Here is a 72,089-nt window from a genome sequence, read left to right as displayed (position 1 = left end):
AGGACGCACCGTAGGCCAGTATGTGGAGGAATTCAGTAAGTTAGCACGTTATGCACCAGATGACGTTGCTACAGATGCAGCCAAGCAGGAGAAGTTTTTGGAAGGACTGAATGATGAGCTGAGTATGCAGTTGATGGTAGCAACTTTCAACAACTACCAGGAGCTGGTAGATAGAGCTCTCATGATTGAAGGGAAGCAACAGCAGATTGAAAACCGCAAGAGGAAGTATGGACAAGGGAAGTATAACTCAGGAGCTCAGCAGAAGCCTCGATTTACCCCAAAGCCGGGAGGACAGTTTCAGCATACCCATGGAGGAGGTAGTTCGCACAACCATAATGGCTCCAAGAATGGTAATGGGAATGGAGGAAGCAACGGACAGAACCGCACCAACCCATCTACCCCAGCCAAGAGGGACCTGAGCCAAGTCACTTGCTTTAAGTGCCAGAAGAATGGACATTATGCCAATGAATGTCCTGAAGCCCAAAATGGAAATGGCAATGGAAGCTCTGGGAAGAAGCCGAACCCATTCAACAAAGGACACGTGAACCACGTGAGCGTGGAAGAGGTTGAAGCTCAGCCTGATGCAGTAATAGGTAAGTTTTTGGTTAAGTCATTTACTGCAACCGTTCTTTTCGATACTGGTGCATCGCATTCATACATATCAAGGGGATTCGTGAATAAGTTTAAGATGTCCACCAAAGTTCTCAGAAACCCTATGTTAGTAACCTCGCCAGGAGCAGAGTATATGGCCACCCAAGGATGTTTTCAGATACCATTGGCCATTGGTAGGCATGTTTTCCCCTCAGACCTCATTGTTTTGGAATCGCAAGGTTTGGATGTGATTTTGGGAATGGATTGGCTATCGTTGTATGGAGGAAACATCGATTGAGCCGGCAAGACGATTTTGCTTACCACCCCGGAAGGAAAAAGGATCAAGTATGTATCCCGGCATATGCCGAAGAGGACTCAAGTAAATTCCCTATCAGGAGTTGTACAGGAGGAAGTACCAGTGGTGAAGGATTATCCGGATGTATTTCCAGAAGAGTTGCCAGGCATGCCACCAGATAGAGACATTGAGTTCTTGATTGAACTTTTGCCAGGCACAGGGCCAATATCTAAGAGACCATACAGGATGCCCGCAAAGGATTTGGCGGAAATTAAGAAGCAGATCAAGGGGTTACTGGATAAAGGCTATATTCGCCCAAGTTCGTCACCTTGGGGATCACCAGTACTTCTAGTGGAGAAGAAAGATGGATCGTTGAGGATGGTTGTTGATTACCGAGGATTGAATGAAGTGACCATCAAAAACAAGTACCCACTGCCGATGATCAACGATTTGTTTGACCGCCTACAAGGAGCTAAAGTATTTTCCAAGATCGATCTACGATCAGGATACCATCAGTTAAAGATTCGAGAGCAGGATATACCCAAGACGGCTTTTACCACAAGATATGGATTGTATGAGTATACCGTTATGCCATTTGGGCTGACTAACGCACCTGCCTATTTCATGAATCTGATGAACAAAGTGTTTATGGAGTTTTTGGATAAGTTCGTCGTAGTGTTCATTGACGATATTTTAATCTTTTCCAAGGATGAGGAAGAGCATGAGGAGCATTTACGATTGGTACTTGAGAAGCTCAGAGAACATCAATTATACGCCAAGTTCAGCAAATGTGAGTTTTGGCTGAAGGAAGTTGGATTCCTTGGACATGTTATTTCTGGAGAAGGAATAGCAGTAGACACTGCCAAGGTTGACACAGTGACAAGTTGGGAATCACCCATGACAGTTGGAGAAATCCGGAGTTTTCTTGGACTGGCAGGATACTACCGGACATTCATCGAGAATTTCTCAAGGATTGCTAAGCCCATGACTGAGCTATTGAAGAAGGACACCAAATTCAATTGGACTGAGGAATGTGAAGCTAGTTTCCAAGAGTTGAAGAAAAGATTGGTTACATCACCAGTGTTGATTCTGCCAGATCAACGCAAGGATTATGAAGTTTATTGCGACGCTTCTCGTCGAGGACTTGGAGCAGTGCTTATGCAGGAAGGAAGAGTTGTGTCATATGCTTCATGACAACTTAAACCCCATGAGAAGAATTATGCTACGCATGATTTGGAATTAGCAGCCGTGGTGCATGCATTGAAGACATGGAGACATTTTCTCATCGGAAACCATTGTGAGGTGTACACGGATCACAAGAGTTTGAAGTACATTTTCACGCAGAAGGAGTTAAATCTCAGACAGCGGAGATGGTTGGAGCTCATTAAAGATTATGATATGAGATTGCATTATCACCCTGGAAAGGCTAACGTAGTAGCAGACGCATTGAGCCGCAAGAGTCATGTCAACACCCTCATGACAGGAGAGTTACCTCAGGAGTTAGCCGAGGACCTTCGCGAGCTATGTTTGGAGATAGTCCCAAGAGGCTATTTAGCGACATTGGAGATTCAGTCTACCTTGATGGAAAGGATCAGAGAAGCTCAGAAGACAGACAAGGAGATTGAAGAGATAAAGGAGAAGATGAGCAATGGAAAAGCCAAGGGATTTCGCGAGGATGAGCACGATACCTTATGGTTTGAGGACCGCGTATATGTGCCAAATGATCCGGAGATCAGGAAGTTGATTTTGCAAGAAGCCCATGATTCACCGTACTCGATTCACCCAGGGAATACCAAGATGTATTTGGATTTGAAGAATATTTTCTGGTGGACCGGAATGAAGAAGGATATTGCAGAGTATGTAGCAGTTTGCGATGTATGTCAGAGAGTGAAGGCAGAGCATCAGAAGCCAGCAGGATTGCTACAGCCATTGCCGATACCCGAATGGAAGTGGGATAAAATAGGAATGGATTTTATCACAGGATTACCAGGACTCGTTCAGGCTATGACTCAATATGGGTTGTAGTCGACCGTTTGACGAAAGTGGCTCATTTCATTCCAGTGAAGACCACTTACACCAGTGCTAAGTTGGCAAAGATATACATGACCAGGATTGCATGTTTGCATGGAGTTCCGAGGACCATTGTATCAGATAGAGGAACCCAATTTACCTCGAAGTTTTGGAAGCAGTTACAGAAACATTGGGAACCAGGCTAGAATTTAGTATAGCTTTCCACCCACAAACAGATGGACAGACCGAGAGAGTCAACCAGATTTTGGAGGACATGTTGAGAGCATGTGCACTCGATTATGGATCTAGATGGGACGACAATTTGCCATATGCGGAGTTTTCTTATAACAACAGTTATCAGACCAGTTTGAAGATGGCCCCTTTCGAAGCCTTGTACGGAAGGAGGTGTAGAACACCGTTGTTATGGGACGAAGTTGGAGACCGCCAGTTGTTTGGACCTGATTTGATTAAGGAGTCTGAACAGAAAGTGAGGTTGATTCGCGATAGGCTCAAGGTAGCCCAGTCCAGGAAGAAGAGTTATGCTGATTCTAAACGAAAAGAGACAGTTTACGAAGTCAGAGACCAAGTTTATCTTCGAGTATCACCACTTCGAGGAGTGAAGCGCTTTGGAGTTAAGGGAAAGTTAGCGCCCCGTTTTATCGGACCATACAGAGTTGTGGAACGTATGGGAGAAGTTGCTTACAAGCTGGAATTGCCCGAAGGATTGTCTGGAGTACATGATGTATTTCACGTTGCGCAGTTGAAGAAGTGCCACGCAGAGATGGCTGAAATACCACTGAGAGATACTGTGCCACTGGAAGCGATTCAGTTGGAAAGTGATTTGACCTATGAGGAGAAACCAGTTAAGATTCTCGAGTATGCCAGCCGAGTTACCCGCAGCAAAGTTATCAAGTTTTGCAAAGTCCAGTGGAGTCACCACACGGAGGATGAAGCCACCTGGGAGCGAGAGGAAGATCTACGGAAAGACCACTCCCACCTGTTTTCTAGCCAACCCGAATCTCGAGGGCGAGATTCATCTTAAGGGGGGGTAGGTTTGTAACATCCCAAATTTCCAATTTGGTATGTTATACATAGATCATCATTGCATATCATGTTTTATTGCATTTTGACAAATCCTCGATAAATCCTAAGCAACTCAAGGACCCTCGGAGAGAGTTGGGATTTTCTCGAGTTTTCATATTTGATTTTCATCAAATAATAAGACGAGGATTTTTGGTTTTAATTATTTTCTCTCCGGAAAAATATTTCATTTTAAAAATAAACGAGAGGAGAAAATATGACTTCTCCAAAACAATTGAAATACTGGAGGAAAAATGTTAAAATCTTTTATTGGAATTTATTCGGATTTTATTTGCAATTTTTATTGCATTAAAAATATCGCATGTTTTCAAATATTTATTTTGATTTAAAAAAATGTTCACCCTATTCTAGATTTTCTAACTAGACAGGGAAAATTTATTTATATTTTTCTGATTTTTATTTATTTTTATAGGAATTATTTTCCGCGGAACTTATTTATAAAAAAAACTGCGCGACGCCCGACCGGGCAGAAGCCCAGCCGAGCGCCGGCCCGCCCGCGCCCTCTCCTTCCTCCGCACGGAAGCCGCCGCGCCGCCGGAGTCCGCCATGGCCATGGAACCGAGCCGCCCCGGAGCTTGCCCCCTCCTCCAAGCTTGCTACCCCCCCCCTCATATATACCCCCCCTCTCTCTCTCTTCCCCTCAACCCGCCGCCGCACTCATCCCGCCGCCGCCGCCGCACTTGCCAGCCGCCGCCGCCGCCGGGAGCCGCCGCCCCTCGCCCTCGCCCGCACCCCCACACCCCGCGCCCCGCCGGAGCCCTCGCCGGAGCCGCCCGACGAGGTACTGTCGCTGCCCCGTTCGTCGTTGCCGGTTTTTGTTAAAAAAACCCTTCGTTTTAAAAAAAACCCTAGATCGGTTTTTTTTCGGTTTTGTTATTTTGCGAGCGTTCACCGAACCGTTCGTTTTAACGAACGCGTTCGTCGGTTTTTCTCTGTTAACGAACGACCGTTCGTCCGTTTTTCTTTTCGACGGATTTTTCTGCGATTATCTCAGATTCGATTTCTGATCGAATTTTCGATTCTGTTTAACTTCTCGCTCGTTTATCGGAATCATGCGATTCAAGCGCCTAGAGTTTCGTCTCGAAATTCTCTTTCCGTTTAACCTACTCAAACAAGTTTTTGCTACAGTAAAATTTGACCTAGATCCAGATTAGTAAACGAAGTTTCTTTCTTTCGCCGTTTGACTTTCGTTGCTTCTTTCGAGTTGATTCTTTTTGCAAACCGGAGTTCTTAAGTTGAACTTTCTGGTTGGATCTTTCATTTGAGTTTTACCTGTGCATTAGATGAGTACTGATTGTATGCTTGTTTGTTTGCGATAGAGTACCCGGAGTGTGCCTCTTGTTACTTCGAATCGCTAGGTTTCACGGATCATCAGCAAGGCAAGTAACACTTTGATCATATACCTTCCATACCCAGTTTTTATTGCATTAGATCTGTTTTCCTCAAACACGTGCATGATTAGGATCTAATTAAATTGTGGGTATTGGGAAGTAGATGTGGTAGTACCTATTACCTGTTTTATTATCAAACCCTTGGGAGTTACTTCTACGTTGCTATTATTATTGCCATGCTATGCTCGTAGACGTGGATTGGGTTTGAGTGAAATTCATGACAGATGTGAGATTGTTAATAATGGTTTACTTAAGGTGGAAACTAAAACTCACATCTGGGTGGATTGAGGTACCTGGGTATTCCAGGATTGCCTGTTTGTCTTTTGGACCGCCACCCAGGTTCAAAGGGATCATGAGATTATTCATGCTAGAAACTTCCGTGTGCAGCCGCAAGCTATTATGGGCTCTAGCATAGTTGACTAAGTTGTGTGAACTCTTACAGTGGTAGACTAGCACATGTAGGGGAAAGTAGGTGTAACTGTCTACCCATACGTAAGGTGCAAACACTTCTGAAAGACTGTGTCTCGGTCATCCGTTTCTCAAACATCATGTAGTGCGAGAATCAAGCGGAGGCGATCGTGTCTTGTGGGGAAAAGTGCACAAACCTCTGCAGAGTGTACAAACTAATCATGGTTAGCCGTGTCCCCGGTTATGGACAACTTGAGTATCTAGTACTTGGATTATCATGTGAATCTCATCACTATGTTACTACTAATTAATTTTGTTGGGTTATTGATGACATTTAATGGGGTTTGAGATGCTGTCAACCATCTCAATGTTTCACAACCACCATGATAGTTAAATAAAATTTATTCCTTTGAGGTAGGATAAAATTGGCTTTTCGCAAAAATTGTAACCATAGAGCTTTCCACCAGCCATATATGCATGTAAATATAGCATTGTTATTGTTCATTATTCTCTATGTGTTACATTGCCAGCATATTCTATGTGCTGACCAGTTTTCGGGCTGCAACGTTTCATGTTGCAGACTTTTCAGACAACGAGTAAGGTGCCTTAGGTCGTGGTCTTATACTCAGTGATGCCGCTGGAGTTGATGGACTCACTTATCTTCCAAGTCTTCCGCTGTTATCGTTATTAGATGGCCTTAAGCCATGTTTATCATACTTAATCTCTTCGGAGATATTCGATGTAATAAGTGTGTGATTGCTACTCTGTTATAAATCCTCCATTTGTACTGTGCGTGTCAGCATTACTGATCCAGGGATGACACTGGTGCACAGCAGCACAGACCATTTGAGGTCTGGTCGCTACATAGGCATAGACAATGCACATGACATATCGCAAGCACGAACACAAAGCAAGATCATAGTATCATCATAGGAATGGGTCACAAAGCAAACATGGCAATAACAAGCACTATCTCCACCAAGCTTGCAAATACACATACAAGCATGAGAATCAATCATCATGTGTAAAGCAAAGCATGGGTCACAAATGCATGGCAAAAGCATAGCAATAAGCATATCATGCAAAGTGAACATGGCAATATGGGCAAATGATACATAATGGACAATTACCCATAGCCAAGTGAGGACCATGTAAAAGAAATGCGTGAAGTGTTTGCGCGAAGTGAGCGGTGGGAAAGGCAATCCATAGGATCCCAAGTCATCATTGCTCTCTAGAGCTCGTTTTGTCAACTCATGGGATTGTGAGGTTGACAAGTGTTCATGGGTACCTACACAATAAAGACACAATCGAAAGAAATTGTGTGTGTGGTAAATGTACACATCATCCATCATGATGTGTATGTGCAAGTGAGTGTTAGCACAAGATAAGCATCGCTCAAAGAAATTTGATGCATGGTACAAGAACATGTCATCCATCATGAAAGAATAGTTGTTATGTATAACACGATGGGGATGCAAATTGAGCATACTAGTATATGGCACAAAAATATCATTATGATTCATGGGGAGAATATTGTGCACACAATTAGTGGGATCATGCAATTGATGGGACGGATCAAAATCTCCTAAAATGTATGAGGAAACTATGGGGGTCTCCTCATGAGCAATATTGGAAACATCATATGGAGAAAATGGACAATATCCAAAACAATGCATATCTGAAGCTAGGTAGTCATGGCATGGCATATGAGATAAATGATGCAAAGGGAGCATATCAATATCATCACAAGAGAAACAAATGCCAATAACCATGGGCTTGTCATCTATGCCATATGTGCAAATTGGGTTAATTTTAATGGCATATGCATAGTCACTAAGATGAGATTGCAAATATGACATATGATTGATCTCATGCATAGCATATGACAAGTCAAGCGTGTTGTCAAACATGATGTGACCTAAAGAATTGTCATAAGAAATCCTATGTAACATGGCGTCACAACCAAGAGACTCCACATGACAATCATCAAACTCATCATAAATGGGTAAATCATCTCATGGGGAAAAATACTAGAATGAAGCATGGTAATAGGTTGATCAACATCATGCAAACAATCAATGTCAAGAATGTCCACTAGTGGGACTAGAGCATCACCTTCACCTATGTTACCTTGTTCATTCCACTCAAGTGGTGTGGGTGGGGTGGAAAAAACCAAATGGTGGTCATCTTCATCTTGATGGAACCATGTGGGGGGTGCATCATATTCCACCATGGCCATCGTCTTGTCCAAAGGGAGGACGTAGTCGTCGTGAATCGGCGCGTCATCATATATGGGACCTAGCACCAAATGAGAAGACACAATAGAGGTAGAGGTTAAGTCGTTAGAAATCGAAGTGGCCTCACTCTCTCTATGTGGTGGTTCACTCACTCCCTCAAGGTAGGTGCACCCAAAGTCACATATGGTGGGGTCACTCATCTCACTCAAGTGGTGGGGGTTGTGGCTCTCCTCACATGGGAATTGGGGAACTCGTCATATATGGAGCTAGTGGTGAAGACACTCTCACTCTCAATATGGCGGCACAAGTCACTCAAGTCATCATACGTCGCCATGGTCGAAGTGAAATACTCAACCATCTCATCGCCGTCACCGTGGATGAAGGCCGAAGATGGCACATCATCACTCTCCTCTATGACCGAAAGGAGAATCCCATGCTCGATCATCTCGTCATCGTCGCCGTGGATGAAGGCCGAAGATGGCACATCATCGCTCTCGCCTCCTAAGATGGAAGCATCCTCCTTGCTCGTCACCGTGTCGTTCGCCTCCAAAGCTTGGTCCTTGAAGGTCTCCGTAGTCGTACTCGTTGCCGCACCATCTTGAAAAAGAGTTGTGGAGAACTCGGCATCATCAATGCCACAAAGAGGGATGGCGGTGAAGTCGAACTTGGGAGCATCGTCTTGGAGCTCGTCGGGCTTGGACATCTTGGTGGTACTAGCCTCATGCTCGTCGTCTTTGAGTTTGGTCTTCGAGAAGTGTGCTTGGGGTGGAGAAGACTTGGCCTTCATGAGTTCTTGTTCCGCCTTGAGAGCACCAATGTAGTTGTCGTCGAGGGACTTGTAGTTCTCGAGGAAGATAGTCTTGGAGATGTCATTGTTCAATCCCATCATGAAGGGGAACTTCATTGACATGGGGTCGTCCACGCCGGCTCGTCGCAAGGCTTTCTTCATCTCCTTGAAGTACTCGTCGATGGACTTGGATCCTTGGATGGCGTTCTCCAATTGGCGTAGAAGTTGTTCCGTGTAGGTTGGAGGCACGAACTCTCGCCGCAAAGCTTTCTTCGTCTTGGGCCAACTCATGTCGTAGCTCTCCAAAGGTGTGTGAAACCACCATGTCGAGGCATAGTCGTGGAAGTTTCTTGTGGCGCACTTCACTTGATCTTCGGGAGGAACTTGATGTAGCTTGAGGTAGTCGTCCATTAGGTTCTCCCACTCGAGATACTCCTCGGGTTCTTGAGTCCCATAGAAAGGAATCGCGTGGTCGGTGTCGAGGTCGTAGTAGCTCGTGGAAGTCGCGGACTTGAGCTTGGGGAGCTTCTCTTGAGCGTAGTCTTGGGGTGCTTGTTGGCGAAGATGCCGTATGTCCATAGGCGAAGATGCCTTGAAGTCGCTTGGCGAAGATGCCAAGGGAGATGGTGAAGTCGTTGAGCGGTTGTTGGTGTTGAGCTCTTGACCTTCATGTTCGTGGTGGTGATGGTGTCGATGCCGATGTGACCTTGCCGGAGATGGTAGCTCGGAGGCATGTGTTCTTGAGCATCTTCTCGAAGATGAGGAAGATCGCTTGTACCACTTAATGAGGGCTTTGATCTCCTCCATTTGAGCTTTCATCTTGGCGTCGTTGGAGTTGTTCATGGCATCGAACTCGTTGTTGTTGTTGTAGACCGAGGGAATACCTTGCCTATCCATCACAAGTCTCGAGTAGAGGTGAGTAGGAAATGAGATAAACAATACCAAGTTACCTTTTCCCAAAGTTGAGGATGTATCCCGTTTCACTCAATGTGAGATGAAAGAATAGTAGAATTGGTACCGGACTTGTTCACTCACACCTACAAACTAAAGCTTATGGAGTAGCTCGGTGAGGATAGTGGCACAAAAATTTGATGCAAAATGTTAGCAAGAGTAAATAATGTTGAAAGAGATTCACAAATTCGCAAGTGAAACAAGTAGACCAATAGCAATATGTGGCACACGGAAATGCACACACGGATAGATAAATGGGGTCGTGCAACCAAGGAATGAGCACAAAATGTGGAATCCACGGAAAACGCTCGTGTTGCACAACTCAAGAGAGACGCTAGCACGATTGCTCAATAGGAGGATACGACACTTGTGCACAAGCTATAAGATGCAAAATGGATAAACTTTCTATCCCAAGTATGCTATGTATGTATGGTTCCCGGTGTTTCTCACACGATGATCCAAGATGATCAAGTATGATACCATATGATATATTGTAATGCACTATGATACGATGCTATGGCTCTTGCTTATAAGCTCTTTGTTCACTCTTTTTCTTTGCTTAAAAGCTTATTCTCTTTTTTTTGTATGGCCACGATGCACAAACCAAGATAGCAATTGTGTATATGCGGGAACAATCTTGTGACACAAGTATGATGATACCAATATGATATGGTATCTATGCAATGGAAGGTGTAGATCACTAATGTGCACAAGTAACGTTGCCGGCAATACTCAGATGGCTAGTCTCGATAGGCAAGTGACGCAAAATGGGCTAGGGGTTAACAATTGCAATTGCAAGGGGAATATACAATGGTGTCGTCGAGGTTACCGTCCGTTGCGATGATGAGAGGCGGTGTTGTCGATGTCAACCCGTTCCTAATTAGCCGAAACACCTTAGGAAACGGAAAAACCACAACTCGAAATCTCAAGGACAAAAGTCAAATGGTGGTAGCGGGAATGCGATGGTGGTTTTGCGGAAGCTCAATGGGATTGCGGGAATGCAATGATGGGGTTGTGAGACGCAATGCAGAAGTCGAGGGTAATGTGGTGGACTATACACGGTGTCGGAGTTGGAAGCATGGTCCCTAAGTAGCCGAAACACCTTAGGAGACACAACTCACAACTCAAACAAAATTGGGTTAGGTTGGGTTGGCGGAAGTGTATGGTGGGCAAGCCTATGCGGAGGTTATGGTGGTGGTTGATGAAGAAGCAACCGTCTCTAAGTAGCCTAAACACCTTAGGAGACTCAAATCACAACTCAAACAACCACTAATGCTATAAGGAACGAAATGGGTTAGGTTGCGGAAGTCGGTGGTGGTTATGCGGATGTTGTGGTGGAAGCCCTAGGCAAAGATGCCAAAGTTGAAAAAAATTGATGGAGTCAAATGGTGATTGAACCTATCTATATGGATAGAGGATGTCAATAGCTACTCAACGAGCTCAAGAACGCGAAAATTGGACTTCGGATGGGAAAGTTATGGTCAAAACGGTGAAACACGGGAGGCTGATTCTCCAGGGTCGGACATCCGGGGTTGGGTCCGGATTTCCGGCGGTCAGTTTCCATAACCGTGCAGATTTGGTGCTCCAGGAGCCGGATGTCCGGCCCGACGATTCCAGATCTCGTTTGGGGCGGAAATTTTCAAATTGGGGGCGGAAATGGATGATTCCAAGGGCAAAATTGGAGAGATTTTGTGGATGGAAAGGGGGAAAAAGATGGGGGAAAGCTAGATCCACTTGAAACCAAGCAAATCCACGGATCAAAATCAACAAAACATCATCAAACTAACAAATCACAAAAAAAATTGGGGGCTATTTTTGGTGGGGATTTTTGAATTTAGGACGAAATCAAGCAAAAGAAGGCTAGAAAACGGTGGGAGGGACTCCAAATACATGATCAACGTGGCTCATGATACCATATGATACAGGGCTAACCCGGTGTAGGCCGATCTTTCACTTTTGGAGTGGGTTCCCTCAAAGAAGACGATGAACACGGGGAAGAATGGAGAGAAATCACAAGGGGGAAACACCCAAGAACAAGTCCAATCACACATCCACTAGACAATCAAACACACAAGATCCACAAGGTACATGAACAACAAAGGGAAAGATACAAGGTAAAGTTCATCTCCATGAGGAGGTCTTGAAGGGGGGGCGCCCAAGAGGGGGGTCTTGATGATATATCCCGCAGGATCTTCTCCTAGATGGAGGTCTTGGCCTCCATAAGGAGTAGTAGTCTCTCTCTCTCTCTCAAGAGTAGAGTTGTACAAGGAGCAAAGCTCTCTATCAAATGAGCTATCACTTTGCTAACCCTAACTAGGAGGAGGGGGAGTAGTATATATATAGTCTAAGCCATGAAGGGGTAAGTGGGAAAGAGAGATACATGGGCCTCTGGCCCGTGGCTGCGCGCAGGCAGGCGCCGGATGTCCGGGCTGGGGGCCGGATGTCCGGGGCTTCGCGAGGCGCCGGATGTCCGGGGCTCGGGCCGGATGTCTGGGCTCAAGTGGCCAAACTTCGGGTGCGTTCTGTCGTTGATGCCGGATTTCCGGGGGAAGGGCCGGATGTCCGGGCTTTGGCGGGGCGCCGGATGTCCGGGGCTGGCGCCGGAAGTCCGGCCGCTGATGCTGTTGGCCGTCTGTTGGTGCAGCTCCTTGGCGGCTGCACAGGCGCCGGATGTTCGGCCTCTGGCCCAGATGTCCGGCCGCTGTAGCTTCAGCAGCTCCGTCTTCTTCCGTCGTCGCTTCCAGGCTTCCCTCGCGGATGGTGTAGTTGTTCCTTGGCGCTTGCACTCCTCCTCAACATCCGTGAAGCTCCGACAATACCTATGCATGCACACGGGAGAAGTGTCAAGTAGTATACCATCCTCGAAGGGGTCAAGTGAACACGTGTAAAGGAGATGATTCACCTTTGCGTATGTGAAGTAGATGTCACACGTGTCACTTGCCAAACGAACTCTTGACATGGTGATGTCCATAGGATGCTCCGCATCACCCCGGGAAAAGCCAATGTCATGGCTGATGCACTAAGTCGTAAGTCTTATTGTAACAATTTGATGTTACAACAGGGTCAACCACTTCTCCATGAGGAATTTCCTAAGCTTAATCTTCACATTGTTCCTCAAGGATTCCTTTCTACCTTGGTGGGCAAACCTACCCTTATGGATCAAATTGTAACTGCCCAGAAGCAGGACACAGGAATTTACCGAATCAAGAGAAACATACATAAATGAGTTGGCGGTTGTTTCTCCATTGATAATTGAGGCGTTCTCTTCTTTGGGAATCGTATGGTGGTTCCCAAGAACCAGCAACTACGACTATTGATCCTTAAGGACGCTGATACGTCCATTTTGCGTCATGTTTTCTTACTATTATTTATGATGTTTTTATCCATAATAATGCTTTTTGGAGTAATTCTAATGCCTTTTCTATCATAATTTGCAAGGTGCACACCAAGAGGGAGAATTCCGGCAGCTGGAAATCTAGACCTGGAAAAGCTACGTCAGGCTACCTATTCTGCACAACTCCTAACAAGCTGAAATTCACGGAGATTTTTTATGGAATATTTAAGAATTATTGGAGCAAATAACTACCAGAGGGGGCCCACCAGGTGGGCACAACCCACCTGGGCGCGCCAGGGAGCCCAGGCGTGCCCTGGTGGGTTGTGCTCAACCAGGGCCACCTCCGGTGCCAATCTTCTAGTATATAAGTCATTTTGACCTAGAAAAAATAAGGAGAGGACTTTCAGGACGAACCGCTGCCACCTCAAGGCGGAACTTGAGCAGGAGCACTTTTGCCCTCCGGCGGAGCGATTTTGCCGGGGGAACTTCCCTCCCGGAGGGGAAATCATCGTCCTCATTATCACCAACAACTCTCCCATCTTGGGGAGGGCAATCTCCATCAACATCTTCAACAGCACCATCTCATCTCAAACCCTAGTAAATCTCTTGTGTTCAATCTTGTTACCGGAACTATAGATTGGTGCTTGTGGGTGACTAGTAGTGTCGATTACATCTTGTAGTTGATTACAATATGGTTTATTTGGTGGAAGATTATATATTCAGGTCCAATATGCTATTTAATACTCCTCTAATCACGAGCATGTTTATCATTTGTGAGTGGTTGCTTTTGTTCTTGAGGTCACGGGAGAAATCATGTTGCAAGTAATCATGTGAACTTGATATGTGTTCGATATTTTGATAGTATGTATGTTGTGATTCCCTTAGTGGTGTCATGTGAATGTCGACTACATGACACTTAACCATATTTGGGCCAAAGGGAATGCATTGTGGAGTAGCAATTATATGATGGGTTGCGAGAGTGAGAGAAGCTTAAACCCCAGTTTATGCGCTATTCTGTAAGGGACCGATTGGATCCAAAAGTTTAATGCTATGGTTAGAATTTATTCTTCATAATTTTCTCATAGTTGCAGATGCTTGTGGGAGGGTTAATCATAAGTAGGAGGTTTGTTCAAGTAAGAACATCACCTAGCACCAGTCCACCCACATACCAAATTATAAAAGTAGCGAACACAAATCGAACCAACATGATGAAAGTGACTAGATGAAAATCCCGTGTACTCTCAAGAACGCTTTGCTTATCATAAGAAACTGTCTTGGCCTGTCCTTTGCCTCAAAAGGATTGGGCTAACTTGCCGCACTTTTGTTACTACTATTGTTACTTGCTTGTTACAAATTATCTTGCTATCAAATTACTCCGCTACTTACAATTTCAGCACTTGCAGACATTACCTTGGTGAAAACCACTTGTCATTTCCACTTGTTCAACAAGTCTATTTTCTGGCGCCATTGCCGGGGAGTGAAGCGCCTTTGGTAAGTGGAATTTGGTAAGGAAAAATTTATATAGTGTGCTGAAACTTAATGTCACTTGTTACTATGGAAAACAATCCTTTGAGAGGTTTGTTCGGGGTATCTTCACCTCGTCCGAAACCACAATTAGCTACCCCTCAACCTACTGCACCTACTGAAAATATTGAATATGAAATTCCTTCAGGTATGATAGAACAATTGCTAGCTAATCCTTATTCAGGAGATGGAACCGAACATCCTGATATGCACTTGTTATATGTGGAACAAATTTGTGGATTGTTTAAGCTTGCAGGTTTACCCAGAGATGAAGTGATGAAAAAGGCTTTCTATTTATCTTTGAAGGGAAAAGCATTGGCATGGTATAGGCTATGCGATGATATTGGATCATGGAATTGGAATCGATTGAAATTGGAGTTCCACCAAAAATTTATCCTATGCATCTAGTTCATCGTGATCGGAATTATATATATAATTTTTGACCTCGTGAAGGGGAAATTATCGCTCTAGCTTGGGGGAGATTTAAGTCAATGTTATATTCATGCCCCAATCATGAGCTCTCAAAAGAAACTATTATCCAAAAACTTTATGCTCGGTTTTCTCGGAATGATCAAACCATGCTTGATACTTCTTGTGCTGGTTCTTTTATGAAGAAGACTATTGAATTCCGGAGGGATCTTTTGGAAATAATTAAACGCAACTCTGAAGATTGGGAACTCGACGAAGGTAAGGATTCAGGTATTAAACTTAAGTATGATTGTGTTAAATCTTTTATGGATACCGATGGTTTTCAAAAGTTTAGCGCTAAATATGGACTTGACTCAGAGATAGTAGCCTCCTTTTGTGAATCATTTGCTACTCATATTGAACTCCCTAAAGAGAAGTGGTTTAAATATCACCCACCTATTAAAGAATAAATTAAAGAACTGGTACCAGTTAAAGAAGAAACTATACTTTATAATGTTGATCCAGTTGTTCCTTCTGCTTATATTGAGAAACCACCTTTCCCTGTTAGGATAAAGGAACATGCTAAAGTTTCAACTGTGGTTAACAAAAGTTATATTAGAACACCTAAACTTGATGAACAAATTAAGGTAAAACCTAGCATTTCTATTGTTAAAGATCTCTTAGAAGAAGATATAGATGGGCATGTTTATGTACTTTTGTGAAGAAGCTGCTAGAATTGCCAAACCCGATAAAAAGGATAAACATATACCTGTTGTTGGCATGCCTGTCATCTCTGTTTAAATAGGAGATCAATGTTATCATGGTTTATGTGACATAGGTGCTAGTGTGAGTGCTATTCCTTACACATTATATCAAGAAATTATGAATGCCATAGCACCCGCTGAAATAGAAGACATAGATGTTACTATTAAACTTGCTAATAGAGACACCATATCATCAATTGGGATTCTTAGAGATGTTGAAGTCTTGTGTGGGAAAATAAAATACCCTACTGACATTCTTATTCTTGGTTCCCCACAAGATGACTTTTGTCCCATTATCTTTGGTAGACCTTTCTTGAATACCGTTAATGCTAAGATAGATTGTGAGAAACAAACTGTCGGTGTTAGTTTTGGTGATGAGTCTCATGAGTTTAATTTTTCCAAGTTTAGTAGAAAGCTTCATGAAAAAGAATTGCCTAGCAAGGATGAATTAATTGGTCTTGCTTCTATTGTTGTACCACCTACTGATCCTTTAGAACAATATTTGCTAGACCATGAAAATGATTTACATATGTAGGAAGGAAATGAAATTGATAAAATTTTCTTTGAACAACGTCCTGAGCTTAAACACAATTTGCCTATTGAAACTCTAGGATGTCCTCCTCCACCTAAAGATGATCCCGTGTTTGAATGAAAACAATTGCCAGACACTTTGAAATATGCTTATCTTGATGAAAAGAAGATATATCCTGTTATTATTAGTGCTAACCTTTCAGAACATGAAGAAGAAAGATTATTGAAAGTTCTAAGGGAGCAACGAGCTGCTATTGGATATACTCTTGATGATTTAAAGGGCATTAGTCCCACTCTATGTCAGCACAAAATTAATATGGAACCTGATGCTAAACCCGTTGTTGATCACCAACGTCGGTTAAATCCGAAGATGAAAGAAGTGGTAAGAACAGAAATATTAAAACTTCTGGAAGCAGGTATAATCTATCCTATAGCTGATAGTACAGGGGTGAGTCATATTCATTGTGTTCCTAAGAAAGGAGGTATAACTGTTGTTTCTAATGATAAGAATGAACTTATTCCACAAAGAATTGTTACAGGATATAGAATGGTAATTGATTTTAGAAAATTAAACAAAGCAACTAGAAAAGATCATTACCCATTGCCTTTTATTGATCAAATGCTTGAAATATTATCTAAGCATACACACTTTTGCTTCCTTGATGGATATTCTGGTTTTCACAAATACCTGTTTCTCAACCTGATCAAGAAAATACCACTTTTGCTTGTCCTTTTGTAACCTATGCTTATAGACGTGTGCCTTTTGGTTTATGTAATGCACCTGCTACCTTTCAAAGATGTATGACTGCTATATTCTCTGAATTTTGTGAAAAGATTATTGAGGTTTTCATGGATGACTTTTCTGTTTATGGGAAGTCTTTTGATGATTGTTTAAGCAATCTTGATCGAGTTTTGCAGAGATGTGAACAAACAAATCTTGTCTTGAATTGGGAGAAGTGCCACTTTATGGTTAGTGAAGGCATTGTCTTGGGTCATAAAATTTACGAAAGAGGTATTGAAGTGGACCAAGCTAAGGTTGATGCAATTGAGAAAATTCCATGTCCTAAAGATATAAAAGGTATTCGTAGTTTCCTAGGTCATGCTGGTTTCTATAGGAGATTTATCAAAGACTTCTCTGAAATTTCTAGGCCTCTCACTAGTCTCTTGCAAAAGGATATTCCCTTTGTTTTTTATGATGATTGTTTAGAAGCCTTTGAAACACTCAAGAAAGCCTTAATATCTGCACCTATTGTTCAACCACCTGATTGGAACTTTCCTTTTGAAATTATGTGTGATGCTAGTGATTATGTTGTCGGTGCTGTTATAGGACAAAGAGCTGATAAGAAACTGAATGTTATTCAGTATGCTAGTAAAACTGTAGACAGTGCTCAAAGAAATTATGCTACTACTGAAAAAGAATTCTTAGCAGTGGTGTTTGCTTGTGATAAATTTAGACCTTATATTGTTTATTCCAAAGTAACTATTCACACGGACCATGCTGCTATTAAATATCTTATGAAAAAGAAAGATGCTAAACCTAGACTTATTCGATGGGTTCTCTTGTTATAAGAATTTGATTTACATATCATTGATAGAAAAGGAGCTGAGAACCCAGTAGCTGATAATTTCTGTAGGCTTGAAAATGTGCTTGATGACCCACTACCTATTGATGATAGTTTTCCTGATGAGCAGTTAGTTGCAATAAATGTTGCTCACAGTACTCCTTGAAATGCTGATTATGCTAATTACATTGTTGCTAAATATTTACCACCTAGCTTTACATATCAACAAAAGAAAAAATTCTTCTATGATTTAAGACATTACTTTTGGGATGACCCACATCTCTATAAAGAAGTAGACGGCATTATTAGACGGTGTGTACCTGAGCATGAACAGGGACAAATCCTACAGAAATGTCACTCCAAAGCTTATGGAGGGCATCATGCTGGAGATAGAACTGCTCACAAGGTATTGTAGTCTAGATTTTATTGGCCTAGTCTCTTTAAGGATGCCCGTAAGTTCGTCTTATCTTGTGATGAATATCAAAGAATAGGTAATATCGGTAAGCGTCAAGAAATGCCTATGAATTATTCACTTGCTGTCGAACCATTTGATGTTTGGGGATTTGATTACATGGGACCTTTTCCTTCCTCTAATGGGTATACACATATTTTGGTTGCTGTTGGTTATGTTACTAAATGGGTAGAAGCTATTCCAACCAGTAGTGTTGATCACAACACCTCTATTAAAATGCTTAAGGAAGTTATTTTCCCAAGGTTTGGAGTCCCTAGGTATTTGATGACTGATGGTGGTTCACACTTTATTCATGGTGCTTTCCGTAAGATGCTTGCCAAGTATGATGTTAACCATAGAGTTGCATCACCCTATCATCCTCAGTCCAGTGGTCCAGTTGAACTTAGCAATAGAGAAATAAAATTAATTTTGCAAAAGACTGTTAATAGGTCCAGGAAGAATTGGTCTAAGAAATTAGATGATGCACTTTGGGCTTATAGAACAGCATATAAAAATCCTATGGGTATGTCTCCTTATAAAATGGTTTATGGAAAAGCTTATCATTTGCCTCTTGAGATAGAAAATAAAGCATTTTGGGCAGTTAAAGAGCTCAACTATGATTTCAAACTTGCTGGTGAAAAGAGGTTATTTGATATTAGCTCTCTAGATGAATGGAGAACCCAAGCTTATGAAAATGCAAACTTATTCAAAGAAAATGTTAAAAGATGGCATGACAAAAGAATCCAAAAGCGTGAGTTTAAAGTCGGAGAATATGTTCTTTTGTACAACTCCCATTTCAGATTCTTTGCAGGAAAACTCCTCTCAAAATGGGAAGGCTCATATGTCATCGAGGAGGTTTACCGGTCTGGAGCCATAAAAATAAATAATCCCGAGGGTACTAACCCGAAGGTTGTGAATGGGCAAAGAATAAAGCATTATATCTCAGGTATGCCCATTAAAGTTGAAAGTAATATTATCCAAACTTTGACACCGGACGAACACATAAAAGAGTCCTTCTGGAACACTCCAGAATCGTGAAAATAAGGAGATACGTGATATGGTAAGTAAACGGACTCCGAAAAATCCGAAAAAATATTTTTTATCAGTTTTGGAATTTTTTAGAATTTTGTAAATAAAGAAACTTCTAGGAAGAGTCCCCTGGTGGGCACAAGACACTAGTGCGCGCCAGGCTTGCCTAGCGCCTGGCACGCCCAGGTGGGTTGTGCCCACCTAGGACTCCTTCCGTACTCCATTTTTATTCCGTATGCTTGTCCTCTAAGACAAAATATCTATATATACTTCCCGAACCTCTTGATCACCGTATCGCGGAGAAATCCTCTGTTCTCTTTTCTTGCTATTTCCGGTCAGATTTATGAAGCCAGGCATCATGTCTTCTTGCTCCTCCAACAACATGGAAGAAGATGCCTGGTTGATGAAGATCGAGACGAAGCGGGAAGAGCCTACGGACGCCGTCAAGGGAGACAAGGGCAAGAAAGCTACCTTAGATCCATCGCCGGTGGCAGCACAAGCACTGCTGGCCGAGGAGGAGGAAGAGGATATCCTTAAGCCCTACCTTACTCACCTTACTCCTCCTGAGATTGAAGCTTTTCGCGTCATTGAAATAGTTCGCATACTGAATAAGTATCTCACTCGCGAAAATATTCTTCATCAAGAGCATATCATCCATCTCCGGATCGTCATCCATCGATTGGAGAATCTCTTGATCCTTAAGGATAGGATCGCTTCATCACCACCATCATATTCTTCACCACCAAAGGAGAACTGAGTATCGGGTATGGGCACTGCCCTTGGATTCCGCCAAGCTTGGGGGTGGTGCCCCAATATCGTATCATCCCACTATCTTTTTTCTTTAGTTATTTTAGTTCGATCTTTTGCATTAGATGAATAAAAGTTAGTTCGATCCTTTCTTACTTGAGAGTTTGCTTAGTGACCTATCCTTGTAATCATGTGCAAGTTATATAATAAAGTTTAGTTTGAGTTTTTGCTTTCTTTACTCTCATGTTGCAAATAAAGAAGGAAAAAAGAGAAAGGAAATAAATAAAAAGAAAGGAAATAAATCAATAAGATTATATACTAATCCTATGGTAGATGATGGCACCACATAAGGAAAAGTATAAGTAGAAAATTTTATTAGAGATTGACAAACATAGCATTAATCAATGATGCAACTCATGAAAGAATTAATAAGGGAAGAGAAGATTCACATATAAATATACTATCCTAGATATCTTTTGTGATTGTGAGCCCTCATCAAAATATTTTATGCCAAAATTGTTGACGTTGGACAAGGAAGACAACTTAATGATTTATGTTTGTTTATATTCACATAGAAGCCATATTGTCATAGATCCTTTAACATATGATGCTTGCCCCCTATCTTCGCTAGCCAAAAATTCTGCACTACGTAGAGATACTACTTGTGCATCCAAAAACCCTTAAACCCAAATTTTATTTTCAACAGTCCACTATACCTACCTAGGGATCGAGCAAGATCCCTGAAGTACGTTGTCATCTATGCAAAAAGGGCAATAAAAATTGCTTCTAAAAGTGTGAGATCATTTAGTGTAAGAGAAAATTGAGCGTTGTATGAACTTGGATGGCAAAGAATAAAAGCGACAGACTGCATAATAAAGGTTGTCTTCTTAAGGGGCAATACAATGTGACGTTCTTTTGCACTAAGGGATTGAGCATACAAACAAATAAGCGCATGCCAACCTCTACTTCCCTCTGCGAAGGGCCTATCTTCTACTTTTATGTATTTACCTTTATGCAAAGAGTCAAAGTTTTCCTTCTACTCCTTTTTATTTTTCTCCTTTGGCAAGCATCATGTGGTGAGGAAAGATCTAGGCACATATGTCCAGTTGAATATAGATAGCATGAGTTATTATTGTTGACATCACCCTTGAGGTGAATATGTTGGGAGGCGAAACTTTAAGCCCCTATCTTTCTATGTGTCCGCTTGAAACATTTTGCTCATGGGTACGAGGTGAGTGTTAGCAATCATAGAAGACTATATGATGGTTGAGTATGTGGACTTGCCTAAAGGCTCCGATACGTGACCCTTCCTGAAAAGATGATGAATTGTAGTTGCAAAGTTGACTGAGAACATAGTTTGTTGGTTTCTAATAGAGTTTTTGCTTTACACTTAAATTGTGTGATGAACTATTACTTATTCATGAGAAGTATATGATAAAAGTTCACTGATAAAAGTCCTATGTTTAATTTTTTGCTGTTATAATAATCAACATGATGCTTCTATGTCCGTATTTTGTTTTTATCGACACCTCTCTCTCAAAGCATGTGGACATGTTTTTCGATTTCAGTTTTCGCTTGAGGACAAGTGAGGTCTAAGCTTGGGGGAGTTGATACGTCCATTTTGCATCATGTTTTCTTACTCTTATTTATGATGTTTTTATCCATAATAATGCTTTTTGGAGTAATTCTAATGCCTTTTCACTCATAATTTGCAAGGTACACACCAAGAGGGAGAATTCCGGCAGCTGGAATCTGGACCTGGAAAAGCTACGATAGGCTACCTATTCTGCAGAACTCCAAACAAGCTGAAACTCAAGAAGATTTTTATGGAATATTTAAGAATTATTGGAGCAAATAACTACCAGAGGGGGCCCACCAGGTGGGCACAACCCACCTGGGCCCGCCAGGGAGTCTAGGTGCGCCCTGGTGGGTTGTGCTCACCCAGGCCCACCGCCGGTGCCCATCTTCTGGTATATAAGTCATTTTGACCTCGAAATAATAAGGAGAGGAATTTTGGGACGAAGCGCCGCCGCGTCGAGGCGGAACTTGGGCAAGAGCACTTTTGCCCTCTGGCGGAGCGATTTCGCCGGGGGAACTTCCCTCCCGGAGGGGCAAATCATCGTCCTCATCATCACCAACAACTCTCCCATCTTGGGGACGGCAATATCCATCAAAATCTTCAACAACACCATCTCATCTCAAGCCCTAGTTCATCTCTTGTGTTCAATCTTGTTACCAGAACTATAGATTGGGGCTTGTGGGTGACTAGTAGTGTTGATTACATCTTGTAGTTGATTACTATATGGTTTATTTGGTGGAAGATTATATGTTTAGATCCAATATTCTATTTAATACTCCTCTGATCATGAGCATGTTTATCGTTTGTGAGTAGTTACTTTTGTTCTCGAGGTCACGGGAGAAATCATGTTGCAAGTAATCATGCGAACTTGATATGTGTTTGATATTTTGATAGTCTGTATGTTGTGATTCCCTTAGTGGTGTCATGTGAACGTTGACTACATGACACTTCACCATATTTGGGCCTAAGGGAATGCATTGTGGAGTAGCTATTAGATGATGGGTTGCAAGAGTGACAGAAGCTTAAACCCCAGTTTATGCGCTATTTCGTAAGGGACCGATTGGATCCAAAAGTTTAATGATATGGTTAGAATTTATTCTTAATACTTTTCTCGTAGTTGCAGATGCTTGTGGGAGGGTTAATCATAAGTAGGAGGTTTGTTAAAGTAAGAACATCACCTAAGCACCGGTCCACCCACATATCAAATTATCAAAGTAGCAAACACAAATCGAACCAACATGATGAAAGTGACTAGATGAAAATCCTGTGTACCCTCAAGAACGCTTTGCTTATCATAATAGACCGTTTTGGCCTGTCCTTTGCCTCAAAAGGATTGGGTTACCTTGCTGCACTTTTGTTACTACTATTGTTACTTGCTCGTTACAAAATATCTTGCTATCAAATTACTCCGCTACTTACAATTTCAGCACTTGCAGACATTACCTTGGTGAAAACCACTTGTCATTTCCTTCTGCTCCTTGTTGGGTTCGACACTCTTACTTATCGAAAAGAGCTACAATTGACCCCTATACTTGTGGGTCATCAGAAGCTCATGAATCTCCTCTCACAGTTCATCCCGGTAGTACTAAAATGTATCAAGGCCTAGGCCATAGGTTTTGGTGGACTAGGATGAAAAGAGAAATCGCTCAGTTCATTGCTAGCTGCGACGTCTGTCGTTGCGTTAAAGCAAAGCATCAACGGCCTGTTGGCACCCTTCAACCTTTAGCTATTCCTGAATGGAAATGGGATAAAATTGATATGGACTTCATTACCGGGTTTCCCAGGACCAAGAGATGGAATAATGCTCTCTTTGTCGTCATCGATAGTCTCTCCAAAGTAGCCCATTTCCTGCCTGTTCGAGAGAGTATAACCGCTAGCCAGCTAGTAGATCTATATATCTCTCGGATAGTATCTCTTCATGGTGTTCCATTGGAGATTAATTCAGACCGTGGAAGTATCTTCACCTCTTGATTTTGGGAAACTTTTCAAAATGCTATGGGGACTCTTTTCTCCTTTAGCACCGCCTTCCACCCTCAATCAAGTGGTCAAGTAGAACGAATCAATCAAATTCTAGAAGATATGCTCCGAGCCTCTGTTATCTTATTCAGTATGGATTGGGAGAAATGTCTTCCATTCGCGGAATTCACATACAACAATAGTTATCAAGCTAGCTTGGGTAATGCTCCTTTTGAAGTTCTCTATGGACGAAGATGTCGAACACCCCTTAACTGGTCAGAAATAGGGATAAGACAATTCTTTGGCCCAGACATGATCCAGGAAGCAGAAGAGCAAGTTCACATCGTTCATGAGAAATTGAAAACAGCCCAATCTCGTCAAAAGAGCCAATATGATCGCCATCATAAGGCTGTAACTTACAAAGTCGGCGAGAAGGCTTACCTTCGGGTTACTCCTCTGAAGGGAACCCATCGATTCGGTATCAAAGGCAAATTGGCTCCTCACTACATTGGTCCCTTTCGCATTCTTTCCAAACAAGGAGAAGTTGCCTACCAATTGGAACTACCTCTGCACCTTTCTAGAGTCCATGATGTCTTCCATCTTTCTCAACTCAGGCGTTGCTTCTCGGATCCTATTCGTAGAGTGGACCATGAAATGCTTGATCTCCAAGATAATCTCACATATAGAGAATATCCCGTTCGTAACCTTGATCAAGCCGAGCGTACCACTCAACACCAAAACATTATGTTTCTCAAGGTTCAGTGGTCACACCATTCCGAGAAAGAAGCTACTTGGGAAAGGGAGGATCGTCTTTGACTTGAGTACCCCACACTCTTCCCGACGGACCCTGAATCTCGGGACGAGATTCTTTTGAGTGGGGGCGAGTTGTAACAACCCTAGTTAGCATTTGCACTTGGACTAGGTAGAGTGATGCATCATGTCTAAATTTTCTTTAAACTTGAAATGGGGATCAGCAAACCCCAGCACCCCCTGAATATACCAGGTTCAACTAAAAAAGATTTCAATGAACCCAAAATGCCCTTCATAAAAGTTCATCATTTTTGAATTGGGCTAGAACCTCTGCCAAAATGGTGCACATTTTTCTAGGACACTCTGGATTTTTTGAATTAATCCATAAAGTATTTGCATTTGGACATTTAAATCTTATAAATAATTTTAAATGTCCAAATAATCTTGAAAACATTTGAGGGCTGGTGGAAATAATTTCACAAGTGCCCACAAATATTTTCAGCATTTTACAAAGTGATTTGGCATTTTTGCTAAATAAAAAACAAAGGCAGAAAAGAGAAAAGAAAAACAGAACAAGCAGAGAGAGAGGGCCCCCAGGCCACTTACCAGCTCTGGGCCGGCCCACCTAGCCTGGTGCCAGTCACCCCCTACCTCTGCCAGTAGGCAGAGGAGGGAGACAGCGCACGCGCTGAGCGCGCCACGCACCTCCCTACCTGCCTGCATAGCCCGCGCCACTACGAGGCCTCGAAGGGCCTCCTCGGCGCCGCCCCGAGCCCCTAGACGCCCATTCTCCCGCTCCTGCTCTCTCCCTCGCCCTCCCCCGCCATGGCTGACGCACTCATGAACACGATGCCGCCGTAGACGACGCCACTGCCTCCCCCTCATCTCCTCCCGTGTCAACGCGCCTCGTCGCCGTCCGCTACGCCAGGCTAGCCGAGCCCCGAGCGCTCGCACGCCCCGCAGAAGCTTCCCCAACCTCGTCCTCACCATTTGGCCGCAGGAGATCACCCTCGCCACCCCGACCACTTTGGCCCCTCCCCGAGCTGCGCCACCGCCTAAGCTCGCTGCCGACGTGCCCCCGGCCATCTAATGGCCCAGCCGTCAAGCCCAGCATGCTCCCCGCGCCGCGTAGCTGCCGTAGGTGCCTCTCACGCGCCACCACGACCACCGCAGCTAAATCATCGTGCACACCCTATCGCCGGCAGGCGCCACGAGCTTGTTCCCGGTGAGATCCAGTCGTCCCAGCTGCTCTCGCATGCCGCACTAGATGCGGGTGAGCACCAGCTCCCCGTGGGTGGCCTTTGCCACTCATTTGCTCGCCGGAGGGTGATAACCCACAAGTATAGGGGATCGCAACAGTTTTCGAGGGTAGAGTATTCAACCCAAATTATTGATTTGACACAAGGGGAGCCAAAGAATATTCGCAAGTATTAGAAGTTGAGTTGTCAATTCAACCACACCTGGATAACTTGATATCTGCAGCAAAGTATTTATTAGCAAAGTAGTATGGAAGTACCGGTAACGGTGGCAAAGGTAACAGTAGCAGTTTTGTAGTAATTGTAACAGTGGCAACGGAAAAGTAACTAAGCAAAGATCAATATGTGAAAAGCTCGTAGGCATTGGATCGGTGATGGATAATTATGCCGGATGCGATTCCTCATGCAATAGTTATAACATATGGTGATACAGAACTAGCTCCAATTCATCAATGTAATGTAGGCATGTATTCCGAATATAGTCATACGTGCTTATGGAAAAGAACTTGCATGACATCTTTTGTCCTACCCTCCCGTGGCAGCGGGGTCCTATTGGAAACTAAGGGATATTAAGGCCTCCTTTTAATAGAGTACCGGACCAAAGCATTAACACTTTGTGAATACATGAACTCCTCAAACTATGGTCATCACCGGGAGTGGTCCCGATTATTGTCACTTCGGGGTTACCGGATCATAACACATAGTAGGTGACTAATGACTTGCAAGATAGGATCAAGAACTCACATATATTCATGAAAACATAATAGGTTCAGATCTAAAATCATGGCACTCGGGCCCTAGTGACAAGCATTAAGCATAGCAAAGTCATAGCAACATCAATCTCAGAACATAATTGATACTAGGGATCAAACACTAACAAAACTAACTCGATTACATGATAAATCTCATCCAACCCATCACCGTCTAGCAAGCCTACGATGGTATTACTCACGCATGGCGGTGAGCATCATGAAATTGGTGATGGAGGAAGGTTGATGATGACGACGGCGACGGATTCCCCTCTCTGGAGCCCCTAACGGACTCCAGATCAGCCCTCCCAAGAGAGTTTAGGGCTTGGCGGCGGCCCCGTATAGTAAAACGCGATGAATCCTTCTCTCTGATTTTTTTCTCCCCGGACGTGAATATATAGAGTTGGAGTTGAGGTCGGTGGAGCACCAGGGGGCCCACGAGGCAGGGGGCGCGCCCAGGGGGGTAGGCGCGCCCCCACCCTCATGGACAGGGTGTGGGCCCCCTGGCCTTGATTCTTTCGCCAGTATTTTTTATATATTCCAAAAATATTCTCCGTGAAGTTTCACGTCATTCCGAGAACTTTTATTTCTGCACAAATATAACACCATGGCAATTCTGCTGAAAACAGCGCCAGTCCAGGTTAGTTCCATTCAAATCATGCAAGTTAGAGTCCAAAACAAGGGCAAAAGTGTTTGGAAAACTAGATAGTTGGAGACGTTTCAGAGGGCCATTCCCGAACCCCTCTGCCACGTGTGTGGGCACCGGCGTCGAGCCGCCGGCGGTTTAGCCCTGGTTGACCAGGGGTTTGATCTCCCCTATGTCAATGAGGGGCGGGGCCCGCCCTGTTAATTAACCTAGGTTAGTGTTAATTAAACTAAGTTAGTAAGGTTAGTCACTGACACGCGGGACCCACTAGTCAGTTTGACCTGGGCCGCCTCGTTGACCCGATGATGTCATGCTGACGCAAGGCTGGCGCAGTAATTCCTTTTCTTGAATTACTTTAGTTTTTAAGTAACCATAAATTCCGAAAAAGGGTTAAACTTCAAAAAATCATAGAAAATAATCTATAGCTTAGATGGAAAATATTTATATATGAAAAATCCAATATCCATTGGTACTGGTTTCATGCATGACAAAGCAACTTAACCTTGTTGTATAGATCAAAACAACTTAATGCACTTTGGAAATTCATAGTTTGAATTTGAATCCTTGGTTCAAATAAGCTCAAACCCTTCTATTCTTAGTTGCATTAGCTCAACACATCCATTTTGCCATGACATGAGCATGTATCATATTGTTGCATATCGCCTTGTATTGATTGTGTTACCGGTATGATCTCCATGGCAGGTTCTGCTCCCGAGGATATCCACGAATATCCAATCAAAGGGCAGTACCCTTCCACCACCCTGCCAGGCAAGCAACCCCCATTGATTATTTTGATACAATCCCATCTTCTCGCTCCTGCTCTCATTTACTACATTAAGACAACAACGTTTCAAACTACTGTTTGCTGCGGTAGTTGAACCCCTTTCCTCTGCATGACCTGTATTTGCCATAGTAACTGCCAGGACCCTGATCCTAAGTCACAACGATCTAGCATGTAACACATCATATCACTTTGTGGCCTCACGCATGGTATCCCCATGGGTGCCACCTTACATGGCCCGGGACTATTTGCGCCTTTTGGCTCATGTATATGATAGTGTCCCTAGCATCCATATGACAGAGAACCCGGGCCGACATGACTAGTCGTAAACCCAAGGTGGCACTAACTTACACGGACATGCATACATGACCCAGCAATGCACATGTCGGTCATCAACGTATGAACCCAAGGCGTAGCAAGCTACAAGGACTTAAAGGAACAACGCGTGCCATTTCCCCAAAGGGACAGACACAAGAGCAAAGAAGGACACATGCTGATCATCCCATGTGTTCCGGAGTAGTAGCAAGCTACCATGGCTCAGTGGAAGCACTAGGAGACATTTCCCCATAAGAGAGGCTACCAAGAATAAACAACTAGATTGCCGGATCCCACATATACAGAGCATTTCAAAATCATACACACAATATGCTTGATATGTGCAAGTACAACATGGCATCACAACAAAACTCTATGACTCAAATTATTTATTCAGAAGGCTCCAAAGAGTCATACATATTAGGAATTACAATCATGGGTCACATGACCCAACATACAGAGCATACAGGCAACGGAAGCACAAACATGTCTGGGTACAGACATCTGAAAAGGAAGAAGGCTTTAGAGCCTGACTATCTACAAGAACCTCCCAAGGGTACAAGATCGTAGCTGAGGTAACAAGCTAAATGTCGAAGCCCACGCGAAACTACTAGTGAGACCGAAGTCTCTCTGCAAGAACATAGATTAAGCAAACGTGAGTACAAATGTACCCAGCAAGACTTACATCAGAATTATCTACATATGCATCCGTACCAACAAAGGGGTGGTGGAGTTTAACTGCAGCAAGCCAGCTTTGACTCAGTGGCTATCCTGTACTACGACTGCTGGTAACTCTTTTGAGGTGGCGCACATGAGTCCACATATTCACCATAACAATACACCACTATGGATTCGTTCCCATCTCCCTACAAGAATGCCATCCATAGCACTCACGCTTATCTTGTGCATTTTAGAGTATCCATTTTCACTTGTCTATGAACTACATAAGCAATCCAGTAGTCCGTAACCACGGACGCGGCTATTTGAATAGATCATGCTAACCCTGCAGGGGTGTACTTCTTCAAACACACTCTCACCACTTACCGCCATGTACACGTCATGTATCTCGGCAACCTTCAAGCGGAAGCCTGGCGAGGGTGTCGGCCATGACCTGACTAACCACACAAGTCTCTAGTCCAGGTTTATCGCCTATTCAAGTTCCATCCGCAGGGAGTCCAACCGAGGTTTCCACTACAGCCCCAAACGACGTGTACATGGTTCCCAAGCCCACCAAATGGGCAACGCATGGTACACCTGGCCACGGTGCCTAGTCTGTCCAAAGCCCACCTGTATCGGGTGCCACTTGGTAGACTACTAACACAACCTACAAACACCAGAAACTAGTTGTAACTCCTGGACAAAGATTGAGGCGGTTAATAAGTCGAGAGGTGTCGATTTACCGGAACCCAATGTGTGGTAGTAACTTTCTTGGATCACAGATATAGAAATCAGTTCCTGAGGACGGTTTCAATGAGACAACCCACCATGTACTCCTACATGGCCTCTCACCACTACCTTTACCAAATTGTATTCACACACTTAGCTCTCAACAGTAGGACATGATGAACACATTCCAATTCATCCCCGATGAATCAGACCTGACACAACTCTAAGCAATAGCAGGCATAACAAGCAAGCATAAATGAGTAGGCACATCATGGCTGAAACAACTCCTACTCATGCTAGTGGGTTTCAACTATTTGCTGTGGCAAAGACACGTCATGCAGAGGAAAGGGGTTCAAGTTACCGCAGCATGTAACAGTTGAATCGTTGATGTCCTAATGCAGTAAAAGAGAGCAGGAGCGAGAGAGTGGGATTTTATCGGAGTGATCAAGGGGGTTTTGCTTGCCTGGCACTTATGAAGATAGTAATAGCTCTTCATCGGTGTCATCGAAGTCATCGTCGGAACAACGTCTACTAAGAGGGGACAAACACCGGCATACAAGAGGGAACACAACCAATGCAATGCAACAATATGATGCATGAATGTGACATGGCAATATGATGTTGATTGAGCTAATGCAACTAGCAACCAGATTAAAATGAAGATGGTATGAACGAAAGTTTCAAATTCACACTCCATATGTGATTATTTAAATGCCAATTACGCAAATTGTCATATACAGCAACCTTAGATTGTTCAAACATGCATTTAAAAGGTACAGATGGAAAGATTGGATTTTTCTGATCATTTTTCATATATAAATTATTTCATTTCGAGTTACAGATTATTTTCTATGACTTTTAGAAGTTTAAGTCATTTTCTGGAATTTCCTGAATTAGTTTCAATCCAGAAAATCATTTACTGCATCAGCATGGTGTCACTGTGATGTATTCGGTCAATAGGGGCGGTCCAGGTCAAACCTGACCAGTGGGACCCGCCTGTCAGCGTCACAACTAATTAACTTTTAATTAGTGCTAAGTGGAAAACTAACCTAAGTTAATTAGGGCCTCGGCCGACATGTCAGTCACCCGGGGTGGTCAAACCCTTAGTCAAAAAGGGCCAATGCCACCGGCGGCTTGACGCCGGTGACCGCTAAACGCGCGGCGGAGGGCACCAGGAGGGAGCCCTTTCTTGCCCGCATCTAGGGGCGCACGCAGCTAGGCACGGGGCGGCCGGGGTCAATGGCGGCGACCACATGGGCGGCGACCGGAGCTACGACATCTAGTGGAACGGGGCTACGGAGCATGACATGAGGAGATGGGGGACGCGTTCGGCTCTAGGGAGCGTGCTGAGCTCAGGGGTGTTCTCGGACGCGTCGTGCGTGAGCTCTAGCCATGGCGACCTCGTGGCCGGCGGTGAGAAGCTTGCGGCCATGGTGGGAGAGCCAGCTAGGGCACGAAAACGGAGGGGGTGAGTAAGGGGGAAGGAGCATGAGCTCACCGGGATGCGGCAGGGGAGGTCAGCGGCCTCGCGGACGCGTCGAAGACGGCGAATCGACGGCGGTGAGCTTCGGCATCCTAGGTGGAAGACACCGATGGTGACGGCGTTGCAGGGTGTCCGGCGATGTGGTTCGACGGAGAGGAAGAATAGGTCATGGCGGAGCTTCTGGGCACATCGCAGGGCGTTGGGGAGGCAGTGGCCACCAGGTTCATGGTGGCGAGCTTGCGCTGCTCTCGGCCATGGCGATGAGATGGTGAGGAGAGGAAGAGAGAGAGCTGAGGGATAGGGGAATGGTAGAGGGGGTCGAGGCCATCCCGCTGGTGCTTCGGGCAAGCTCGATGAGGGGGAAGCAGGCAGGGAGGAGGTGGCACCAGCTGTATGTGCTGCGAGCACGCAGCTGCTTCTCCTCCTGGCAGGGAGAAGAAGACAATGTTGCCCCTCTAGGCTGGGCTGCTACAGTGCTGGCCTGCCAAGCCAGTCCTTGTCTCTCTCTTTCCTAATCAATGTTTCTATTTTCTATTTTCTGCAACTGTTTTGGTTGTGATTTTCAAATCAAACCATTTTTATTAATTCTGATATTTAATATGGGAACTAAATGGATATTTCCAGAGCCCCACAAAAAGTTTTAGAATAATTGGACATGTATTTCTTTTATAACAGAAATAAATCCAATTCAAATACATTATGATTTAATTTCAAATGCCCAAAATAATTACATTTAATGCTCTAAAATATTGGCTTGAATTTTACATCTTGCCAATATTTTCAGGATTAACATGAACATTTTCTTGGACCTATTTGAAGAAATTTGTAACTTGATCATTTCAGAGATTGATATGTGATGGTTTCCACTAACCTCAATTCAACTTTCATAAATTTAAACATGATGCATGGATTATCATGCAACTATTTACAATCAATTTCTAGGGCTGTGACAACTCACCCCCACTAAACAAGAATCTCGTCCCGATATTCAAGACGTGCGGTAAGAGGACAGATGAGACATGGAACTGACACGGTCTTCATGATCCATTGCATTTCTCGAGGTCGTTAATTCATTGTATCATGTTGATCTTGACATCCTTGCTTTCGAGATGTTCTTCCAACAATGACGACACAAAGAAACTCTACAAGAATTGATCTTCTGAAACATTGAGCAACTCACGATCAACTCATGGAATGAGACATGATAACATCTCTCGAGCTGAGAAACAAAACACATAGCAGAGGTGATGGAAGGCAGTTGATGAAGGTTCAAATTGGTTGGCAACAATTCCATGCTTAAAAAGATGGTGGAGGGGTTCCAAAGTAGCGAGGAGTTAATTGCCATGATCACATAACAGGCACCTTAGGAAGGTGACTCGTAGAATTATTCCCTAAAGTGGAAAAAAGAATACTTTTGATATAGAGATAATTGAAAATCTTCATACCAAGCTAAGGCAATTCACAAACGATGTTTGAAGGAGTTTGAAGAAATGGCATACTCTGTTTGGAAAGGAAACTAGAGTTATAGGTCAACTCGGCAAATGAAAGGCACATTCTAATACATACCGAGGATATAACCTAGTGTGTGAGCGTTATATCTGGCCATGGGCCGGGCCGGGCCGGGCTTGGGCCGGGCCTAAAAAAGCCCACGGCAGAAAACTGAGGCCCAGGCCCTCCCAGGCCCTTTCATCGGGCCTACTTTTCAAGCCCAAGCCCGGCCCATCTGGTAAAAAGCCCTGAAAAGCCCTTAGGGCTTAGGGCCGTGGGCCGGGCCTTTTCCTTAAAATGCCAATATTCCAAGCCCAAGCTCGTCCAGGCCCTGCTGATGGGCTCAAAACTCAGGCCCAAGCCCGGCCCATGGGCAAGCCCATCGGGCCTAGGCCCTGGATTTTAGGGCCGGGCCTGGGTGGGCCGACAGGGCCGGGCCTGAGATGGCCAGGACTAGTGAGCGTGCACTCAAGAACCTGAGTATTTCCACATTCATCAATGTTTTACCAACATCCGTGCCAAGGATCCTGACAACACATCATACTACCATGATGAACAATGACAGACACTACGATCAGAGACCCTTCAAGAAACTGTGTGCGATGCCATAATCGCAAATGGTGTTGTATGAAAACTGTCAGAAATGTGTAAAACGTTTGCGATGACGGATGCATCAAACACGGTTCAGGTTTTAGTTGCATGTGCGATGAAGGGCATACGGTTCAGTTCAATGAACTGTTTGCGATGAGGAGGAACAGAAGAAACGGGCAGACAGATGGAGGCATGTGCGATACACAGCATACGGTTCACTCGGATGAACTGTTTATGGTTAGGCAACAACAACAAAAACGGTCAGCCAGATCAAAGGTGTGTGTGATGTACACCATACGGTTCACTCAGATGAACTGTTTGTGATTAGGCAAGAGAACAAAAACGGTTCATTATAACAAGATGTGTGTGATATGCGACAAACAGGTCTATAATCAGAAATGTGTGCAAAGACCGATAATAACGCAGACGATTGCTTCTAATAAGACGTATGTGATATGCTCTGTCTACACATCATCTATTGGCCATTGTGGGATGGGCGGTCATCCGGATACGCCATAAGGATGCGAAGAGGCATTCCTATCAGCAAGGACTAGCTTATGTAAGAAAACTATCAAGTTAAGTGTGCTCAGGCTGGAGCAGCCATCGGATGGGTGACTGGATGGGAAGTTGTGTCGATGTTAAATTAGGTGATAGGATGGGTCCTTTCGGTCAAATGACTGAAATGCCCCATTCCCTTAGCTAATTTAACCTCGAGGTCCTTGTTTTTTATTTTTTATTTTTTAACACATGTTAAAGAAGTACCGCATTACTTTTTGACAATGTGCGATACATGGCATACTGTTGATCCATCCGACCTATTTGTGATGGAATAGGCCGTGTGTGTTGTGGGCAAACGCTTGCTAGTCTTCAACCGTTTGGGATTGATGAATTCATCACCGACGGGATCCCTAGTGTGGTCCATGTTCATCTGATCATCATGTACTTCTTGTGCTAGCTCGATGCTAAGTTTCCATTAATTGATGGCATTTTATGAACACACCACCATTTCCCGCCATTTCCTCACCTGTTTCCCGCCACCCTGCTATATTGCGCAAAGGGAGCGCGCGATGCACGGAGGCGACAAGCGCAGCCTATATCACATCCACCTTTTCCAAGCATGCCAACCCACCAAAGCGCCGCCTCTGCCATCAAGCTCGTCGACGAGGAAAACGAGCAGGCGCCACGGCCCGTCGAGGCCTAAGCGCTTCCCGGCAACGTGATGGACGACGCTGTGATGCGCGTCATCGCCAGGGTTGAGCAGACCTTTGGCGCATGGCACTTGAGCGCCGCGGATCAAGATAGGCATGTCAGCGCCGACAGGCTGCAGCTCGCCGCACAATATGATCGATGGCGCGCCGCAGAGCAAGCTAGGCACGTCTGCGCTGATAGGATGCGGCTCGCCGCACGGCGAGACCGTTGGAGCACCGTAGAGCGAGAGGCGCGACGCGCCGCACGGCATGAGGGGATCCATCAGCGCTTGCCTGTTGTCGACAGGGCGTCACAACTGGGTACACATCCCATCAGTACCCCTATTCCTCACGAGTAGTGGGCAGAGGCCCTCATCGCCGTACTTGCACCAGATGCCGGCCAGGCCGTACTTGCACCGGACGCCCGCCGCGCCATTCACATGGGTGCCGCCATTCGCCTTGTCCATGGATGGCTGCTCCAACACGCTGGTCCGTAGGATCGACCGCCTCCTTGGCCCAGGTGTCCACCTGGGCGCAGTAGAGGAACATGGCCGTCGCATCCTCGAGCTAGTGATCTCCGATGAAATAGCCAACTTGGAGCTCGAGATCGCGCTCTAGATGTACCGCGAGCGTGTCGTCTGCTTGGACGAACGGATGCACGAGCTCAGGCAGAGCCAAGAGCTACCCTTGGCAAGGGCTGCTGTTCATGGTCTCATGGACGCGTTTTATTTTGAAAAGTTTTTTCGACGTGGATAGCTTTGTATTCGCAGCAATCATAGTATTAATCTGTTTCAATGTGTGTACTTTGTTTTCCATTCTTATATGTTCTATTTCAATGTGTGTATGTACGCTTTTCATTCTGTATATGTGGATGATAACTGCTAGATTCAAATTAGTATACAAAAACAGATAGAAAAAATGGAATTCATAATATATATATATATTAATTGTTCATTAGATCATCGCAGAATATATATATATATATATATATAATATCATCACATATATGTGAGAATACTTAACTACTAGGTACAATGCATAAAATTGAAAACGAACAATACAAAAACTAATAATCCCTCCTGGGGCCAGTATTTCGGCAGCCCCTCGCCAGCAGCTCCCTGGTGCGCGGTGTCTTCCCAGTGCGGAGGTAGTACTCCGACTCCTCCGCCTCGCAGCGCTTGACGTACCGATTTGCCTCTTGCTGGCGGACGCGCACGGCCGATCTTGCCATTTTGTTGGGCGCCCACCGGAGCTCCTCGTCGCTGGCACGCTGGAGCTTATCAGCCCACCTCCACACAGCGACGAGGCGCCTAGCGCCTATGACCTTCCTCGCGAAGTACCCTTCTTCGTACACCTCCTCGGCACGACGACGCGCCCGCCCCCAAAGCTCCGCCGCCTCCTTTTTCCTGGCAGCATCACGGGCTTCATAGGCCGCCTGGTACCTGGCTTCCTCCTCCGCCATCTCCTTCTTGAACGCCACTTGCCTGGCTTTCTCAGCCGGTGACAGCGACTTCCACAAACAAAGATTGTACTGGCTCCAAAACCAATCCAAAGTTGGGGGGTCCGGCGCAACCTCGTCAGGCGGCGCGTAGGGGTCCTTGTCGCTACTAATCGAGTGAGCGTCCTCGGGGGGCGGCGACTCCTCGTCGGCGCGTGGGCAGACCGGCAGCACCATGGCAGAGATTTGAGAGAGAGAGGGCGAGCGAGGGGAGGATGTAGATGAGAATGCAGGCGGGACGATGTGAGCAAGGTAGTATTTATTGGCGGCCAGAATCTAGATCGACAGGGACAGTACACACGCCGGTCGCCGGAATTTACGAGTACTGTAGTTTGAATTACACACAATTCCTGCAGCAAATCCGTGCGTGAACATAATAGCTGACGGTTTCCAATACAGAACCATGTCTGATTAATGACCCCCGCTAATCACCTACCAAACCTCGAGCCGCGAGATAGAGTGCCAATCGTGTGGGCGCCGGTTGTCTTGCCAGATCTTTACATTTTCTTTTTTGAACACTGATATGTCTCCAACGTATCTATAATTTTTGATTGCTCGATGCTATATTATCTTCTGTTTTGGACATTATTGGGCTTTATTATTCACTTTTATATTATTTTTGGGACTAACCTATTAACCGGAGGCCCAGCCCAGAATTCCTATTTTTTGCCTATTTCAGAGTTTCGCAGAAAAAGAATATCAAACGGAGTCCAAACGGAATGAAACCTTCGGGAACATGATTTTTGGAACGAACATGATCCAGGAGACTTGGAACCTAAGTCAAGGAAGCTTCTAGGAAGCTACGAGGTAGGGGCGCGCCTACCCCCCAGGCGCGCCCTCCACCCTCGTGGGCCCCATGTTGCTCCACCGACGTACTCCTTCCTCCTATATATACCTACGTACCCCCAAACGATCAGATACGGAGCCAAAAACCTAATTCCACCGCCGCAACCTTCTGTACCCACGAGATCCCATCTTGGGGCCTATTCCAGAGCTCCGCCGGAGGGGGCATCGATCATGGAGGGCTTCTACATCAACACCATAGCCCCTCCGATGAAGTGTGAGTGGTTTACCTCAGACCTTCGGGTCCATAGTTAGTAGCTAGATGGCTTGTTCTCTCTTTTTGGATCTCAATACAATGTTCTCCCCCTCTCTCTTGGAGATCTATTCGATGTAATCTTCTTTTTGCGGTGTGTTTGTTGAGACCGATGAATTGTGGGTTTATGATCAAGTTTATCTGTGAACAATATTTGAATCTTCTGAATTCTTTTATGTATGATTGGTTATCTTTGCAAGTCTCTTCGAATTATCAGTTTGGTTTAGCCTACTAGATTGATCTTTCTTGCAATGGGAGAGGTGCTTAGCTTTGGGTTCAATCTTGCGGTGTCCTTTCCCAGTGACAGTAGGGGTAGCAAGGCACGTATTGTATTGTTGCCATCGAGGATAACAAGATGGGGTTTTTATCATATTGCATGAATTTATCCCTCTACATCATGTCATCTTGCTTAAGGCGTTACTATGTTCTTATGAACTTAATACTCTAGATGCATGCTGGATAGCGGTCGATGTGTGGAGTAATAGTAGTAGATGCAGGCAGGAGTCGGTCTACTTGTCTCGGACGTGATGCCTATATACATGATCATACCTAAATATTCTCATAACTATGCTCAATTCTGTCAATTGCTCAACAGTAATTTGTTCACCCACCGTAAAATACTTATGCTCTTGAGAGAAGCCACTAGTGAAACCTATGGCCCCCGGGTCTATCTTCATCATATTAATCTTCCAACACTTAGTTATTTCCGTTGCCTTTTTACTTTGCTTTTATTTTACTTTGCATCTTTATCATAAAAATACCAAAAATATTATCCTATCATATCTATCAGATCTCACTCTCGTAAGTGACCGTGTAGGGATTGACAACTCCTTATCGCTTTGGTTGCGAGGATTTATTTGTTTTGTGTAGGTGCGAGGGACTCGCGCGTAGCCTCCTACTCGATTGATACCTTGGTTCTCAAAAACTGAGGGAAATACTTACGCTACTTTGCTGCATCACCCTTTCCTCTTCAAGGAAAAACCAACGCAGTGCTCAAGAGGTAACAAACACCAGATATTTACATCGCCTGATGATTTTTTAACTCGCACACAAGTACACAAAAATATGATTTTTCAAACCGTTTTGGTTAGGCGTTGCATGTAGATGTAGTTCAAATTTGAATAACGGTCATTAAATGGTTAGAAAATCACTTAAATGTCTTTAAAAGGTCAAATGACCCCTGTAAATTTCCAAATTTTCACATGATAGTTGTATTAGTGCACGTTAAACGTAGGGAAAATTTTGAAGGCCGTAAGAGGAAGCTATCTCCTGTCCGTCAGCAAACATGCATTGTTCCCTCTCGGAAACATGAACCTTCTAGTGAGTTTCTCCGGTTTGTGAGGGGTGTGTGTCCAAACTTTCGTCAAACAGGCCAATTTTTTTACCACATCATCTTGGTGGCATGACATTAAATCAAGCAAGGTTTCATGTTTTTCTGGTAATTTTTTAATTTTTTGGAATTAAAATGCCATGGCATGCACTCCATGCATGTGCCCATGCCTTGACACCAATATGTTTGAAAATTCATTCAAATTTCTGCACATGGAATTAACTCGCACACAAGTACACAAAAATATGAATTTTCAAACCGTTTTGGTTAGGCATTGCATGTAGATGTAGTTCAAATTTGAATTACGGTCATTAAATGGTTAGAAAATCACTTAAATGTCTTTAGAAGGTCAAATGACCCCTGAAATTTACCAAATTTTCACATGACAGTTGTATTAGTGCACGTTAAACGTAAGAAAAAATTTGCAGGCCGTAAGAGGAAGCTATCTCCCGTTCATCATCAAACATGCATTGTTCCCTCTCGGAACCACGAACCTTCTAGCGAGTTGCTCCGGTTTGTGAGGGGCGTGTGTCCAAACGTTCGTCAAACATGCCAATTTCTATGCCACGTCATCTTGGTGCCATGACATTACATCAACCAAGGTTTCATGTGTTTCGGGTCATTTTTTTATTTTTTGAATTAAAATGCCATGTCACTCCATGCATACGTATGCATGTGTCCATGTCGTGAGACCTATATGTTTGAAACTTCCTTCTAATTTACTGCACATGAAATTAACTCGCACACAAGTACACAGATATGATTTTTCAAACCTTTTTGGTTAGGCATTGCATGTAGATGTAGTTCAAATTTTAATTACGGCCATTAAATGGTTAGAAAATCACTTAAATGTCAAATGACCCCTAGAATTTTTCCAAAATTTCACATTACAGTTGTAGTAGTGCACGTTAGACGTAGAAAAAATTTGAAGGCCGTAAGAGGAAGCTATCTCCCGTTCGTCATCAAACATGCATTGTTCCCTCTTAGAACCATGAACCGTCTAGCGAGTTGCTCTGGTTTGTGAGGGGTGTGTGTCCAAACTTTCGTCAAACATGCCAATTTCTTTACCACATCATCTTGGTGGCATGACATTAAATCAAGCAAGGTTTCATGTTTTTCTGATCATTTTTTAATTTTTTGGAATTAAAATGCCATGGCATCCACTCCATGCATGTGCCCATGCCTTGACACCAATATGTTTGAAAATTCCTTCGAATTTACTGCACATGGAATTTACTCGCACACAAGTACACAAAAGTATGATTTTTCAAACCGTTATGGTTAGGCGTTGCATGTAGATGTAGTTCAAATTTGAATTACGGTCATTAAATGGTTAGAAAATCAATTAAATGTCTTTAAAAGGTCAAATGACCTCTAAAATTTACCAAATTTTCACATGACAGTTGTATTAGTGCACGTTAAACGTATAGGAAAAAAATTGAAGGCCGTAAGAGGAAGCTATCTCCCGTTCGTCATCAAAGATGCATTGTTCCCTCTCGGAACCACGAACCTTCTAGCGAGTTGCTCCGGTTTGTGAGGGGTGCATGTCCAAACGTTCGTCAAACATGCCAATTTCTTTACCGCATCATCTTGGTGGCATGACATTACATCAACCAAGGTTTCATGTGTTTCTCATCATTTTTCTATTTTTTGAATTAAAATGCCATGTCACTCCATGCATACGTATACATGTGTCCATGTCGTGAGACCAATATGTTTGAAAATTCCTTCTAATTTACTGCACATGGAATTAACTCGCACACAAGTACACATATATGATTTTTTTTAAATGTTTTGGTTAGGCGTTGCATGTATATGTAGTTAAAATTTGAATTACGGTCATTAAATGGTTAGAAAATCACTTAAATGTCTTTAAAAGGTCAAATGACCCCTATAATTTTCCAAAATTTCACATTACAGTGGTAGTAGTGCACGTTAGACATAGAAAAATTTTGAAGGCCGTAAGAGGAAGCTATCTGCCGTTCATCATCAAACATGCATTGTTCCCTCGCAGAACCACGAACCTTCTAGAGAGTTGCTCCGGTTTGTGAGGGGTATGTGTCCAAACTTTCGTCAAACATGCCAATTTCTTTACCACATCATCTTGGTGGCATGACATTACATCAACCAAGGTTTCATGTGTTTCTGAATTTTTTGGAATTAAAATGCCATGCCACTCCATGCACACGTATTCATGCAAATGTGTCCATGTCGTGATACAAATTTGTTTGAAAATACCTTCTAGTTTATTGCACATGGAATTAACTCGCACACAAGTACACAAATATGATTTTTCAAACCGTTTCGGTTACGCGTTGCATGTAGATGTAGTTCAAATTTTAATTATGGTCATTAAATGGCTAGAAAATCACTTAAATGTCTTTAAAAGGTCAAATGACCCCTAGAATTCTCAAAAATTTCACATTACAGTTGTAGTAGTGCATGTTAGACGTAGAAAAAAATTTGAAGGCCGTAAGAGGAAGCTATCTCCCGTTCATCATCAAACATGCATTGTTCCCTCTCGGAACCACGAGCCTTCTAGTGAGTTGCTCCGGTTTGTGAGGGGTGTGTGTCCACACTTTGGTCAAACATGCCAATTTTTTTACCACATCATCTTGGTGGCATGACATTGCATCAACCAAGGTTTCATGTGTTTCTGATTTTTTTTGGAATTAAAATGCCATGTCACTGCACGCTTAATTGTGTCATAGTCGTTAGACCAATATGTTTGAAAATTCCTTCCAATTTACTACACATGGAATTAAATCGCACACAAGTACACGAAATATGAGTTTTCAAACCGTTATGGTTAGCTGTTGCATGTACATGTAGTTCAAATTTCAATTACGGTCATTAAATGGCTAGAAAATCACTTAAATGTCTTAGAAGGTCAAATGACCCCTGAAATTTTCCAAAATTTGATATAACAGTTGTATTAGTACTACAAAATTTCTCGTTCATTTAAAACACCATCCATTGGCACTTTATTCCAAATTTGTCTTTCACAGCTAACAAAAAATATCTACAACATCACACACAGCTGTTTTCTAGGAACCGTTGCGATGAAAATATCTGGGTCTATTTAAGTCTCCCTCCTTAAGCTTCGTCGGCTCGTTTGCTCCAGTGCTGGCAACCCCCGAATCCATGAATCCCAATCCCCATTCCCGCACCCCCTTGTTGCAAAGATGAGGCCAAGGAAACGCTTCGTCAAGGCCCATACGATGGCCGCGTCCCCCCCCCCCCGAGCGCGGCCGCCTGCGCCGAGAGCGCGGCCGCCTACGCCGAGAGTGCCGCCACATCCGCATTGAGCGCGGCCGCTTCCGCTGAGAGGGCGTCTGCGGCAGCCGACAGGGCAGCCTGCAGCAGCCGAGACAGCTGCAGCTGCTGCTGCGACGGCGGCTGCAAACACCGAGAGCGCTCGAGCTGCCGTCCGTGCCACTGATGTCGCCCTGGCCCGGGTTGAGGCCATCCACGCCAAGATCGAGGATGCACACACCAAGATATTCCAGGCCACCTCGGACTCCAACATGCAACCCACGTATGTAAAGGCGGCGGTGGCCATGGAGCACCTGCTTCCTCATGAGGTCGCCGAGCGGGAGCTGGAGATGCAGGAGGCGACGGAGATCGAGGAGCGCCGGGAGGAGGAGTTGCGCGTGGCCGAGGTCGAGGTAGAGAAGATTCTGTCCGTCAAGGAATCGGCGGTGGAGTACCAACAAGAGCTGTGGCGCAGCCACTACTATGAGTACTACAACCTTGAGGGCGACGCCGAGGACGAGGACGAGGATGAGGACGAGGACGCGGTCGACCTCAGCAGGGGGCAGGCGGAGTCCACCAACGGCGGCATGTCGCCAGGACAAGTCATCGACGTCTCATCTCACACCGGCGATGCATAGGCCGGCGCGGCGGCGGATTTTCAATTATGCGTACTTAGGCTTTGTTTTCAATGCTGGTCTTTTGTTAGAGCAATGTTTAGGTCAACTGACTCTGTGTAATTACTAAAATTGCTCGATTCAGTATGTGTGGTCTGTCTGCTGTATGCTCTTTTGTGTGCCCAAATTAGCAAGTGATGTTAAATTATGCAATGACGTACCCAAGGAAATTTCCACCAAAATTTGAATTATCAAACTCATCCCATGCGAGTAAAGCAGAAGAATCGTTTGCGATGCACACAATCTTTCAAAGTGAATGGTATGGCGGCACCGCATGCGTTCAAAGTGAATGTTCCCATGCCTTGAGACCAAAATTTGAATTATCAAACTCATCCCATGCGCGTAAAGCAGAAGAATCATTTGCGATGCACAAAATCATTCAAAGTGAATGGTCCAGCGGCACCACGCGCAAAGTTTCCCTACACATTTCAAAAAATTTGGCCTACCACCAAAATATCTACCCCCGCCCCCATTCCCCCCTTCCCCACCCCCATTTCTCCCCGACCACAAGTCACATTTCCCCTGTTTTATCCTTCCTTCCTTCCTTGCTAAGCTATAGCCGCTTCCTCGCTCTCGCCGTCTCGCATCCTACCGCCGGGGTCACCATGGTCTTCTTCAAAGACATCTCCAGCGGTTCCTCCTCCGGCGACTACTACACCACCCGGGTATGCCTCTCTTCTCTCTCGGGCTATGACTTGGAATGAAGGATTTTTACCTGGAGGTCGATTTGAGTTGTTTCTTCCTCTTGTAGCTCCCTAAGACCATCAGTGGCAACGAATGGAGCGGGTGGCTGAAGATCTATCTGCTTGTTGTCACCATCAATCTCCATGCGTGAAGCTACTTGCATTTGATTCTGTGGACACTGGGAGGAAGTTTCTGGCATGTGCAGAGAAGGTTAGACCCTCTTCCGTTGTTACAAATCATTTGTTAGATGTGATTCAGACACTGTCACGGTCCCAACCCATTCATACCACACCTTCAACCAAACGCATCCTAAGACAGTGTCACAGTTTGTACCTAGTATCTTAAATTGTTGCCATCTCATCAGCGGTGCAATTAGAAAATTATTTAGCACCGCTTCGGCAGTTTGTGCAGCCAACTTTGGTCCACACATCCGAGCAGCCAAGCAGTAAAATACTAAATCTTTATGGCACGAAGAACTGGGCATCAGAGCAACTACATGCTCCGGAGTCCGGGTCCCTGATTTTTTTTCGCTGCATCGGCTCGCCAGTTTAGGGCACCCGTGCGAGATGTAGCAACAGTTGTCTTTACACCAGTTTTGGCATACATAGTGGACGGCCTTAGTGCTATTAGTTCTATGTTACTAAATTTGTGCATGTACACACCTGTTAGTATCAATTTGCTGTCATCCAAACACTGTCGCTATGCTGTTGCAGTTATATTTACCTTCCTCATAAAATGTTCAATTTGTTATTTATTGTACATGAGTAAGAACTTGTAGTGTCGTTGTAGTTAATTATAGCTTCTGATGTTCCAGAATTAGGTTGTTGTCTCAGTACCAATTATTTCATTTGCACATTGATCTTTTTGAGAAGATATGTCATAATTAACATGTTTCTTCAGTTTTTCAAAATAAGCATTGGTGATTTTCTATGTTGCTATAAACCCATTTCCCCTACAATTGTTACTGATCTAGTTTTAAATATTATAGGATGAACGGAAGTGTTCTTACATGGAGTGGGGCGATCAAGAGTGGCCACGGTCTTTGAAGATGTGCCTAACGAAGCTCTAGAGCATGTATGAGGAAGTGAACACAGCTAGGCTTAGAGAAAGTCTTGTCAACACTGAAGCATATTTCGAGATGCGGGATAAAAAGTTGAAGGTGGAGAATGAGCTTAGATTTTTTTTAAAGACTTTGCTAAGATGGCGTTGGCGAAGGAGGAGGCACTTTCCCAGTTGGCCCGTGCTAAACGGGTTCTTACTGAACTGAAAGCAGATGTGGATAAGACGAGCCTGGATGATCTCGATTAGGGAAACGAATATATTGTTCTTATGAAGTTGAACTAGCTATGTGTTTGATAACCCACAAGTATAGGGGATCGCAACAGTTTTCGAGGGTAGAGTATTCAACCCAAATTTATAGATTCGACACAAGGGGAGCCTAAGAATATTCTCAAGTATTAGCAGTTGAGTTGTCAATTCAAGCACACCTGGATAACTTAATATCTGCAGCAAAGTATTTAGTAGCAAAGTAATATGGGAGTAACGGTAACGGTGGCAAAAGTAACAGTAGCATCTTGTAGTAATTGTAACAGTCGCAACGGAAAAGTAACTAAGCAAAGGACAATATGTGAAAAGCTCGTAGGCATTGGATCGGTGATGGAGAATTATGCCGGATGCGATTATTCATGCAACAGTTATAACATAGGGTGACACAGAACTAGCTCCAATTCATCAATGTAATGTAGGCATGTATTCCGAATATAGTCATACGTGCTTATGGAAAAGAACTTGGATGACATCTTTTGTCCTACCCTCCCGTGGCAGCTGGGTCCTATTGGAAACTAAGGGATATTAAGGCCTCCTTTTAATAGAGTACCGGACCAAAGCATTAACACATAGTGAATACATGAACTCCTCAAACTACGGTCATCACCGGGAGTGGTCCCGATTATTGTCACTTCGGGGTTGCCGGATCATAACACATAGTAGGTGACTATTGACTTCAAGATAGGATCAATAACTCACATATATTCATGAAAACATAATAGGTTCAGATCTGAAATCATGGCACTCAGGCCCTAGTGACAAGCATTAGGCATAGCAAGGTCATAGCAACATCAATCTCAGAACATAATGGATACTAGGGATCATACCCTAACAAAACTAACTCGATTACATGATAAATCTCATCCAACCCATCACCGTCCAGCAAGCCTACGATGGAATTACTCACGCACGGCAGTGAGCATCATGAAATTGGTGTTGGAGGATGGTTGATGATGACGATGGCGACGGATTCCCCTCTCCGGAGCCCCGAACAGACTCCAGATCAGCCCTCCCGAGAGAGTTTAGGGCTTGGCGGCGGCTCCGTATTGTAAAACGCGATGAATCCTTCTCTCTGATTTTTTTCTCCCCGAACATGAATATATAGAGTTGGAGTTGAGGTCGGTGGAGCTCCAGGGGGCCCATGAGGCAGGGGGCGCGCCGAGGGGGGCAGGCGCGCCCCCCACCCTCGTGGACAGGGTGTGGGCCCCCTGGTCTTGATTATTTCTCCAGTATTTTTTATTATTTCCAAAAATAATCTCCGTGAAGTTTCAGGTCATTCCGAGAACTTTTGTTTCTGCACAAAAATAACACCATGGCAATTCTGCTGAAAACAGTGTCAGTCCGGGTTAGTTACATTCAAATCATGCAAGTTAGAGTCCAAAACAAGGGCAAAAGTGTTTGGAAAAGTAGATACGACGGAGACGTATCAACTCCCCCAAGCTTAAACCTTTGCTTGTCCTCGAGCAATTCCGTTGATAAACTGAAAGTGATAAAGAAAAACTTTTACAAACTTTGTTTGCTCTTGTTGTTGTAAATATGTAAAGCCAGCATTCAAGTTTTCAGCAAATATTATGAACTAACCATATTCACAATAACACTTAGGTCTTATGTTTACTCATATCAATGGCATAATCAACTAACGAGCAATAATAGCAAATCTCGGATGACAACACTTTCTCAAAACAATCATAATATGATATAACAAGATGGTATCTCGCTAGCCGTTTCTGAGACCGCAGAACATAAATGCAGAGCACCCTTAAAGATCAAGGACTGACTAGACATTGTAATTCATGGTAAAAGAGATCCAGTCATACCCAATATAAACTAATAGTAATGGATGCAAATGACAGCAGTGCTCTCCAGCTGGTGCTTTTTAATAGGAGGATGATGACTCAACATAAAAGTAAATATATAAGCCCTTCACAGAGGGAAGCAGGGATTTGTAGAGGTGCCAGAGCTCGATTTTTGAAATATAGATAAATAATATTTTGAGTGGCATACTTTGATTGTCAACATAACAACCGAGAGATCTCGATATCTTCCATGCTACACACATAATAGGCGGTTCCCAAACAGAATGGTAAAGTTTATACTCCCCCTCCACCAACAAACATCAGTCCATGGCTTGTCCGAAACAACGGGTGTCTCCAACTAACAACAATCCTGGGGGATTTTTGTTTGCAATTATTTTGATTTGATTTGCTTAAAGCATGGGACTGGGCATCCCGGTGACCAGCCATTTTCTCATGAGTGAGGAGCAGAGTCCACTCCTCTTGAGAATAACCCGCCTAGCATGGAAGATACAGACAACCCTAGTTGATACATGAGCTATTCGAGCATACAAAACAGAATTTCATTTGAAGGTTTAGAGTTTGGCACATAAAAATTTACTTGGAACGGCAGGTAGATACCGCATATAGGAAGGTATGGTGGACTCATATGGAATAACTTTGGGGTTTATGGAAGTGGATGCACAAGCAGTATTCCCACTTAGTACAAGTGAAGGCTAGAAAAAGACTGGGAAGCGACCAACTAGAGAGCGACAACAGTCATGAACATGCATTAAAATTAATAAACATTGAGTGCAAGCATGAATAGGATATAATCCACCATGAACATAAATATGGTGAAGGCTATGTTGATTTGTTTCAACTACATGTGTGAACATGCGCCAAGTCGAGTCACTCGAATCATTCAAAGGAGGATACCACCCCACTATACCACATCACAATCATTTTAATAGCATGTTGGCACGCAAGATAAACCATTATAAAATCCTAGCTAATTAAGCATGGCATAAGCAACTATAATCTCTAATTGTCATTGCAAACATGTTTATTCACAATAGGCTGAATCAGGAATGATGAACTAATCATATTTACAAAAACAAGAGAGGTCGAGTTCATACCAGCTTCTCTCATCTCAGTCGGTCCATCATATATCGTCATAATTTCCTTTCACTTGCACGACCGAATGATGTGAATAATAATAATAGTGCACGTGCATCGGACTAAGCTGGAATCTGCGAGCATTCAATAAACAGGAGAGGACAAGGCAGTATGGGCTCTTGGTTAAATCAACAATAATGCATATAAGAGCCACTTCAACATTTTCATTATGTTCATGTCCTCTCGACCCCCAAAGAAAAAGAAAAGGAAATAGAACTATTTACACGGAAAAGCTCCCAACAAGAAAAAGAAGAATAAGAAATCTTTTTGGTTTTTTTAATTACTACTACTACTAGCATGGAAACTAAACTAGCTAAAAGCTACAACTATTTTTTTTGTTTTTCTTAAGGTTTATCAAACACACAAGAAAAAAGCATAAAAGGAAAATAAACTAGCATGGATATTAAAGTGAAAAAGTATGAACACCAACAGCTAGCAATGAGTGTGTGAACATGAATGTAATGTCGGTGAGAAAGACGTACTCCCCCAAGCTTAGGCTTTTGGCCTAAGTTGGTCTACTGCCACGGCTGGCCTGGCGGATATCCGAAGTTGTAACTAGGGTCGTACTGAGATGCAGCGGCTATTTCATCGTGGGCTGCAGCTTGGAGGCGAGCTGTCTAAGTCCTCCTCTCGTACTCGTTCGCCTCCTCCCTGGTTATAACATGTCTCCCTTTTGTCTGAAAGTCAAAGAAGGTAGGAGCAGGGAGAGCGACGTGATAGGTGCGTCGTCTGTCAAAGATTAGTTGGTACTAGAGGAACTGATCGTTCCTCTCAACAAACTGATGATGAACCATAGCCTCATAATCTAAATAAACAGGAGGCAACTCAATATCATACTCACCTATGGGTATACCAAGAAAATTAGCTAAACGGGTTGCATAAATTCCACCAAATAAATATCCATTAATTCTATTATTATGCAACCTACGTGCAACAATGGCTCCCAAATTATAATGTTTATCTCCTAATACAGCACTCCTGAGAACATTGAGATCAGGGACACACATGTGACATGCTTCATCCTTACCATTTATACATCAGCCTATAAAGAGAGCAAAATAATGTATAGCAGGAAAATGAATGCTTCCTATGGTAGCTTGTGTTATATCTCTAGACTCCCCCACAGTTATACTAGCAAGAAAATCTCTAAACTCAGACTTGCGAGGTTCACTAGGACTACCCCATTGCGGGAGTTTACAAGCAGTGCTAAAATCCTCTAAGTCCATAGTATAAGAATTTTCATAAAGATCAAACATGACAGTTTGAGAATTGCGTGATGATGAAAATTCAAACCTTCTCATAAAGGAATCAGTGAGATAGTGGTGCTGACGACACTTATCTGCCTCGAAGCTCTCAAGATCAGCGTTATGCACATAGGCGTAAAATTCTTCCTTGATTCCTGCTCGATCCATAAAGTCCTCTGACAGCCATTCACAAGCCCGCACTTGAGCTTCCCTCGGTGGTTCATCGTCCGCATCGCATATTGCGAGCCTGGGTCCTTGCTTCCTTGAAGGACCAACTTGGTACATTCTCCTAAACATATTTCTTCCTCTGAAAAATTTCTGAAAATTTTAGTAACTCAAAATAAAAGCGAACCAAACTCAACAAAATTGATAGCAACTACTCCCACAAGTGCCTAGAGACTATATCATGCATTAGAACTACTTGGGACAAAATAAATTTGACATGCAAGCTCAAGAATAGGGTCACCTAAGCAGCAAAAATTTGCAATGAATAAAGCACTAGAACAAAAACTAATTGGACCATTGTAGGAGTCACATACCAAGGAACAATCCCCCAAAGCAGTTTTGTGAGAGGTGCTTTGAGCAAGGAGATCGAAAATGGCAGCAAGATGAGCTAGAACTCGTGCTTGAGCTGGTTGGTGATTTTTTGGGAGGAAGAAGGAGTGTCTGTTTGCAGGAATAAGTGGAGGGGAGCCACCATGGGCCCACGAGGCAGGGGGCGCGCCCAGGGGGTGGGCGCGCCCTGGACCCTCGTGTCCAGGTGCTTGCTCCCCCTGCTGTCTTCTTAGTGCTAGATATTCTTAAATATTCCAGAAAAAATCATATTTCAATTTCGGGGCATTTGGAGAACTTTTATTTTCACGGTATTTTTTTATTGCACGGATAATTCAAAAAACAGACAGAAAATAATATTTTTGCTTTATTTAATCTAAATAACAGAAAGTAAAAGGAGGGTACAGAAGGTTATGCTTTCTAACTTCATCCATCTCATGCTCATCAAAAGGAATCCACTAACAAGGTTGATCAGGTCTTGTTAACAAACTCATTCCGAATAACATGGAACCGGAGAAATTTCGAATAACACTATGTTACCTCAACGGGCATATGTACATCCCCAACAATAAGAATATCATATCTCTTTTTGACAGTAGGAAGAGGAAATTCAAAACCTCCAAAAATAATCGATGGAATTTTTCCAATAGAGTTTATACTATGAACTTGAGGTTGTTTCCTCGGAAAGTGTACCGTTTGCTCATTACCATTAACATGAAAAGTGACATTGCCTTTGTTGCAATCAATAACAGCCCCTACAGTATTCAAAAAGGGTCTTCCAAGAATAATAGACATACTATCGTCCTCAGGAATATCAAGAATAACAAAGTCTGTTAAAATAGTAACGTTTGCAACCACAACAGGAAGATCCTCACAAATATCGACAGGTATAGCAGTTGATTTATCAACCATTTGCAAAGATATTTCAGTAGGTGTCAACTTATTCAAATCAAGTCTACGATATAAAGAGAGAGGCATAACACTAACACCGGCTCCAAGATCACATAAAGCAGTTCTAACATAGTTTCTTTTAATGGAGCATGGTATAGTTGGTACTCCTGGATCTCCAAGTTTCTTTGGTATTCCACCTTTAAAAGTATAATTAGCAAGCATGGTGGAAATTTCAGCTTCTGGTATCTTTCTTTTATTTGTAACAATATCCTTCATATACTTAGCATTAGGATTCATTTTAAGCATATCGGTAAAACGCATACGCAAAAAGACAGGTCTAATCATTTCAGCAAAGCGCTCAAAATCCTCATCATCCTTTTTCTTGGATGGTTTAGGAGGAAAAGGCATGGGTTTCTGAACCCATGGCTCTCTTTCTTTACCATGTTTCCTAGCAACAAAGTCTCTCTTATCATAACATTGATTCTTTGATTGTGGGTTATCAAGATCAACAGCAGGTTCAATTTCTACATCATTGCTATTGCTAGGTTGAGCATCAACATGAACATCATCATTAACATTATCACTAGGTTCATGTTCATTACCAGATTGTGTTTTAGCATCAGAAATAGAAATATCGTTGGGATTCTCATGTGTGCCAATAACAGGTTCACTAGAAGCATGCAAAGTCCTATCATTTTTCTTTTTCTTCCTTTTAGAAGGACTAGGTGCATCAACATTAATTCTCTGAGAATCTTGCTCAATTCTCTTAGGGTGGCCCTCAGGATACAAGGGTTCCTAAGTCACTTTACCTCCTCTAGTTGCAACTCTAACAGCAAAGTCATTATTCTTACTATTAAATTCATTGAGCAATTCTGAGCTTTAAGCACTTGTTCTCCTTGAGTGGTAAGCATAGAAGCATGTTTACTAATGAGTTTAAGTTCACCTTTAACTCTAGATATATAATCACTCAAGTGTTCAATCATATAAGCATTGTGTTTTAATTGTCTACCAAAATAAGCATTAAAATCTTCTTTCTTAACCATAAAATTATCAAACTCATCTAAGCATTGGCTAGCAAACTTAGTAGGAGGGATTTCAGCTTTATCATATCTATAGAGAGAATTTACCTTTACTACCTATGTCGGGTTATCAAGACCATGAATCTCTTCAACAGGTGGTAAATTTAGACCATGTATTTCTTCGCCAGGAGGTAAATTCTTAACATCTTCAGCTTTTATACCTTTTTCTTTCATAGATTTCTTTGCCTCTTGCATACCTTTAGGACTGAGTAATAGAACACCCCTTTTCTTCGGAGTTGGCTTAGGAGTTGGTTCAGGAAGTGTCCAATTATTTTCATTTGTGAACATATTATTCAATAGAATCTCAGCTTGATCAACTATTCTTTCCCTGAAAACAGAACCAGCACAACTATCCAGGTGGTCTCTGGAAGCATCGGTTAGTCCATTATAAAAGATATCAAGTATTTCATTTTTCTTGAGAGGATGATCAGGCAAATCATTAAGTAATAGGAGAAGCCTCCCCCAAGCTTGTGGGAGACTCTCTTCTTCAATTTGCACATAATTATATATTTCCCTTAAAGCAGCTTGTTTCTTATGAGCGGGGAAATATTTAGAAGAGAAGTAATAAATCATATCCTGGGGACTACGCACACAACGAGGATCAAGAGAATTAAACCATATCTTAGCATCACCCTTTAATGAGAACGGAAATAATTTAAGGATATAATAGTAGCGAGTTTTCTCATCATTAGTGAACAGGGTGGCTATAACATTCAATTTAGTAAGATGTGCCACAACAGTTTCAGATTCATAGCCATAGAAAGGATCAGATTCAACCAAAGTAATTCTATCAGGGTCGATAGAGAATTCATAATCCTTATCAGTAACAAAGATAGGTGAAGTAGCATAAGCAGGATTATATTTCATTCTAGCATTCAGAGATTTTTGTTTCAGCTTAGCTAATAATTTCTTAAGATCACTTCTATCATTGCAAGCAAGAAAATCTCTAGCAGTTTCTTCATCCATAACATAACCCTCAGGCACAACAGGCAATTCATATCTAGGGGGAGAATCTTCATCATCACTTTCATCAATATTATCAGTTTTAATAATTTCATTCTCTCTAGCCCTAGCAAGTTGTTCATCAAGAAATTCACCAAGTGGCACAGTAGTATCAAGCATAGAAGTAGTTTCATCATAAGTATCATGCATAGCAGAAGTGGCATCATCAATAACATGCGACATACCAGAATTATTAGCAGAGGCAGGTTTAGGTGTCGCAAGCTTACTCAAAATAGAAGGTGAATCAAGTGCAGAGCTAGATGGCAGTTCCTTACCTCCCCTCGTAGTTGAGGGATAAATTTTGGTTTTCTCGTCTTTCAAGTTCCTCATAGTGACCAGCAGATATAAATCCCAAGTGACTCAAAGAATAGAGCTATGATCCCTGGCAACGGCGCCAGAAAATAGTCTTTATAACCCACAAGTATAGGGGATCGCAACAGTTTTCGAGGGTAGAGTATTCAACCCAAATTTATTGATTCGACACAAGGGGAGCCAAAGAATATTCTCAAGTATTAGCATTTCAGTTGTCAATTCAACCACACCTGGATAACTTAATATCAGCAGCAAAGTATTTAGTAGCAAAGTAATATGGGAGTAACGGTAACGGTGGCAAAAGTAACAGTAGCAGCTTTGTAGTAATTGTACCAGTGGCAACGGAAAAGTAACTAGACAAAGGACAATATGTGAAAAGCTCGTAGGCATTGGATCGGTGATGGAGAATTATGCCGGATGCGATTATTCATGCAACAGTTATAACATAGGGTGACACAGAACTAGCTCCAATTAATCAATGTAATGTAGGCATGTATGCCAAATATAGTCATACGTGCTTATGGAAAAGAACTTGCATGACATCTTTTGTCCTACCCTCCCGTGGCAGCGGGGTCCTATTGGAAACTAAGGGATATTAAGGCCTCCTTTTAATAGAGTACCGGACCAAAGCATTAACACATAGTGAATACATGAACTCCTCAAACTACGGTCATCACCGGGAGTGGTCCCGATTATTGTCACTTCGGGGTTGCCGGATCATAACACATAGTAGGCGACTATTGACTTGCAAGATAGGATCAAGAACTCACATATATTCATGAAAACTTAATAGGTTCAGATCTGAAATCATGGCACTCGGGCCCTAGTGACAAGTATTAAGCATATCAAAGTCATAGCAACATCAATCTTAGAACATAATGGATACTAGGGACCAAACCCTAACAAAACTAACTCGATTACATGATAAATCTCATCCAACCCATCACCGTCCAGCAAGCCTACGATGGAATTACTCACGCACGGCGGTGAGCATCATGAAATTGGTGTTGGAGGATGGTTGATGATGATGATGGCGACGGATTCCCCTCTCCGGAGCCCCGAACGGACTCCAGATCAGCCCTCCCGAGAGAGTTTAGGGCTTGGCGGTGGCTCCGTATCGTAAAACGTCATGAATCCTTCTCTCTGATTTTTTTACTCCCCGAACATGAATATATAGAGTTGGAGTTGAGGTCGGTGGAGCTCAGGGGAGGCCCACGAGGCAGGGGGCGCGCCCAGGGGGCAGGCGCACCCCCCACCCTCATGGACAGGGTGTGGGCCCCTGGCCTTGATTCTTTTGCCAGTATTTTTTTATTATTTCCAAAAATAATCTCCGTGAAGTTTCAGGTCATTCCGAGAACTTTTGTTTCTGCACAAAAATAACACCATGGCAATTCTGCTGAAAACAGTGTCAGTCCGGGTTAGTTCCTTTCAAATCATGCAAGTTAGAGTCCAAAACAAGGGCAAAAGTGTTTGGAAAGATACGATGGAGATGTATCACTGTTGTACTGTGTTGTTTTCATGTAGCTACCATACTGTGATGTTATAACATATTTATGTGCCTGATATGAAATTGGCAAACAGCTGTACAATATGAAATGTGAATTTGCGTAATACTAGAATTATTAATTGTAAACTAATAAACCCGCTAAATGTGTCATGGACCTTTGCAAACGGTTCTAGCAGTAAAAGCGGTTGCGATGGATAGCCCAATGCCACACATTTTTCTTCATCAAATCGTGTGTGATATAGTTGATAAAAGCAAACTGTTAACCAAGGAAGACCATGTGTGATAGTTACACCTTTCACACATGAGCCTACACATAAAACTGTGTGGGATGTACATCCGAACGGAAATGTTTTACCTGGATTGACTGTGTGGGATGTACATAAGAACGGAAACGTATTCCTTGGATGACTGTGTGTGATATACATACGAACGGAAATGTTTTTCTTGGATTCACTGTGTGGGATGTACATACCTACGGAAATGATTTTCTCGGATTACCGTGTGGGATGTACATACCTATGGAAATGATTTCTAGGATTCACCGTGTGGGATGTACATACCTACGAAAATGATTTCTGCGATTCACCTTGTGGGATGTACATACCTACGGAAATGATTGGGTTTCGATGCCTCGCCCGATCGCACACGGCCCCCGCCTGGGTCCCAGGAGGGCCTATCCCCGACGATTTCTGGGTCGTGTGGGAAGGACACCCTATCGCACACACTCACTTGGCGATAGTTCCAAATGTCGTCGCGGAAAGGGATAAAAACCGTTTGCTTAGGACCGACGCGCACCAGTGGGAGAATGCAGATGCAACGGAAGACAACACTTTCTCAGATTTGTCCTTAGCAATGCCAAGGGACCAAACCTGGATGATCGACCAAGAGACATTTAGCACTCCGCTTCTAATGTTCTTCTTAATGTTATAGGTACCACGATCATGCTTAAAGCACCAACATGGCCATCAAGTAAAGGTCGGACTTTGGGAACACAAGGATACATAAGGATCAACTTCCAGAATAAGTCAAATCCTCATGGGGAGTGGATGATATCTTGACTCAGCAAAATGACCACTACATTGGCTTACCGGGATAACATAAAAACCAAGATCAAAATCTTTGAAATGTCCCAACCATCATATCTGCCTGAGATTCAGATTTGGTTGGTGGCAAGATGCTTCAGACTCAGCATGTCTTTAGAGAAAGGTTGCAACACAATTCGACGAGATGACGTTGCGAGATTCTCGGGAAATGAACTACGATAGCAAGCTCCAAAACATGAGCTGGTTCTACTACACACTTGTGAACACGTTGTCCCAAACAAACATGGCCACATTGTAGTCTTACAACAAAAACACTACCGAGTTCTGGTTGGGACCATAATTAATGATATCGAAGTGTCCGCGCGGAAGTCTAAAGGATTAACACTTTAGAGACTCCTTTATCTTGAACAAATCAATCAGTGGCTTGGTGTGCTAGGGATACATATAGAATGAAGGTTGCAAGTCTCCAAACCATTAAATAGTTCGCACATATGCATGACTGACTTGGGATGGTTCCGGAGGAAGCAAAAACAAGCTTTCCCGAATTCACGACGGCAATTTGCATCATATGCACATGAATTAGAGGAAGTCACTTCTTCCATCAAACATAAACTTCATGAACTAGCATGAAGAAAATGCTTTCAAAAGTTTCCAGCACTAACATAGATGTTCAACATGAATCATGGACAAGATGAAGACGTCGTCAATGGACTCAGCAAGAATCCATCCAGGCTTCCACATAGATGGAATTCCACAATTAAGTGAACACGGTGATAGCATTGGTCAGACCAAAAGATGTAATGGTGTATGCTCGATGGATCAACCAGGAGTAAGACAACATTACAAACATCGTTGGTTCTGATTTTATTTGACGATAGCCCATACTGAAATGAAAGTTTTGACAATACAATAGATCCGACAACTAATCACGAGGACCAATCGATGAAGATATCATCTTTCTTCAATACACAGACAAAAAGATATACCTTAGTGATGAACTAGGTCGGACAAGCTTTCATCTTCCAACTCTCCAAGTTGTTGTTTAGCTTAACCAACTAGCTCAGGGGTATCCAACACGGATTCCTGGAGAAGGGGTGTGATGACCCACAAGTATAGGGGATCTATCGTAGTCCTTTTGATAAGTAAGAGTGTCGAACCGAACGAGGAGCAGAAGGAAATGATAAGCGGTTTTCAGTAAGGTATTCTCTGCAAGCACTGAAATTATCAGTAACAGATAGTTTTGTGATAAGGTAATTTGTAAGGAGTAACAAGTAATGAAAGTAAATAAGGTGCAGGAAGATGGGCCAATCCTTTTTGTAGCAAAGGACAAGCCTGGACAAACTCTTACATGATGGAAAACGCTCCCGAGGACACATGGGAATTATCGTCAAGCTAGTTTTCATCACGCTCATATGATTCGCGTTCGTTACTTCGATAATTTGATATGTGGGTGGACCGGTGCTTGGGTACTGCCCTTTCTTGGACAAGCATCCCACTTATGATTAACCCCTATTGAAAGCATCTGCAACTACAAAAGAAGTATTAAGGTAAACCTAACCATAGCAGGAAACATATGGATCCAAATCAGCCCCTTACGAAGCAACTCATAAACTAGGGTTTAAGCTTCTGTCACTCTAGCAACCCATCATCTACTTATTACTTCCCAATGCCTTCCTCTAGGCCCAAACAATAAGTGTCATGTAGTCGACATTCACATAACACCACTAGAGGAGAGACAACATACATCTCATCAAAATATCGAACGAATACCAAATTCACATGACTACTTATAGCAAGACTTCTCCCATGTCCTCGGGAACAAATGTAACTACTCACAAATCATATTCATGTTCATAATCAGAGGGGTATTAATATGCATAAAGGATCTGAACATATGATCTTCCACCAAATAAACCAACTAGCATCAACTACAAGGAGTAATCAACACTACTAGCAACCCACAGGTACCAATCTGATGTTTTGGGACAAAGATTGGATACAAGAGATGAACTAGGGTTTTAGAGGAGATGGCGCTGGTGAAGACGTTGATGGAGATTGACCCCCTCCCGATGAGAGGATCGTTGGTCATGACGATTGTCGGGGAAAACGACACCTATGGGATCACAAGAATCCCTACTACGGTTGTCGGGGCACAGGGTTGCGAGAAGAGCAGGATTATTAACCAGCACAAGGATCGTTTACCCAGGTTTGGGCATTGAGGATGCGTAAAACCCTAGTCCTGCCTTGGTGGGTGTATTTCAGAGAGTTCTTGAGCTCTCGAACTAGCTGTGGTGAGTGCGTGTTTCCAAAGAGCCGAATCCTTCTCCAGTATGCCATGGGCCTCCTTTTATAGTCGAAAGGGGTTGCCACAGTGGCACACAGGAGGTGGAAAGGCGCACAGTGCTATGAGCTTATCACTCATATTACAGGACAAGACACATTTAATGCGTAGCTTAGGTGTCCCCTTGCTTTACTGGGGACGGGAGCGAGGCCCGTCCCGTCCGTCGCCGCTCCTCCTTGCTTCGACACGCGCCCTGGCCAGCGACGCATGCGGCGCCACGTAGGCAGGAAGGCAGCTGAGGTGGCGCGGTGGTGGAGCCTCCATGAAGATCTGCATGCCGCCACGCAGGCGCTTGATGAGTTGGCCTGGGAGCTGGATGTTGCCACGCAGATGCCCGCCCAGCTGGTTGGGCTGGCAGCTACATGTGAACGGCGGTGGAAACTTGGTTGGCGCGGGCCTGGCAGTGGCCTTACTGTCGTCTTTGGCGAAGGACTTGCAGGGTGGCCCAGCAAGGGTCTTGTCGTGGCGCGCTGTCGTCCCCGGCAAGGATCTTGCCGGGGGTCTCGTGGCTTTCCTCGGCAAGGATCTTGCCGTGGATCGTCATCTTCTAATCCTCATCTGATCTTGGGTATTCCTTGTCTTCACAAAGATCTGCATGCCACCATGGAGGTGCCTCCCGAGCCCTGGCCCAACGTGATTTTGGAGACCGTGGGCTCAAGGGTGGCTCACTCTGTTGGTGTGGGGCGAGCTGCCTCGCCAAGGGTCTTGCCGGGGCTGCTGAGGTTGCCCCGGCAAGGGTCTTGCTGGGGGAACCTGCTTCGTCCCTCTGCTCTTTCTGGTCTTGGCCTTGGCGTTGCTCTGGTTATCTTGGGCTTCGGTCTTACCTTGGCTCACCTCCCCTGTTCTGCTTGGTGTGACCGTGGGCGCGGCTCCGACTGCCCGTGCACAGGTAAAGGGGTACAAAAGTGCGCCCCTCCTTTTGTACACCGACAGGAGCCCCAGGCCTTGGCCACACATAAGCGCGACACGTTGTTGGGCCAGGCCCAAAACGGTACGCGGGCAGGCGGGGCGGTTTTTACCGCGGTAAAACTTTTCGCGCGCTGAGCTTCCCACGACCCGCGCGCGGAGCGGCGTGGCGTGGAGGGGTGCGCGTGACGTGGGTGGCATGCGTGGGGCGGTTCCCGCACGCATGCGTCATGTCGCAGTAAATGGGCAGCATGACATGCACCTTCCCCATAAAAAGGGATAACCGCGGGCGCACTGTTCGTTTTACCCTTCGCGCAACCCCAATCTCGAAAGCCTCCGCTCGTCTTCCTCCTCTTCCCTAAGCCTCGCCCTTGCTCGCCGCCGCTGCGTTCCCGTCGTCCTCTGTCTTTACCCCCTCCCCCAGCCGCCATGGCGCCAAAATCCACCAAGGGCAAGGGAGTGGCCAAGGACGCCGGAGCGGCGGAGCCACCAGAGATTGCGCTGGCAGTGCAGCGGACGCAGTCCGCCTTCTTCCCCTCGATGGTCAACGTGCTCGAGCTTCGGGAATCCTTCAGGCCTATGTGGGGGTGAAGACGGGGGGAGAGAAGTTGGGGCATCCGGCCACGCGCGTCATCCCCGCCGACTGCGCCGAGGCTGCCCCAAATCGGTACCCCTTCTTTGTCGATTATTTTCCTGCGGGCTCTGTCCTCCCTTCTCCGATTTCTTCAGCGACATCATGCACACCTTCGGCTTCTGCCTCTTGGATTTTACCCCGAATGCGGTGGCGTGCATGGCCCTTTTCGCGCACCTCTGCGAAGGCTTTGCCGGGGTGCACCCCAACACGGCGCTCTTCCGCCATTACTTCTTCCCTCGGATCCAAACGGGAGGTGCCATTTCGGGTTGCATCGCCTGGATCCCAAGATCCAAGGGAGCATACCCGGATGGCGCCATGAAGGAGAGGTGGGAAGAATGGCGGGGCCGGTGTGCTGGATCGAAGAGAAGGACCCACCGGCGTTCTGCGAAGTTCGCCGGGCGCCGCTGGTCCGCAGAAGCGATTGGAGCGACGTCGACGCCAACGACGAGAAGCTCGCGGTCGCCACCACCAGGATCCTCCGGCTTACCCAGGCCGAGGCTCACCCTTGAGATGATCGGGGCGGACTTCATCCGCCGCCGGATCGCTCCACTGCACAACAAGGGGAGGCCAGCCTGGCTCTTTACGAACCCCGCCGACATCATGCGGCTTCGCCCGGCCTCGACCACAACTTCACAATGATGGGACACGCCCATTTCTGCCAGCGGCTCTTCCAGCTCGATGTGGGCCGCGACGGCGAGGTCGAGCGGACCAGCAAGGTCGCGAGGGCCGCCGCGAAGGCCGGCAAGGTCCTCAAGGGGCCTCTGTTCAAGCTGCTGACGGGGGTGGTCCCGTTGTGTAATAACTCGTGTCGGTCCGATATCATAGCCATGATGCCGGACTGCAACGCGCATGGCCCTGACCCGAGCTGGAAGGAGCCGGAGGACGCCGAGGTGCAGCTGTTCTTCAATACTCTGCACGAGGGGTACGTCAACGCCGACGCCGAGCGGCTGCTTGTCCAGGACACCTCCCAGGTGGAACTGGACTACATCACCACCAAAGCGAGGGAGGCGCAGCTTGCCGAGGAGGCCGGCAGTGCTGGCGGTGTGGAGGACAAGGCCGCGATGGCCACGAAGGAGGAGGAGCTCACCCGGTGGGCGGCGGCCGCCGGGGAAGCCAGCAGCGCCGACACCGAGGCTCCTCTGGTCGAAGATGTGGTTGGCGAGTCATCGGCAGAGGAGGCCGAGGCTGCAGGCCCGACGCCGGCTACGGGGAGAGGGCAAGTCCTGCGGCGGGCTAGTTCCGGCGAGCCGGTCCGGCCCGGCAGGGCTGCGCGGCCGCATCTGACCTTGGAGGGGTCCGGGCGCCACACAAGGGCCGCGGCGGCGAAGAAGCTGGCGAAGGCCGCGGTGAAGAAGAAGACATCCGCCCCTTCTCCGTCCAAGCGTGTCCAGACACCACCTCCTTCCCCTCCTCCGGCGGATGTTGACGTGGAGGTCACTTTCGATTATTGATCCCTCAGCCCGAGGAGGAAGAGGAAGACAGCAGAGGAGGAGGCGGACGACGAGTAAGTATCTGGTTCCTTTTTGTTATCTCTGCCTCCACAATCTGTGTCGCTCGTCTTGACTTGTCTTTGTCTTTGCAGGGACATGGAGACGCTGGCCCAGAGAGTGAAGAGGGCCAAGGTCTCGGCAGGTGGCCAGCCCCCGGCTGGTACTTTGAGGGCGCCACTGGTGGTGTTGAGCAGCCCGGACAGCAGCCCCCGGCATAGCCCCCAGCGTAAATTCATCACTCTTCCCCCGTCGACATGTGTCAGGGGCACGACACTTTGGTGCTGACCTTGCCATGTACGCAGGAGGAGAGCAGCAGCCGGAGGAGCCGCAGAGGGCTACTTCCAACACGCCACCCCCATCGACCACGCTGCCCCCAGGGGCGTCCCCGGCAGGGGCGCCAAGCACCGAGCCCACGCACATGGAGGAGGAGGAGGAGGAGAACCTAGGCGCCGGCGGCTTTGCCTCGACGCCAAATGTTGGCGGGGAGGGGACTCCCGTTTCCCAGCCTGGTGCTGGCGCTGGTAAGTCATTCGCCGTTCGTCCCTGTTCCTTTCTCTTTCTGGCTCTTGGTCTTGGCCTTGCCTCACTCCCTTCTTTGGTGTCCAGATCCCTCCTCGGTGAACCCAGATGACGTGGACGCCGTCATCGAGGACGTCGCCAAGGCCGCCAAGGCAGACGCCGAGAAGATCGCCGCGGAGGAGGCCGCCAAGGGCGCTGCTGAGGACGCCGCCAAGGGGCCCGCCGGGGAGGCCGGCAAGGCCGCCGCTGAGGAGACCGGCAAGGGGCCTGCCGGGGAGGCCGGCAGGACCGCTGCCGAGGAGGAGGAGGAGGTGGCTGATGACCAGCCTTCCTCCTCCACTGCTTCCGGCTCCGGCAAGTACCTGAGGGTGAGCGACGACTTGTTCGTCCATCTTCCAGGTGCGTCGAGCACCAGAACACATGTTGAGGGAGAGGTGTTTGACGACGAAGTGCTCACCGCTGCCGGGCTTGAAGTCGTCGACGAGCCGATGGTTGGTGGCGACGGCTTGCAGGAAGAGCGGCTCCTCCACGCCATGGGCGCCAGCTTTCGGAAGCTCCAGGCGCTGTACCGCGCCCGCCTGGACAAGGTTAAGTCCAGGATGGCGGTGGTGTAGAAGGCGAACGTGGACCTCCAGAAGCGCGTTGCCGAGATGCAGGACCGGTTCTGTGAGGCTCACAAGGAGCTGAAGGCCGCCCAGGGCGAGCTGGCCAAGCGCGATGTGGAGCTCACCATGAAGCTGGCCGACATCGAGAAAGCCCAAGAGACGGCGAAGAACTTGGCCGCTGCCACCGAGGCTGCCCGGACCCAGCATGAGGCCGCACTGAACTCCCAGGAGGAGGACCTAGCTGCGCGCGAGGAGAAGCTTGCCGCCACGCTTCGCGGCAAGGATGAAGAGGTGGAGAAGCTTGTCTTACAGCGGACCAGTGAGCTGGAGCAGAGGCACAAGGAGGCACTCGATGCCCAGGCCCAGGTTCACGCCGACAAGGTGAAGGAGCTGGAGGCGGAGCGGGACGAGCTGAAGGAGCAGGCCTGAAGCTGTCCCAGGAGAAGGACACGCTCAACAGCGCCCTGACGGAGGCGCAGGGCGCGGCCGTCAGCAGGGCCGGGGAGCTCTCCGAGGCCAACAACTCCATCAAATACCTGAAGCTGAAGCTGGAGGGTCTCGAGAAGATGCTGTCAGAGGCCAAAACCTGAGAGGGGACCCTGGCCAAGGAGCTGGAGGCCGAGAAGCAGTTGCGGAAGAATGAGGGACTCAACTTCACAGATCACGTGGAGGGCGAGAACCGCTGGCTCGACCGCCTCGCCACCGTTGCCAACCAGGCCGCCGTGCAGCTGGCCACCATGGGGATGCTGGACGTGAGGTACGTCTCGGAGCAGAGCGTGAGCGCCAACTACAGCCTGACCCTGTTCTTTGAGAAGGTTGTCGGCGATTTGGAGCGGCTTCACGCCAACCGGGCGGCCTTGTTGGCCGACGAGGCCCGGAGGCTTTGCCAGGGCGCCATGACCAAGGTTCTCACCAAGGTGGCCTACTGGTACCCCGGCCTCGACTTCGACGCCGCGCTAGAGAGCTTGCCGGAGGGTACTGCCCTCGCGCCGCTCAGGGAGCGCATCAAGCCCATCATCAGCCGCATTGGCGGAATTCAGACGGTAGAGGGCCAGCGCCGGGACTAGGCACCCCGTTTCTTATCGCCGTTGCAGGTTCACAACCAAGACAATCGCTATCTCTAGTTAGAACCACGGCAACAATTTGATGTGATATAACTCTGCAGCACTTTTAGTATCATGAATGTTATTTTCCTGTTTGATTTTTCCTTGTATGTCCACCCTACGTAACTGGGTAGGCTTGCCGGCGCGTAAACCCAAGGCGGCGACTTGGGGATGGATCCCCATTGGCCTGCCGGGTGTGCTTGTTGCCGGGCGAACCACCTTACCGCCCTTAGCGCGGCCGCCCGAACTGTCGAGCTTGACTCGAGTCAGAGTCGGGAGCGTTGCCAAGTGCGGAAGGCTACCCCGCCACTCTCGACGCGGTCGCTTTGAGCTGTTGAGCGGACTCGAAACAGAACAAGGGCGTTGCCAATTGCGGGACGGCCCCTTTGCGTGCAGGTTTCTCATACATAGGCGAGATCTCCGAGGACGATAACCTTATATATAGAAGGAAATAACTCAAAGCTCTGAATGACTTAGCTTCTCTGTTGCCACACTGGCGCCCTTCACGTTCGCAAGCGGCGCCCCTTTCTCCTGGCAGTCTCCTTCTTGGGAGCTATGGCGACGAAGAACCGCTAGGCTAGCTACTAGACCAGATTCTCACAATTGCGCCCCCAACCTGGCGCGCCAAAGATGTCGGGGAAAACGACACCTATGGGATCACAAGAATCCCTACTACGGTTGCCGGGGCGCAGGGTTGCGAGAAGAGCAGGATTAGTAACCAGCACAAGGATCGTTTACCCAGGTTCGGGCCGCGAGGATGCGTAAAACCCTAGTCCTGCCTTGGTGGGTGTATTTCAGAGAGTTCTTGAGCTCTCGAACTAGCTGTGGTGAGTGCGTGGTTCCAAAGAGCCGAATCCTTCTCCAGTATGCCATGGGCCTCCTTTTATAGTCGAAAGGGGTTGCCACAGTGGCACACAGGAGGTGGAAAGGCGCATAGTGCTATGAGCTTATCGCTCGTATTACAGGACAAGACGCATTTAATGCGTAGCTTAGGTGTCCCATTGCTTTATTGGGGACGGGGGCGAGGCCCGTCCCGTCCGTCGCCGCTCCTCCTTGCTTCGACACGCGCCCTGGCCAACAATGCATGCGGCACCATGTAGGCACGCAGGCAGCTGAGGTGGCGCGGTGGTGGAGCCTCCACGAAGATCTGCATGCCGCCACGCAGGCGCTTGATGAGTTGGCCTGGGAGCTGCATGTTGCCACGCAGGTGCCTGCCCAGCTGGTTGGGCTGGCAGCTGCATGTGAACAGTGGTGGCAACTTGGTTGGCGCGGGCCTGGCAGTGGCCCTGCTGTCGTCTTTGGCGAGGGCCTTGCCGGGTGGCCCGGCAAGGGTCTTGTCGTGGCGCGCTGTCGTCCCCGGCAAGGATCTTGCCGGGGGTCTCGTGGCTTTCTTCGGCAAGGATCTTGTCGTGGATCGTCGTCTTCTAATCCTCATCTGATCTTGGGTGTTCCTTGTCTTCACAAAGATCTGCATGCCACCATGGAGGTGCCTCCCGAGCCCTGGCCCAACGTGATTTTGGAGACCGTGGGCTCAAGGGTGGCTCGCTCTGTTGGTGTGGGGCGAGCTGCCCCGGCAAGGGTCTTGCCGGGGGAACCTGCTTCATCCCTCTGCTCTTTGTGGTCTTGGCCTTGGCGTTGCTCTGGTTATCTTGGGCTTCGGTCATACCTTGGCTCACCTCCCCTGTTCTGCTTGGTGTGACCGTGGGCGCGGCTCCGACTGCCCGTGCACAGGTAAAGGGGTACAAAAGTGCGCCCCTCCTTTTGTACACCGACAACGATGGTGATGATTTCCCCTCCCGGAGGGATGTTTCCCCGGCAGAACAGCTCCGCCGGAGCCCTACATTGGTTCCGCCAAGGTTTGGCCTCGTGGCGACGGTGTTTCTTCCCGAAAGCTTGCTTATGATTTTTTCTAGGGTAAAAGAATTCATATAGCAGAAGATGGGCGCCGGAGGCCTGCCAGGGGGCCCACGAGGTAGGGGCGCGCCCAGGGGGGTAGGGCGCGCCCCCACCCTCGTGGCCAGGGTGTGGGCCCCCTTTGGTTGATTCTTTCTCCGGTATTTTTTATATATTCCAAAACGTGGCTCCGTGATGTTTCAGGACTTTTGGAGTTGTGCAGAATAGGTCTCTAATATTTGCTCCTTTTCTAGCCCAGAATTCCAGCTGCCGGCATTCTCCCTCTTCATGTAAACCTTGTAAAATAAGAGAGAAAAGGCATAAGTATTGTGGCATAATGTGTAATAACAGCCCATAATGCAATCAATATCGATATAAAGGCATGATGCAAAATGGACATATCAAGGTGGTTACAAGAGAACCAACTTGATCATGAGCTCAACATAGCGGTCAAGGGACAACCTGGAAATACTTCTGAGAAGATATTTGGAAAATCACGAAGCACCAATATGTTACTAACCTCGAGATCAAACTTGCTCTTCAGGGCAAGACGATACAATCCAAGAGTGAGGGATTGACATAGTCCTAACTCATTGATCGAAGAGTGCACCAGGGAAAATGGACTAGGTAGCACGTTCAATCTTAGAATGTTAATTCAATAACCAACACACTAAGAATGAGATTATTGTCCGTTAACTACCAAGCAACGGGGCTGCTAGGAGTATTGAGTTCACACATCATAGTTCATTGTCAGCATTCTGGTTACAACAACTTAGGGACCAAGAAATGAATAATGATGGCGAGAAGTATCACTGCGTCACGAATGCATAAGAGGTGGTGCAATTCTCATGACAATCCTGACATAAAGAGGGTAATACTTCAAGGTAGAATGGATCAAAAGATGGATTGGCATTTGATCTGCAGGATACAACTGCTTTGACCCAATCCTAGAAATGGATAAGGTACCGGAATTTGTTTCTCCTAGTCATTCCAAAATAGAATGGCCTCACGGATCACAAGAATATTAGGCTTTGATGAACGAATGTAATGATATCCCCTTGACTATCAATTGATAGATGAGGGTCGGAATACAACGGAAGAGGGACAACTCAAAGGAACATATCACTTTCCGAGTTGGGGAAGCAAGGGTTAGCATGTCGAACAACTTCAACATATTTCTTTCGAATAACCCATGCCGAAGAGGAAGGACTGGCAGATCCACAATGTAAAACGGAGAACTCATCAAGAGCACTCTGGTTGTGATCTTTTGGTTCAAAAGAACTTCTGGCATATTGGTTCATGGTATTTGGAAGAATGACATACCACGGACCGCAAAGACTATCACAAAAGGTTACTAATACCCTAAAGGAGCGAGGAAACACTATCAACAGGAGGTAAGTAGAATAAATCTTGGGTTCTAGAACCCAGAAATAGAATTCCTGCCAACTAAATAATATCACGAGATGCTCTCGAGAAGGGTGGCTAGAATCATCACACTGGAAACACAAAACATAGCTAGATTGCTAGGTGGTTCTCTAAGATACCCTAGTGTCGTAATAATAGCTTTAACATATATGTTCAGGCAATGGAGTACCTCACCACACCGATTATTGTGCTTAATCTGGCCCAAAAGGACATCAGGAACATGGAGGAAAGATTTGCAAATGCATCAGATTGTTTAGAAACCTGGGACAATTCGGACAACATAACGGTTGTAATTGCTCAAAAAGGATTTTGAGACATCCTGCGAAATGGTGGCATAACCACTCAACATCATAATATCAAGGTTCCGAGACCAACTGTTAACACATGGAGTTACTAGTAACTAAAGTGAGACTTGAATCCATCATTCCTATAAGTCTACGGATTAGTAAAACACGTGATCCTGATAGAAAAAGAGAAGCCCAATTCTTAATCCCCGTATGAAAAGAAGAGGGTGACTCAGATCAGAAGGACACAAGGATTATATATAGCTCACGGACTCGATTACATAGAAGGATCATAAAGCAAAACTCAAGACTAGATCATACTAAAACTTTATTCTACTGGATCAAGATATTACCAAAAGGATCAAACTAAGAAAAACGGTAAAGATAGAAGTGTGATGGTGATACGATACCGGGGCACCTCCCCAAGCTTGGCAGTTGCCAAGGGGAGTGCCCATACCCATGTGATTATATCTCTTTCTTCGGAGGTGGTGAGGTGATATTCTTGGCGATGATGCCCCTCAGGATACGAGTCACCTCCTCGAGCTTATTGACTTGCTGCTTGAGGTCCATTATTTCCTTACGGAGCTTACCCGTGACGGCTAAAGCTCCTTTCACCCAAGGATGTTGCATAGCTGCGGGAGAACAAGTAACACTCTTTTTCATATTTTCATAAGAAAGAAATCTTACATTGGAAGGGATGACCGAGTTTGGGATAGCTGAGCTCTGTAGTTCCCCCATCGTGAATCCGGCTCGGGAACGAGAAGTAACTTCTTGATCCTCCTCCATGGCATCTATCCTTTTCAAGTCGGCCTCCATCTCTTCCTCCATTGATGGCCCAAAGTGATAGGCATCGCTGTTTGCTCCTGGACCCGGTGTCGGATGAGACACCAGATTCTCCCCGACTGACTTTTGAGAAGACATCTTGCTCTAATCTGCGGCAGAAACAACTCAAAACAAAAACATAGGATATTTGCGTGGTACGGTGGTCAAAACCTTCGGGAGATTATATCATGAATTTTTACCGACCAAAAGAAGTATCGTGCAAGAAAACGGAGTCCGGAGGGCACACAAGGTGCCCACGAGGCAGGGGGGCGTGCCCAGGGGTGTAGGGCGCGCCCTCCACCCTTGTGGGTGCCTCGTGTCCCTTTCGGACTACTTCTTATTTTCCTTCTTAAATATTCCAAAACAGAGAAAAATTGCTATTAGAATTGTTTTGGAGTCGGTTTACTTACCGTACCACGTACATATTCCTTTTCGGAGTCTGAAACATTCTGGAAAGTGTCCCTTATGAATTCCTCCGGGGTTACGGTTTCAATAACATTGGTTTCAACATTTATAGGATTACTTGAGATATAATGTTTGATTCTTTGACCGTTCACCACCTTTGGATTTGTGCCTTCGAAGTTATTGATTTTTATGGCATCGGAACGATACACCTCCTCGATATCGTAAGGACCTTCCCATTTAGAGAGAAGTTTTCCTGCAAAAAATCTTAAACGAGAGTTGAATAGCAACACATAATCACCTACATTAAACTCACGCTTTTGTATCCTTTTGTCATGCCATCTTTTAACTTTTTCTTTAAACAATTTGGCATTCTCATAGGCTTGGGTTCTCCATTCATCAAGTGAGCTAATGTCAAATAGCCTCTTCTCACCGGCAAGTTTGAAATCATAATTGAGCTCTTTAATGGCCCAATATGCCTTATGTTCTAGTTCGAGAGGTAAGTGACATGCTTTCCCATAAACCATTTTATACGGAGACATACCCATAGGATTTTTATATGCAGTTCTATAGGCCCATGAAGCATCACCAAGTTTCTTGGACCAATTCTTTCTAGATCTATTAACAGTCATTTGCAAAATTAATTTGAGCTCTCTATTGCTAAGTTCTACTTGACCACTAGATTGTGGATGGTACGGAGATGCAATTCTATGATTAACATCATACTTAGCAAGCAATTTACGACAGGCACCATGAATAAAATGTGAACCACCATCAGTCATTAAGTATCTAGGGACTCCAAACCTCGGAAAAATAACGTCTTTAAGCATCTTAATAGAGGTGTTATGATCAGCACTACTAGTTGGAATAGCTTCTACCCACTTAGTAACGTAATCAACAGCAACTAAAATATGTGTATACCCATTAGAGGAAGGAAACGGTCCCATATAATCAAAGCCCCAAACATCGAATGGTTCAATAACAAGTGAATAATTCATAGGCATTTGTTGAGGTCTGCTAATATTACCAATTCTTTGACATTCATCACAAGACAAGACAAACTTACGGGCATCTTTGAAGAGAGTAGGCCAATAAAAACCGGATTGCAATACCTTATGTGCGGTTCTATCTCCAGCGTGGTGTCCTCCATAAGCTTCGGAGTGACACTTGCGTAGGATCTGTTCCTGTTCATGCTCAGGTACACAACGTCTAATAACACCATCTACTCCTTTATAAAGGTGTGGGTCATCCCAGAAGTAATGTCTTAAATCATAGAAAATCTTTTTCTTTTGTTGGTATGTGAAACTAGGTGGTATAAATTTAGCAACAATGTAATTAGCATAATCATCATAGCATGGAGCAGTACGAGAAGCATTTATGACAGCTAATTATTCAGCAGGGAAGCTATAATCAATAGGTAGTGGGTCATCAAGAACATTCTCTAACCTAGAGAAGTTGTCTGCAACAGGGTTCTCAGCTCCCTTTCTATCAATAATATGCAAATCAAATTCTTGTAGTAGGGGAACCCATCTAATGAGTCTAGGTTTAGCATCTTTCTTTTCCATAAGATATTTAATAGCAGCATGATCGGTGTGAACAGTTACTTTAGAATCAACAATATAAGGTATGAACTTATGACAGGCAAATACAACTGCTAAAAATTCTTTTTCAGTAGTAGCATAATTTCTCTGGGCAGTGTCTAGAGTTTTACTAGCATATTGGATAACATTTAATTCCTTATCAACTCTTTGTCCTAGAACAGCACCTATAGCATAATCACTAGCATCACACATAATTTCAAAGGGTAAATTCCAATCAGGTGGCTGAACAATAGGTGCAGAAATCAAGGCTTTCTTACGTATTTCAAATGCTTCTACACAATCATCATCGAAGATAAAAGCAACATCTTTTTGTAAGAGATTAGTCAGAGGCCTAGAAATTTTTGAGAAGTCCTTAATGAACCTCCTATAAAAACCGGCATGACCAAGGAAACTTCTTATACCTTTGATGTCCTTAGGACACGGCATCTTTTCAATAGCATCAACTTTAGCTTTATTAACTTCAATACCTCTTTCAGAAATTTTATGCCCCAAGACAATACCTTCATTAACCATAAAGTGGCACTTTTCCCAATTCAAGACAAGATTAGTTTCTTCACATCTCTGCAAAACTCGATCAAGGTTGCTTAAGCAATCATCAAAAGAAGTTCTGTAAACGGAGAAATCATCCATGAAAACCTCAACAATCTTTTCACAAAAGTCAGAGAATATAGCAGTCGTACATCTTTGAAAGGTAGCAGGTGCATTACATAAACCAAAAGGCATACGTCTATAAGCAAAGGTACCGAAAGGGCAAGTAAAAGTGGTCTTTTGTTGATCCTCTTTTGACACAGGTATTTGAGAGAAACCGGAATAACCATCTAGAAAGCAAAAATGTGTATGTTTGGATAATCTTTCTAGCATTTGATCAATAAAAGGTAAAGGGTAATGATCCTTTTTAGTAACTTTATTAAATTTGCGTAAATCAATTACCATTCTATAACCTGTAATAATTCTTTGTGGGATCAATTCATCTTTATCATTAGGAACTACGGTAATACCTCCCTTCTTAGGGACAAAATGGACAGGACTTACCCACTGACTATCAACAACGGGATAGATTATACCTGCCTCCAGAAGCTTTAGTATTTCTTTTCTTACCACTTCTTTCATCTTAGGATTTAACCGTCCTTGGTGATCAACAACCGGTTTAGCTTCTTTCTCCAATTTTATTTTGTGTTGGCATAGAGTGGGACTAATGCCATTGAGATCATCAAGAGTATATCCAATAGCAGCACGGTGCTTCTTCAGAGTTTTCAATAATTTCTCATCTTCCTTCTCTAAAAGGTTAGCACTAATAATAACAGGATATATCTTCTTTTCATCAAGATAAGCATATTTAAGAGTATTAGGCAATGGTTTAAGCTCAAACACGGGATCACCCTTGGGTGGAGGAGGATCCCCTAGGATTTCAACAGGCAAGTTGTGTTTCAAAATAGGTCCCTGTTTAAAGAATACTTCATCTATTTCCCTTCTTTCATTCATAAACATATCATTTTCATGGTCGAGCAAATATTGTTCTAAAGGATCATTAGGAGGCACGGCAATAGAGGCAAAACCAATAATTTCTCTTTACTAGGTAATTCTTTATCATGGGGTTCTCTACAAAATTTAGTAAAATTAAACTCATGAGACATATCCCCCAAACCAATAGTAACAACATCCTTTTTGCAGTCTATCCTAGCATTAACAGTATTCAAGAAGGGTCTACCAAATATGATGGGACAAAAGCTATCTTGTGGGGAATCAAGAACAAGAAAATCAGCAGGATATTTAACTTTCCCACACAAGACTTCAACATCTCTAACAATCCCAACTGGTGAAATAGTGTCTCTATTGGCAAGCTTAATTGTAACATCAATTTCCTCTATCTCAGCAGGTACAATATCATGCATAATTTCTTTGTATAAGGAATGAGGTATTGCACTTGCACTAGCTCCCATATCACATAAGCCATGATAACAATGATCTCCTATTTTAACAGAAATAACAGGCATGCCTACAACAGGTCTATGTTTATTTTTAGTATCAGGTCTAGCAATTCTAGCAGCTTCATCACAGAAGTAAATAACATGCCCATCAATATTATCGGCCAAGAGATCTTTAACCATATAAATACTAGGTTCAACATTAATTTGCTTAGGGGTGTAGGTGTTCTAGTATTACTTTTACGAACCACAGTTGAAGCTTTAGTATGATCCTTTATTCTAACAGGGTAAGGTGGTTTCTCAATGTAAGCAGTAGGAACAATAGGATCAACATTATAAGTGATAGTCTTTTCTTCAACTTTAATAGGTGCAACTACTTTTACTTCAATGGGAGGATTATATTTAAACCACTTATCCTTAGGGAGATCAACATGAGTAGCAAAGGAGTCATAGAAAGAAGCTACTATCTCAGAGTCAACTCCATATTTAGTGCTAAATTCATGAAAAACATCGGTATCCATAAAAGATTTAACACAATCAAACTTAGGTGTTATACCTGACTCCTTACCTCGTCGAGATCCCAATCTACAGAGTTGCGTTTAATTCTTTCCAATAAATCCCATTTGAATTCAATAGTCTTCATCATAAAAGAGCCAGTACAAGAAGTATCGAGCATGGAGCGATTATTGAGAGAAAGCCGAGCATAAAAAATTTGAATAATAATTTCTCTTGAGAGCTCATGATTGGGGCATGAATATAACATTGACTTAAGCCTCCCCCAACCTTGAGTGATGCTTTCTCCTTCGCGAGGCCAAAAATTATATATATAATTGCGATCACGATGAACAAGATGCATAGGATAAAACTTCTGATGAAATTCCAATTTCAATCGGTTGTAGTTCCATGATCACATATCATCACATAGCCTAAACCATGTCAATGCCTTTCCCTTCAAAGATAAAGGGAATACCTTCTTCTTTATAACATCCTCGGGCATACCTGCAAGCTTAAATAATCCACAAACTTCATCCACATAGATTAGGTGCAAATCGGGATGTAATGTTCCATCTCCTGTAAAAGGATTAGCTAGCATTTTCTCTATCATAGCCGAAGGAATTTCAAAGTAAACATTTTCAGTAGGTTCAGTAGGTTGAGGATCAACTCTTTGCTCTACTGGTCGGGGTGAAGATACCCCGAACAAGCCCCTCAAAGGATTATGTTCCATAGTAGCAAGTGATAGTAAATTTCAGCACACTATATAATTTTTTCCTTACCAAATTCCACTTACCAAAGGCGCTTCACTCCCCGGCAACGGCGCTAGAAAAGTGTCTTGATGACCCACAAGTATAGGGGATCTATCATAGTCCTTTCGATAAGTAAGAGTGTCGAACCCAACGAGGAGCAGAA

The sequence above is a fragment of the Aegilops tauschii genome, chromosome 4 (genome assembly GCF_002575655.3).
Source record: "Aegilops tauschii subsp. strangulata cultivar AL8/78 chromosome 4, Aet v6.0, whole genome shotgun sequence".
NCBI classification, from domain to species: domain Eukaryota; kingdom Viridiplantae; phylum Streptophyta; class Magnoliopsida; order Poales; family Poaceae; genus Aegilops; species Aegilops tauschii.
This window is presented reverse-complemented; position numbering follows the sequence as displayed.